General features: G+C 42.1%; 1 protein-coding gene across 2 annotated transcripts; it reads left to right on the forward strand.

Moving 5' to 3' along the window:
• Positions 1–1,984: 1,984 nt before the first annotated feature.
• Positions 1,985–53,075, forward strand: LATS2 (large tumor suppressor kinase 2). Of its 2 annotated transcripts, XM_071554134.1 has the most exons (8): positions 1,985–2,160; positions 6,338–6,908; positions 38,813–38,945; positions 42,858–44,395; positions 47,026–47,608; positions 48,224–48,406; positions 49,633–49,739; positions 50,499–53,075. In XM_071554134.1, exons 2-8 carry the CDS (start codon positions 6,570–6,572, stop codon positions 50,991–50,993), a joined length of 3,378 nt encoding a protein of 1,125 aa, XP_071410235.1. In that variant the 5' UTR covers positions 1,985–2,160; positions 6,338–6,569; the 3' UTR covers positions 50,994–53,075. The 2 variants fall into 2 exon arrangements, with proteins under 2 accessions (XP_071410235.1, XP_071410245.1); XM_071554144.1 differs by lacking the exons at positions 1,985–2,160; positions 38,813–38,945 and having other exon boundaries at positions 6,840–6,908.
• The last annotated feature ends 471 nt before the right edge of the window (positions 53,076–53,546 follow it).

The following is a 53,546-nucleotide window of genomic DNA, read 5'->3' on the forward strand; positions in this document are numbered from 1 at the left end:
GCTAAACAAATTCTGTGCACCAGGCTGCATTTTCCTCATGAAATGTAGCACTCTGTTGGCAGTCATTTCTCCCAAATCAGAACTTTCATAAGTACTATTTTTTATAAACACAATGTATAAGCACTACTGACAGTTTTGCATGGAAAGCATTGAAAAAAATTATGATAAACAAGCTCAGAGAAACATTCTTAGATAGGACTGCCCATGAGTAGTATTACTTATAAAAATAGTCTCCATGGCTTGGAAAAGACTGTAAATATACCTCCCATCCTGGAAAGACAGTTATGCACAGACTTCTCTTCATACGTGCTCTCAGTCCAGTTGAAGACACTGGGACTGGGCACATGATTAAAGATAAACATGTGTCTTAAGTGTTTGCAAGACTGACATTTTCCCTGCCAACAGACCGACTCTATAATGAGCAGCTCTCAGCTTTGCAACAGACTTTTAAGAATTTTGAAGAATTTCAGGACTGCAACCTACTTCCATGTTAATGATCTAAAGATATATGCATATAAATAGGAAAGTTTGCTTTCTCATTGTTTTCACTCTGTCAGTACCCCATGTCTAGCGTGTGTTTCTGTCATGCTGAGCAGTCAGCACCAGCGTCCCTCCCAGATCCATACATTACTGTATTTGGGTGCTTGGGGATTTTTTGTCACTGAGAATTGTCTTTAATAAAGACCACAGAGATTTCTAAAATCATAATATTTCTGCCTTCATGAAAAAAAGGCTCATATGGGGAACCGTAGCACTCTCTACAACTACCTGAAAAGAGGTTGTAGTGAGCTGGGGGTCAGTCTCTTCTCCCAGGGAACAAGCAACATGGCAATAAGAAACTGTCTCAAGCATCAGGGGAGGTTTAGATTAGATATTAGGAAAAATTTATTCTCTGAAAGGGTGGTCAGGCATTGGAAGAGGCTGCCCAGGGAAGCGGTAGAGTCACTATCCCTGGAAGTGCTCAAAAGGCAGGTGGATGTGGGACCTGGGGACATGGTTTAGTGGTGAGCACAGTGGTGCTGGGTTCATGGCTGGACTTGATCTTAGAGGCCTTTTCCCATCTTAATTATTCCATGATTCTGGTTCCAGGCAGCTCCATCCATAACAAGGTCAAACATGAACTTGGCATCCAAAAATCCTTTGCAAGTTGGTTCTGCATTTTTGTTCCAGACAAGAATGTGAATTCCCTGCCTGCTGTCCTCTGGTACCTCATGACCCCCTTGTCCCCTTACCATGACGAAACAACATGAAAAACAAGTAAACTGCCTTTAAAGACCAAACAAAAAGGCCAAACAAGAAACCAAAAGGAAACCCCAGGCAGGCATTGATAGTGATGCCACATTGTGTGCATGGTTAGTCCAGCGCAGAAGGAGTGGTAGGAATAAACAAGACTGTCCATTAACCCGAGTTTGGAGCGTGGGGTGAGTGGACAGGATCTCCGAGCTGCCTGCCTTGCCTGGGGAAGCTGTGGATGCCTCATCCTTGAGGTGTCCAAGGCCGGGTTGGATGGGCTCAGACCAAGTTGGTGCAGTGGAAGGTGTCCCTGCCCACAGCACGGGGACTGCAACTGGATAATCTTTAAGGTCCTTTCTAACCCAAACCATTCTATGCTTGTGGGTCCCTTCCAACTCAGAATAGTCTGTGATTCCGGTTCTCCCTCAGCCCTTTTCACCTCAACAAGTGAAGGCAGTGCCATTCCCTCACCACCTCCCGCCGGAATCCAGCGGGGATCTGCTGTGGGTGGAATGGGGTTTGTGAGGGTGGAAAAGTGTCACTTGTTATTGCCCGTGGGCCTGCGGAGGGGCACCCCGAGGGGACGGGCGGGCAGAGGGGAGGGGAGGCAGCCCCGCCGCCCCGGTCCCCTTGGGGTGCCACAACCCTTCCCGGCCCTTCCCGCCGTGGAAGGCCCTGCCCCCGCTGGAATGCGGCGGGAGGGGAGTGGAATGACGCGGGCGCCGCGGGGTCACGTGGCGCGAATGGAATGCCAACAATGTAGCGAATGTCCCGACTGCGCCCCGCACTCGGCGCCCGGGACGGACACGGGGGAGGATGGAGAGCGGCCCGCGCCGCCGCGGCCGCCGCCGCTGAGCCGAGCCGAGCCGAGCCGAGCCGAGCCGAGCCGAGCCGAGCGCGGAGGGGCAGCGCCGGCGCCCCAGGGAGGTGAGCGGGGGGCGCGGGGTCCCCTCAGCCCAGCAGTGAGCGCTCCCATCCCCCAGAACTGTGCGCGCAGGGGAGTGCTGTGGAGCGGCGGGGGCAGCGCAGGCAGGTCGGACCCAGAAGCGGGAGCGAGTCCCGTGTGCGCGTCACCTCCCAGGGCAGCCCTGCCCGCGCCCCCATCTCCCGGCACCGTGTGACAGCCGGGGAGGGGCCGCCCGTCCCAGGCCTCTGCCCCGGCAGGCCGGAGCTGCCAGTAAATGGCCGGAGTTTGTTAGGGAGCTTTCCGCCCGCGGAGGGAGTGGGTTTGAGGCTGGACGGGCAGGGGCTGGCGCTGCCGGCGGCACCGGGGTGGGGGCCGGGGCAGCCGGGCGGGGGCAGCAGGGCAGGGGCAGCGGGGGACGAGGGCCGGGGCAGCCGGGCCGGGGCAGGCGGAGCCCGCGGAGTCCCGTCCGGCCGCGCTGCTCCCGGGCTGAAGGTCACTGCCAAACCCAGCGCTTCGCCACCTCTGCGCTGCCTCCCTCGGGAGCCGTGCGCGAGTGGAAGTGCCCCTTTCCCGGGAAAGGCACTCCCGGAGTGACGCAGAGAGGCGCGCTCGGAGTGTCCGGGCTCTGCGGGCAGCCCCTGCCCCGCGGCTGTGCCTGGCGAGGGAGGGCAGCTCTGGGCACAGCCGCGGCGCGGACACGGCCACGGAGCTACTCCGGGACAGTTTGGTTAGCGGGAGGAAGAAGAGGAGGAATCGTTTGGGGGAAAATCATCTTCTCCGTGCTTGCCGCTTTCGCCGTGTGCCCATTTAGAAAGCACAGCACGCTTTGTAGAATATTGAAATCCCTGAAACGCTTCCCCCCCCGTCCCAGACTTCCAGGACAAAGTGGACGGCCCTTGCTTCCCTGAATTTCTAATCCAAACAAACCCCAAAGCAATAGCTGTAAGTTCAGAGAGAACAGGCTGTTGTGGTAGTTTCTTAAAATTCTGCTCTTTCCTTCTGCAGTAGTGCTAGTTGTGCTCACTCCGGTGCCTGCACAGCTACAGGCAGGGAACAGCTCTCTGGCTCAGGCGAGCTCCAGTTCCTTGCCTGTGTCCCAGCTCCAGAGAGCCACTAGCACATGCAGCCTGTTGGTGAGTGAAGAAAGAGGAGAGCAAATAGATAGTGATGCTGGAACAACAGGCATCAGCATATAATTTCAGTGTGGTTGGTTGGTTGGTTGCTGCCAAAGCAGCTATTGGTATGTCTCAAATGAAGCAAAATGATCAGTTGCTCAAAAATTGTTTAGCTTGATGCAATTAAAGTAATGCTGTATGTATTTGAAATGTCATGTCTTCAGGATAATGAACAAGTTTCTAATCTGTACAGAACATAAAACATTTTGTGAAAGACCTGAGGATTGTTTAGTCAGAATGGCTTACAACTTAAAAAAAGTCTGAAAAATAATTTCCTGGCATGAAGGCTATTGATGCATGGAAGGTGCAGATTAGAAGGATTTGGAGTTATCCAAATTCAGATGTACAGTCAGAAATGCCTAAACTGACACTCCACATATCTTAAAGCATTCAAGCCTCTTAATTTTTTGCTAAAATGCAAATCACAGGAAGATTTTAAAAAGCACACAGCTTGTCTTTCTTTGTAAATAATCTGTAATATCTAGTGTTCCAGTTTCTTGGCTTATCTTACATATTTAGTTAAAAAAAAGGCCTGCAAAATATAAAACAGATTTACAGTTACCTCCAGTACTTACTGTTGTTGCTGATTTCATTCATACTGTCTAAATGACCAGTGTTTCTTTCTGGTTTAGCAGTATTGTAAATGTAACCCAAGGAAGTTGCCAGCTGGCTTGACCCAGCATTATTAGACTTGAGCTTAGGCTAAAGGTCACAAAAGTTCTTTATGTGAAGCATGTGTGTAAGTGGGAATGCAGTCCTGTGGTGCAAAAAGGTGGGGGTCTTGCAAGCTTTTCCAGTGTGTCTGAGGCCTGAGGATTGGCACAGGGACTGAAAAGGAAGAACAACCCAGATGCCTCAACCCAGCCATATGGTGCCTGCTGCTGTCAGGATAAGAAAGACAATTATAGACCAATTAATTGCTCTGTATCTTCTAAGCACTAGCTAGTTATGATGTAATCTGAAGAAGGCTGCAATGCTATTGTGTTTTATTTTTTTAGCAAGGCTATGTATTAACTTCTGCTGTATTCTGCCTAAGTAGAAAAATTCTGTTCTTGGGATCCTGCAGTTGCTTCTGTCTTCATTTGGGACAATGAAAGCTTGACTTACTGTTGACTAATAGCTGATATGTGGAAACATTAAAATCAAGATGAACAGCTTTAGCACTCCCCTTAAAACAAATGACAAATCCTTCCCAGTGTGAATGTGATCATTTATGTCCCGCTCCTCTATGAGTTAGTGTTGGAGAATATCTGTAGGGAGGACTGAGTGGAGGAGCTCAAGACCTCACTTATGTTACAGGTGGTTTTTTTAGCTAACGGAGTATTTAAATCTTAGCAAAAGAGGTTGACATGAGTTAATCTCAAGTGATTAATCTGTGCTCCTGCATTTCAAACTGGTGAACCATCACAGAAGAGTCTGGGGTCTGACTTCACTGCTGCATTTCAGTCCTTGGTTGTAGAGGAAAGCCTGAAGTGGACTCTGCGTTCCTGAGGAAGTGGTGATGGGCTGTAGAGTTGAATGGCTTTCGCTTGGCCTTCACAGTAGTAAGCTGTTTGTTAGGCAGTGAGAACTAATGGTAAATGTATAGAAATAATAATTTTGTTGGGAACTGCTGTAGCTATCACAGGAAGAGCTGTCACAATGAAATGAGTGTAAATAAAGGACAGTACTTTCTGGGGAAACTGTTTTCAGTGGTAGATGTGGTATGATCAGAAGTGAAGTGCCTTTAAAAAAAATCCAATCAGCTTCTGAGGGACAGAGAGAAACATGCAGTGTGTTAAATATTTGCGATTTGGAAACAACTGCACAGAATTCTTGCCTTACCAGCACAGTGGCCGCAGCACCATTCAGAAGTCACTTTACAAGTGCTAATGGCAGCAGCAGAAGCAAACTGACATAAGCAGCATCAATAGCTGGATGACATTTCTGATTAAACTGTCTTTTTAATCCTGTTCCAAAGGCACCATTATTTAATGTTTCTATTATGATCATGCATGAAAACTTAGGGTAGGATTCTTGTAACTTCGTGCTCCACATTGATCACAAGCTGTACAAGTAGCTCAGCTGTGCTGCATAGTTGTTCTAGGTTGTGCATGTCAGAAGAGGTGCATAAAGCTGCCTCAGAGTCTTTTTTTGCTGTCTTGGGATGCATCTGATCTCTTTCTTCATCCTGTGCTGTTACTGCATAGCTTCATTTAGCCCTCTTTTCCCTTCCCTGAAAGGCACAGCTAATCACAGAATCACAGACTATTCTGAGTTGGAAGGGACCCACAAGGATCATCGAGTCCAACTCTTTAGTCAATGGCCCATACAGGGAATTGAACCCATGACCTTGGCATTATTACAACCAAGTTTTAACCAACTGAGCTAATCTCAGGGTCAGAAATACCAGATACCCCTTCGCCTCTTTTTTTTTTCCCCTTCCTCCATCCAGTTCTGGGGAGAATTGTTACCTTCAGGCTTTGCTAAGATATTCCTGTGGAAAGGCAAAACATCTTGTCTTTCTGTTTTTTGCTCTGTTATTGAAATACTAGAAGTTGCTATGGTTAGAGTCATCAATATTTCCATTATAAATCTTTTTCATAAACTTCTGAAACTGGGCTCAGCTAGTATAAAACAAACAAAATCTTAAGTGGGGGAAAAACATTTCATAAGGATACTCTTCTCTAATTATGAAATAGAGTAGGCTTGTCCAGGATTTGGTTATGCAATTTGGGTGGGAAACTTGCCACTGTAAAATTGGTACTGTAAAATTCTTCAATGTTGTAGTTTTTAAGAGTTTTATTTTAATTTATTTTGAAAACTAAACTGAAAAGAAAAATGAATTGATTATGTTGAGGAAGCCTTTTGGAATCCTGTTACTGAAAACAGATAGAGTGAAAATCATTAAAGGGTATCCAGCTGTGGCAGCTTAAGAGGTTAAACTGATTCACTTTCACTTGATTAATTGTCATGCTGTCCCTTCAGAGGCATTTACAGTATCAACTTAATTGCATGTACTTTTTATTTTCTTTTGTTTCAGACACTGTCAGTCTACAAAATGATGATTCCACGGATTTTCATTTTCTGTAGGATATGTGAAGATTTTGAGCTGAAGTAAAACATTGGTAGAAATCTCTTGAGAATTTTGCCTTTTTCTCTTTGAAGGATTATGTTTACAAGAAATTGATACCATCAAGTGACACTTTTTTGAAATAATTTAAAAAAAACAAAGAAGAAAGCTGTATTTATGCTCAGAGAAAACTGGATTAACAATGAGGCCAAAGACTTTTCCTGCTACGACGTATTCAGGAAACAGCAGACAAAGGTTACAGGAGATTCGAGAAGGTTTAAAGCAGCCATCCAAATCTTCAGGTCAGGGACTGCCTATTGGACCAGGCACTGACACTTCTCTGGACCCTAAGATTTTAATAGGGAAGGATGCTGCAAGGCAGCAGCAAATGAGACAAACACCCAAGTTTGGACCGTATCAGAAGGCTCTGCGAGAAATTAGATATTCTTTGCTGCCCTTTGCTAATGAGTCGAGCACCACAGCAGCTGTTGAAGTAAACAGGCAGATGCTCCAGGAGCTGGTGAATGCAGGTTGTGATCAGGTACGTATGAGTTTGGGAGGGGAGGTTGTCACTGCTGTCAAAACAGGTATATACTCGGAACTGCAGAAAGGATTTTGATGGTGGCTGTAAAAATAATAGAATCATAGAAATGCACCCATTCCTCTGGCAGTTGTGTTGCTGTGTGACTAGCAGAGTAGATGGACTTCCTGTTGAGACGTGCCTAGTTTGGGATTAATTCATGTTAAGGACAGTCATGGTGGCCTCTAGGATTCTTTTATGATTTCTCCAGTTGATATTTAAGGTAGGGTATCATGTCTTATTTTTTCTTGTTTCCTTTCTTTTTCCGTTTTTGTTTCTTAACTTTTCCTTGCAACTCTGGAACAAGCCTTAGATGTGAGTAGTAGGGTGGAATTTTGTCTAGCACATTTCAAAGCCCTGCTCACTGTCAGAAATGACAGAGACAGTATGTGGTATTTGAAGAAGCTCACTTGCTGTTGGCTAGAAGCATGTGGAATTAATTGCCTGTGGATGTTCAGTAAGCAGCAGTGGTTCAGGACACACCTCTTCTTCCTCACTTTCTCTGCTTCTGTTAAGAGGTGGTAGCCCTGCTCAGGGCACAAAAATGTTTCTTTTGTCATTCTGGGCTTGATGCTAGAACTGTATTAATTCAAAGACCATCCACTTGGTGCAGAGCACAGTCTTTCTGCATTGAGCTGCCTTCATCTTTCTTGTGCTCCCAATGTTGATATCAACTTTCACCTCTGTCCAGGAATAGTTCAGAATTTTTCTCTTCAGAGAAAAAGTACTGGTTTGAGTTCAGATTCTGATTGTAGGATTGTGGAAACAATTTTTTCCCATTTGACTGAATGGCAGTTGTTGATAAGCTGAAACATTTCCTTTTATACTTCCTGATATAAATTGGAGAGATTTAAAACTAAAGTGCTTTCAGTGGCATTTCCTTGATTTCAAAACTTAGCCTTGATTCACTCAGAGTGACTTGACTCTCCTACACCATATTCTGAATCAGTATAATAAAGCTAACATCAAGCATTATTGTAAACAGTGTGCATTTCCCTGGAGCTGTATAAATACTAATTAGTGCTGTTTCTATTCCAAGGAGTTTATGCTATGCGAGGTAATCAGAGCTAGAGTAGGTTGCAGATCTAATAAGAAGTGCAGCAGTACAAGTAAACACTTTCTAGTCCAGATGCTGTACTGAGTTATCTAAGTGGAAGAACAAGGATTTTCTCTGCTCTTAAGTACCCTTTGAGAACAGTGTTTTTTAGAACTGTACTCTCTAAATTTCCCTAGCTGTTAAGGATGAGAACACTCCCTGTGCATCCAAGCCAAGGTTAAATGAGCACAGCTGGATTTTGGATTGGAAATGCACATTTGGTAGGTTACACATTCACACATAGAACAGGCTCGTTGGACTGAAATCTTGGAAAGAACTTTGAGCACACTACAGCACAGGAGTGTTAAGCCAGTGTATAAAACAGAAATACCCAAGCACCTGTTAAATGTCTTGATATTTAAGACAGTGTAATGGACTATATATATAAAATGTTTTATATATTTAGCTATTTTGACTTCAATTTTCATACAATGGTATTACTTCTTATAGAGCACTGAGCCTAGTTCTGACTCTGCTGTGGAGATTTTTCATAGTTTCTTAAATTTGTCTACACAGTTTTAGTTGGGGTTTTTTTCCCCCTACTCGTTGGCTGTGATCCTTCCATCCTCACATTTAGCATTTCTCCCCAGCTGTGACTTGTTGCCCAGGTTACAGGGCTTATCACTTAGGTGTGTTTGGCCTTCAGATCTAGGCATCAACAGGATCACATTGGACTTATCCCTTAGGTGTGTTTGGCCTTCAGATCTAGGCATAAGCAGGATCACATTGGCTACAGTCCAGACAGAGGTTTCAAGACTGGAATCCTGTGGATGAAAATGCTGGGTTTCCTGATGTGAGTCCAGGCCATACGAAGGTTGGCTGTCCTGAAGGGCTGTGAATGAATGGGTTTTCTTGAGATGGTGTGAATGGTATCTGACCCTGGGGATGGCATGGTGTAGGGTGACAGGTTTGATTGCTGCCTCTAGTTTCTTCCTTTCCTGAGCTGTTTTGAATCAGATGCTGAACTGTTTCAGGTCATAATGTGTAGTAACTCAGCGATCCCAAGCTACCCTGTCCCTGCTTGTGAATCAAAGCCTTTAAATACCTACCACATGGACAGCTTCTGTAGTCCTGCAGGCAGCTGACAGATCTCTGATTTAACAGAGAAGTGAAGGCAGCTTCAGTTTCATTGGGGATGGTTTTATTTACCTCTGAACCCAGTGCTAGTGTGAGGTTGGTAACTGGCCATTGAAGCCCACCCCTGTCTTCCTCCTGAAATGCTGGGAGCACAGGTTTTGAGATTAAGGATTTCAGTCCATGAATAGCTAAGGGTCTACTTGAGCCTTCCCCTACAGCAAGTCTGCAGAGTACAAGATCTTACACCTCCTGATCCTGCTACATGGCACACGAATCAGCTGTTCAGAAGCCGCAAGCCTCCTGAAGTTGGGACTGTGTCACAAGAGACTCTAATTGTGGGTGTTGTAGGAAGCTGTGAAGAAGGAATAGATAGTTGTGACATTCTGTTTGATCTTATGGAAACTCCATTTTCAAATTGGATTTGGTCTGATGCTTTTTGGTGTTCTAGATGAAACTCTGAAGAGTAGTCGTAACCTTGTGGGTAATCAATCTGTTGTGGTGAACACCATGCAAGGATCAGGAGTCTTCTTCAGTCTTATTAGGCCACAATAAGGATTTTTGGAAAAGCAAAAGGAAGCAGTGACAATTGAGAAGGAAGACAAATTTTAGAGGCTAGGGAAAGAATACTTCTATTTATTGCTCTTAGTAGCTCCACTCATGGAGCGAATCTGTAGCATGGTTAGTTTTTAACAGCAACCATTTTACATCCTGCAAGAGATGTTGCTTATTAGAGTTTGTAGCTCCCTGTTCTGCCTAAATGACTCTAAGATTTAAGATTGAAATTGGTTTAATTAAATTAAAAAGAAACATTTTATTACATTACTCTTGCTCTGTGAAAGACTCACACAGCCAGGAAATTTGTTATAAACCTCTTGGTAAACTTAACAAGTCTATAAAATGCGGTGTAATTCATGAAGTAGATACCAAATTCTTATGTCTTTCAGTTACAGTCATCATAGGTGTTACGTGTGGAAACAGATTTTTATTTTTAATTTAACTATGAAGTTGCCAGTGTCCTTTTAAATGACCCATGTTCTTTCAGAAAGATTTGTTTTTCAGCCCTTGTATAGTTTATGATTTTGTAGTGAAATCTGCTCCACTAAACTTAATGGGGACCTTGCTATTGACCTGAAAGAAGCCAGGATTTCACACTTTATTTTTTAAAGAGCTACAGAACAAAATGACACACATAATTAGTCATTGTTTTTCTGAAAGAAATGGAGTAACTTGTCTGTTGTTTGCTTAAGTCATCTTCTTAACAGTAATCGTTTAGTGAGTCTGAATCAAAAATAACTAGTGCAGCATAAATAGTTTTGAAACTCACAGAACATGACTGGTAAAGACCAGACCTTTTTTGTTGCAAAACCTGAAGCCACAAGCACTCCTAGTATACCATTCTTAAGTAAATAAAACTCCTCGGTCTTGGAAGTGTAACTTGCAGTCACTGTAGAGGGACAAGAGTGTGGAACGTGTGTCCTGCTGGATGGTAAACCGCTGGAATCACCTGGGGCAACTGGATGGCATTTGGGGTGTGGTGGTAAATGCAGCTGCTGTTGCAGATTGAATGTTTCTAATGAATAGATGAAATTGAGCATAAGATCAGTGACATTCCAGCAACCTGAATGGGCTGTACTGTACTTACTGTACTTCCTTAGAGCATAAACAGCCACTGACATTGTAATTTGGAGCGGGCTGGATGAACTATGGAACGTTACACACTTGTCACTTTTGTGTTGTTTTTTTACTTTCCCTCAAGCAAACTTTCCCTTGAGCAAGAGTACCTTTTCTGGGTGAAGATTTCAAGACATGGTTTGTTTGGACAGTTATTTTTAAGAAAAAATCGTGTTTTAGGATTTTTTACATGATATGTACCTCCAGTAACATACTATCCTCTGTAAAACTATGAATATGTTAAGTGGGGAAGGTCTCACACTTCTTTTTTTTCAGAGGCTTTGATAAATACATTGTGTAGTAAAATATGTACACCCCACCTGTGCCAATATCAGGGCATTCTGAAGGGGAAGATCTGTCCCTTGAACACTTACTGTATTGTCTTTCAAGGAAGTACAATGGTGTCTGTGGGTACTGTAGTGTGTCTAAGGATATCAAGTTGCTATCTTATATGTATTACACTGAATTAATGGGATTCAGTTTGTAGAGGTAGGGTGAGTTTTTTTGGTTGGTTTGGTTTTTGGTCTTGGTGGTGGTGTTTTTTTTAACACCTCCTTCTTACACTCCAGGATTCTTTTGATCTGTTCATCACAAATTGCATCCTTTTTATTGAACCCTTTTGGCAAAGATTCTGCCCTGATTTGGGAATGCTGCTTGTTTTTAGGAAACTTTGAGAAGGGGGAATACAGTATTTTATCTCAATTTGATCCAATATTTGCACTTATTTAAGTGAGGGAAATTCTTTTCTGCCAAACAGAGCTTGGGCAAAAAGTCCTTTTTATATTTTGCATGTAGAACTAATACTCTGTTTTTCCTGTTTTATGTAGGGGTTTTAGGTCGTGCTGTTGTGCATAGGTTCACCTATGATACATTTGCCATCCAGAAGTGTGTTACTGAGCAGTGTAAGTTGGAGTGATGAGAGGAAGTAGATAAAATGCAGAGTTTTGTTTTGGTAAGAAGCTTGCTAAAGTTTTGGTGTAGTAAAATGTCTGTTGTGATACACTTGCTAAGAGGACAAGCCTAAAAACACAGCTTGCATTCAAGGTGAAGGGCAGCAAATTTTGTAATAGCCCCGAGCAAATGGAGGAATTAATTTCATAACATTGGCCTGTCATGTAACAAAATTGTGTGTTCTGCTTGGGTAAACTTTACCTGTGTTAAGAGTTCTGCCTGCCCAGCTATTTACGAAAACCTCCAGGGCGAATGTCTTAGTCATCTTCTGGGTGTTTTCTGTTCAGATTGTTTTGTTAATGAAAAATGACTGAAGAATGTGGTGTTATTGCCTGGGTTATTCTGTGGGACATATATTAAAAGTGGTAAGAGTCATTACAAGCTGTGTTGCAGGTCAGGAGGATATAGGTGTTCTTGGGTTACAGGGAGGAGAAAAGGGACACTCAAATGAGGGCACTGAATGCAGGAGAAAGGTTTTATTTTAGCAACTGAAATAGATCTGGTAATTCAGGCCAGCAGTCTCTTGTGTGTTCCATTTGCATCCCTCTTTTGAAGGTAAGTTGTTCACTCTGCCTTCTCTTAACTAGTTGTTTTAAGAGCTTGTTTTATAACCTCTATACTTTTTTCTTTCTAATCTTCCCTTTTGGTTTCAGCCTTTTTCTTGTTTCTGAGAAGTTTCCAGTATAATCCAGTATTCTTCCATCAAAGCATTTGTAACAGAATGTGTTTTCCCACTAATGTGCATGAAGTTAGTGCCTTAAATCATTTCACTTCTTTCTTTTCAGAGGGCTGAAGGCAAGACACAAGGATTACTCTTGAGCTGATACCTGGTGACACCTCTCTCTCCTAAACCCTTTCTCTTGTCTCCAGTCTTCCTATGATGCTGTCACTTCTTGACGATACTTAGTGAACATAGTTAGATTTTTCTGAGTCATGACACGACTCCCACAATGTATTTGGAAAGGGGCCTTTGGTATTGTTGCGTGTGAGCATGGCTTGGGATGTGCTTGACCTGCAGAAGGAAGAAGAGTGTTTTCCCTTAGAGTTTTTATGGTGGTGGAAATATTCCCTAACAGTAGTAAATGACTGAATATTCTCCTTCCCATGACAAGATGTGGCTTCTTGGCAGATGGGCAGTAATATGGCACTGAACAAGACTACATTACATTTTGAACTCTGGCCATTATTCCTGTTGGTCTCCTTTCTTTATCAAACTATAGAATAAATTACCTCTTAGTAATGGGGTTATGTTTCAAAGGACAGAACAGGAATCCCATGCCAGACTTCAACTGCAGATAAGTGTGAATCTCAAGTTATGTTAAACTAATGCTTCCCTACTTCTCATATCAGATAAACATTCTCGAAGCTTGGGAGTTAATATAAAAGTCTAAAATTATATCCTGAATTTAACAAGGTACAGGATTAACTAGCACTGGATACTTAAATTGTATTTATTAAAATTTAATTGCCAGAAGAATGTTGAACTATGGATTTTTACTTTTTTTTTTTAATAAAAAAGGAAATGGCTTCTTCACAGTTGCTAAATATTCTGCATAAGCATTTACTTCAGTCTCTGAATAAAAAAGCCCTTGTGACCAGAAGTTAAGATTGCCATTATTATTTTAACAGGAAGTTGATATCACAATAGTAGTAGGGTGTAACTGTTCCTTTTGCAGTTTTTTTGTTGTTCTCAGCCCAAATATCTGCGTTTCTTTTCAGCTTGTATGTGAGAGGAACCAATGGGATTTTATACTGAGACTGAAAAATAGTATTTCTGCTGTTTGGATCTGGTTGTCTGTGAGGTTTTTTCTTTCTCAAAAAAAATGAATGATGCTTTCAAAACTTAGATTTCAGTAGGACTGGATGCAAGACTTTTGCATGCTACAGTCTTTAGGGGTAATCCAAAATGAGCATTTAGAATTTATTTAATCCAGCCTAGGAATGCTTTTCTGATCGATACTAAACTACGTAGAAGCTCATGTTAGAATTGCCAGTTGAATATCAGTAGAATGCAAAAAAAGTCTGTGGGTGCTTCTCACGTGCCATACTTCTTTGGAGTGATTTTTTTTATTATTAATTTTATTTTTCCTAAAGCATGGGAGTCAATACACAGAGTAACCTACAACATTCCTTTTTTTCCCCTTTTTTTCTTGCTGTACCCCCATCTCGAGCTTCCTGGTGCTCTCAGGGGCCCAGTGTTCAAATCCTGCTCAGCAGCTGCTTGTGTGGCGACTCCTGTAGAATGTCCATGTCCTGTATGTGTTGTCCATTTGTCCCCCTAACCTTCTATAATTTAGGTTCCAGTACTTACAGTCTTTGCTGCTTGGGGTGCTGTCTGCTTCTGTGACCTGCAAATGCATGTGTGCAGTGCTATCTAAAGCAGCTGAGGAGAGACATGAGAGAGACCTTCAGGTCTTGGTGGTAAAAGCTGCTGTTTTTGTCATGTAGTGGATATCATAGAATCATAGAATCGATTGGGTTGGAAAAGACCTCAGAGATCATCAAGTCCAACCCTTGGTCCAACTCCAGTCCATTTACTTAGTGCCACGTCCAATCTCACCTTAAAAACCTCCAGGGATGGGGAATTCACCACCTCTCTGGACAGGCCATTCCAATGCCTGATTACTCTCTCTGCAAAGAATTTTCTTCTGATCTCCAAGTTAAATTTCCCCTGGCAGAGCTTGAGCCCGTGCCCCCTTGTCCTATTGCTGAGTGCCTGGGAGAAGAGACCAGCCCCCACCTGGCTAGAACTTCCCTTCAGATAGTTCTAGACAGTGATGAGGTCACCTCTGAGCCTCCTCTTCTCCAGACTAAACAACCCCAGCTCCCTCAGCCTCTCCCCATAGGTCTTGTGCTCCAGTCCCTTCACCAGCCTTGTTGCTCTTCTCTGGACCCCATCATTGCCTTGAATTTCTGTTAAGAAACAGCTGCTTTTTGGTTTTTTTGACCTAGGAAAGAGTTCTGGCTGGATTGCAAGCTGCCTCACTATGGATATTGCTACTCTGGAGTTAGATATTCTGCAATCAAGTACTGCTGGAACAAATGTAGTTTGCACTAGTAACATCAAGGAGGGACAAACACATGATCTGTTTGCTTAAAGCTGCAGATGTTTGTGTTAAGTTGGGCCTTATCCTTACATGGGTCATGTGTGTAGCATGTGGAATACGTTCAGCTTTTTTCACTCTTTATGTTCATGACCTAATTGTGAGTGTAGCTTAGATCTGACATTTTTATGTTTCTTGGGTCTGAAGCTTAGAGTAGGAAAAGCTGGTTCTTATTTCTAGGTTTTTATCATTCCTTAGCTTTTTGGAAAAAAATAAAATTAAATTTAACACTACCTCTGATTACCAAGTTAGAGGCTGAAGTTGCTGTGGCATTGTGGTCAGTGGTATTACACTTGCAGCAGCCTCCTATTGTCCAGGCTTGAGAGTGATCCTGATTTCCCATCTTCAGAAGATGCTTTCATAAAAGCCTGGTGAAAGTCAACCAGTCCAATTCTTACTTGTCTGCTTGCTCTACACATCTGCTGCAGGTCACACAAAATACTGTTGCTGCTGGAATATTTTTGACTTTATGTTATTTGGCAGCTTGTGTTAAGGTGGTTCTGTCCGCTGTGATCTTGGTGGGATCTCCCAGCTGTCGATGCAGCACAGCAAAACTGGTTTGGTTTTAATGCTCTTGTCCTGCCATCTGGACTGTCACTGGCAGTTCACAAGAAACTTCTTGGATACAAGTTGACACACAGAAATTAGGTTCACCCAAGAGATGCATGTGTGCATAAATTTGTTACGACTATTGCAGTGTCTGCCTGGTACCAACTGTTGGTGAAGAACTTAATCCATAGGAATTGGAGCTGCACTGAAGATTTCTTCTTCAGTCTAAGGAAACGAGATTCTAATGTTTGGGGCTGTGCTCTGCTTCCCTGCAGAGTGAGAGATGGATTTTTCCTGATGAGAAACTTGTGCTCTTCCTTTTGAGTGAATCCAAGTAATTAAAAATATTTCCCCAGAGAGATGAAGGATGAAGAGAACAGGAAAGGAAATGAAAATACTTTGAAAACATTTATTTCTAGGTCAGTTAATTTTCAAAAGGCTAAAGCCAAAGAACTCTTTGTACCTGTAACTTTGTGAATCAGGTTATGGCTGTGGCAAGGACAATCTGTGAAAATAACTGTGTTCTGTACCGCTCTGTCTTTAATTGTTATCAGTGTATGTGAAACTGTTACTGCAACACACACTGTCTTCTGTGCACTTGGAGAAATACAAATGCAGTGTAAATGGAAAAATGTTGAGATTTAAATGTATATTGCTTGCATGACCAAGCATTTTGCAGTTGTTTTCTATATCATTACTCTAATGCAAGATTCATAAATTACTCAGTTCAAAACATGCAAAGGCTCAGTGTCTTACTCCTCATATACATAAAATGCTAGAAAGAAGGCTGCTGCTACTAGATGATAATATAGTGAAGTTTTTGCCCTTTAGAGAGACTGCCTTTAGAAGTCAGCTACAACTAATGGTGTAAAATTACTCCTTTATATGGCTACATTTGGGTTTGTATCCAGCATTTATGAATCCATTGGATGGGGTTTCTTCAAAAGAGAAGAAAATGTCAACAGAGACTCAGATCACTGTTGCTGATCTGCAGTTTCATTCCCTCCTTGTTTGTTTTGCTTTTCCAGTCTTTCAGCTCTTACATATTTTCAAGGCTGTTCAAGTCTATACCTTCCTTTCTTTACCTGTTGTCCCATTGCATTGTTTTTTCTGCTCCATGGATTTGAATGACTAATACTCAACACCTCCTCCAGGCTTTCTCTATGTACCTGTGAATACCCTAAATGAATTGATTTTTTAATAATTGCAAACTGTTAAGAAAGAAGTCTTTTATAGACTTCAGCCTTATTTTTTTAGATTTGATGTGACATCTTGAAGAATTATAGATGCAATTGTAATGGGGCATTGCCAGCACACCTCATATGTTTTCATTTCTGCATCTTTTCTTCCATGTAGTGTCAGGACTCCGTAGTCTGTGCTTAAACCAGTCACCTGTCTCATTCATGCTTTTCTTTCAGCTTTGCCACAGCGACTTGAGTTCATTCCACTGTTCCGCCAGATGTCAGTCTTACAAAGACACAGAAAATCTAATTTAATCAATGTAATTGGAACCTTGGAAATACTAATGTTGTGGGGTTATCCTTGTTTACAAAAAATCATCTCTGGTTTTCCCAATTAAAATCATAAAAAGTTTAAATCAAGACAAATCCACCCCATACTGGGATATTTTTGTCCTGGCTCCAAACAAATGCTGAAAAATTTTCTCCAGAGATGTGTATTCCACCTTGTTGGAGCCTGTTTATTTTCTGATTGTCCATCACAGTTTCTTGCCTGTATTTCAGATGATCACCTGATTGCCTGTGTGTTGTGTGCTGCCTAGACATGATAGCAAACAAGCTGGCTGTCTGCTTCATCAGGGCGGAATTTTTCTTCTTCTTTCAGATGCTTCAGCAGTTGCTATGCTGGAAACTCACTTCCATCTCCTTTCTGTAATCATTTCTTGCACCTTGGCCATCTCTCCCATTCAGAAAGCCTTTTTATTTTATCCTCCAGTGCAAGCACTAACTTCATTGAATGCTTTCTTGAAAGTGTTTTATGAAGAACCTGTGAAACGTGTGGTGTTGCAGTCATGCAAATAGCAGAGAGAAGGTGTTAGTGCAGCGTTCAATGCTGCAAATCAGAGATCTAGATCTTAGGAGTCTACAAGCAGGTAAGAGTGATCAGTCTCTGCCAGGGCACGTGGCGAGCCAGCTCCCCGTACTACAAAAGCAGGACCTCACTGAGAAGGGCCAGCAAATTCAAAAGCAAACCACAAGAATTTTCATTTGTGTTGGTGTGCCTCCCCTCACCCCTCAACTCTCTGTTTACTGAGAAGTGAACCTTCAGGGCTCTTCACCACATGAAAGTAACCTAGAAAAAACATTTTTCAGTACTACTTTGGTGCGGTAAAACCTTTTGCAACAAATTTTTTCCAGGAACTTCCCTGTGTTTTGTAAGGTAGAGGTTGAGAACGTGCTGTTGCTAGCCCTGCTCCTTGCTCAGGAAGAAATGGGTGCTCAGATTTGCTGCCAGGGAGAATCTCTTGCTCCCTGAGCCTGGAACACTGCTGCTCAGGAGGGAGAGTCTGAGATACAGCTCTTGTTTGGAGGCAGAGCTGCTTTCTCCCAGATGCCTGGGAAGGTCAGAACGCCCTGCTATGTGTTCAGCACCTCCAGGAACTCTATTTTGGGCAAATTGCAGTGCTACATGCTTAGCAGGATTCCTTAGTTTTTTTGCAAAGAACCATTTTCTTCTCTTGCCTCATGCAGAAGGGTTTGTGCTCCCAAGCTCATCACTGTGTAGTGGAGAATGAACTCATCACCCTGCCAAACAACAGCAGCTGTAACATTAGCACAGCATCTACACTAGCTAGGAGGAGCCAATTACTGTTTCCTGCTGTGCATAAAACTTCCTTCTCTTCCTGTCTAACTTGAAGTAGGACCTTTGTCCAGCATTAGCCAAAACCCTGAGTCAAACTAGCAGGGCACCATCAGCCCTCTTTGCACACAGACTATTAAGGCCATGAATCTGGGGAAAACTCTGCCGCTAGACCACAGATCTGGTTTATTTTGCCATGTTCACATGATAGTTTTATGGTTTCCAAGTCTGAGAAGAGGGTCAATGGAACTAACAATGATGGGGCAAATGGGAAGCGTAATAGGATGAAGCGCCTGCTAAAAAACAGTAACTGTGTATGTGTGGAGAGAGTATAATTTTTGGAACATATTTGGGAGTGGGGAGAGATGGTCACAGAGGTGCTAGTGCTGAGCTCCACCATTAGAGGCAAGCTGGTTGTTTTAACTGGAGTATCTGCCTTGAAGGGATCATGCTTAGGTGTTGGGAAAGTCCTTTTCTTCAGCTCTGCAATGTGGAAGAAGCAGCAGCCTGAGCCCGAGCTGCCCTCTGCACAGCAGGGAGAGCAGTGTGGGTTCCCACCAGTGCCCCCGACCGTGTGTGGCTGCCTCTTGCTGTAGCTGGTGGTCACTGCAGAGGCAGCTTCCCCACCTTCCATGTTTACTGAACTTAAAAGCCCCCAATTACCTTGAGTTCCTCCTCCCCACCCTCTTCTCAGTGGTGTTTGCGAGCTTGCTGTTTAAAGTCATGGACTAGGGTTCACTCTGCCCGCATGCTCTGTTCACTGGGCTTAATTGCTTTTTGTACTTCCAGGTAACACGCTCCTCAGTTCTAAATGCCTGACTTCTATGCTTGTTGTGATGGCTGTTCTTGCTTTTAAGAAAACAAAGGATTTGCTTTTTGCGTAAAAATAGCCTTATTTCCATACGCAAGGAGAAATGGGGCAGGCATGTTTCCAGATCAGCCTGGAGATGGGGGTTGATAGCGAGATGCTCTACTCCAAAAATGGGCTGGAGCCGGCAGCGGTTCTTGATGCGCTGAGCTGAGCTAACAGCCTTGGAGAGGAGTGAGATCCCTTTTTTGGGTGCATGTGCATCATGCCGGTATTCTTCTGCTAGGGAGGGATGTCAGGCATTGGCATAATGAGCAGTTTATTATTCTGTTTAATACTTAGACTAGTTTTACAGTTTTCTATCAGGTCCTTTCTGTGATCATAGGCATGGGGTTTGAATGAAAGATTGCAAAGTAAAGTTTCTTAGGGCATAGTCTACAACTGCAAGCACTTAGAGTATCTGACTGGAAGGGATGTTTGCAGGAGCAGTCTGCATTCCAAGCTTGTGCTCGGCTGGGTACTGTGTAAATAAACAGTAAAGGTGAAAATTCTGCATAATGTTGCTCTATGCTTGTTTCAGATAGCCCAGCTTACTTTGGATTTTGTTCTCTATGGTAACCTTCTTGTGGATCTTCCTGCCATGTATTTCTAGATTTAGATGAATATGTGGATCTTTTTCATTTTTATATTTTGCTAGTTCATATTTTTACTTCCTTCAGGCATATTTTAGAGGTCTCTTTGAGGCTTTTAAAACTAGTCAGTGTGAATTTTCTATCTTCACAAAAGTCACTACAGAAGTAAGAAAAAAAGTACAGAAGGGAAATTACAGACAGCTTTAAAAATGTTCCTTCAGAACAGAAAGGCAGATTTAACATGAATTAAAAACTCAGCTCTGTTTCAGAGTTGCAAAAGCTCTTTTATTCACCAGAGAACTGTTAAAGCTAGTCATGTTTGGCATAGTATCGGTCAGGGAAGCGTGACAAAGTGCAGTGGAATGCACTGAGCTGCGATCCAGCTTGTAGTGGTATATGACTTTAGTGTAGGGAGCTTTGCAGGAAGGCAAATGGGGGGTAGGGAGGCAGTTCATTTCATCAGCTACTGAGTTACAGGGTCCTCCTTCCTCATCCCCACCTGTGACAGCACGGGGTCCCTGGCTGTGCTTGGGTCAGGACACCAAAGGTGAAGGGCCTGCAGAATCGCTGAGTTTCTGGTAGAACCCACCTCTGTTCCCTGAGCACTGCTGTGCGGAATGCAGCGAGATGAGAAAGCTGGGAAGAGTAGTGTGCTTGGGCTTTCAGATCAGCTGCGCATGTATCTAGATTCAGATCATATCCCCAGCCCCACTGTGCTAGAACATGAAGATTCTTCAGCTGAAAGTCTGCCCTCACTGGAATCAGCAGTAAAATTCCTTGTAATTTCATCAGGCCAGAGATTTGCTGCTTATTTTGAACAGAAAAATAGTCCTCCTGTTTCACCAGTACACACACATGCCAAGTCCATTTACTTAGACTTAGGGTTTGGCACAGATTTTGGCCTTAAATGGAAGGAAATATGTTCAAATCTCTTTAATATTGGTAGCATGGATTTTAGATTACATGGACAGTTGAACTGAGCTATGTGTGGTTATTAATATCCAGTTAAGATATTCCTGTAACTTGTATCATACCACTAGGTATTTTCCCTCTTTCTCTTCTAAATTATCATATTGATGTCCACAGAATTTTCCAAGCATTTTTAATAACATTATAAAAAACCATGATTGTACCTTTCCTGGCAGAACAAGATCTTTGATTGAGGACTTGCGTGTTAGAATTTGGGAAGACCTTGCTGTGATTGTGGATAGTGTGTTATCAGTGCTAAGAAGAGTTTTACTGTTCATTTTACGTTTCAGGTATGCATTGCAGTGATAGTCGAATACAAAGTCACTGATATATTGACTAGCAGTGAAGCTGTGTGGTGCAACATCATTGCAAAAAATGAGGTCTCTAGGCATAAGACATTAACCCTGAGCTGGTTTTTTTAGGGTAGAGATGGGAGAAGGCTGCAGTGCAGAGGAGATAAAAGGATGATGATATTTAGTGGTTTTATTGTTTGCATAGATATCTCTGTCGTTCTTCCTGTTTGCTCAAGAGGAGAGGTTGAGGTTGTATTGAAAATATGGGTAAATGTTCAGAGCAGCAGTAAATGAGTAGTCAGCAGGGGGGATGTCACAGCCCATGCACTTCAGGTTAGAAAGAATGCAAAGTTACTTGGCAGACAGATTGCTTAGATGGGAGCATCGTAATACTGAAAGCTCATTTGGCTTTTAGGAGATAGAGCCTATTTAAAAGGTAAACTGTCAGATTATTGCAGGTTAGGGTACTTCTCTAGATTTTTAGCTCTACCCTTTTGCAGAGAAAAGCTGTAAGTTGAAAACCGTCTATTAAAATTGATATACAAGAATCACTGTAGTCATTTGGGTAATGGGCTGCATATGGAACTACTACGGCTATATTACTGTTTGCTTTGCATGGCAGTACTTCGGATAGTTCCAACATCTCAGCTATTGCAGGTTCTGAAACGTAAATCCTGCACATTTCATTTGTGGAAAAAACATGTACCTTGACTATTAAAGAATTCAGGTTTTCACACATAATTTTATATGTGTATATATATATATATGTATTCACATACTTCTAAGCTTGCTTATCATTGGCCTGTGTGGTTAGTCTCTGAAGGTGGTGGCAGACAGTAGAAAGCTTGATTAAAATTAATTAATCATACTGTCGACAATTTTAAATGCTGATGGATGCCTTGGAGAAAAGGAGAATAGACAGTTACAGTGCCTGTTACAGGAAGTGACTGTTGACCTTGGAAACACTTTTTGAACACTGCTGTTCAGGAGTCTCTGCATCTGTGATTCTGCATCTCACGGCTCTATCCAAGGCAGTGTGCACACAGCTGGAAGCCCCAGTAAGATGCACACACAGTGGAAGTGAGGAAAGAAAGACCATTTCTCTGGAGCTATAGAAATTATTCCAAAACAATTTCTCAGTGTAGAGTGAACATGATTATCAAAATATAGGGAACTGTCTCCATGTGTCATTGCCATGGAGGCTTAGCTTTGTTTTGGGCTTGGCATGCTTAAAGAATACAAACACAGATCTTCCCGTGAACCTGCAGTGTAGTATGATGCAATGACATATTTAACAGTACTTGGCAATGTGCACTCAGGTTAGAAACCAGTAGGAGAGCTGTCTCCACCCAGTTCTCTTAGGGGAAATTTAGGAAGTTGGAACTTGATTGCCTAACCGGCATATATCTTTACCTTTGGCAACTTTGTCAAACAGGTGCAGAGAAACTGTATATTTTTTTTTTTACCTCATGGAGAAATTGAGACATTCACCAGTGTACTACTGCCTATTGTTGAGTCTTAGTTTCTGTAACACTGTGTTACAAATCCTCTGTCCATGCTGTGTAGTGTTGTGCTTGTTACTGGTAGTCTTACCCCATTAGAGCACTGGCCAGTTTTCATGCTGAAAGTATTCAAGAAGAATTTTGCTCAGTGGGATTTTGCTGTAGACCTTAATTTTAAGAACATTTTCTCAAGGAAGAAGTGATCTCTTATCTTTTACTGGTTTCTTAATATTTTGCACCCTTAAAGATCTTAGAAGAAGAAACATTGCTGTCTTTGAATAATATTCCTGCAGCTGAGCATGTTTTGCAGTAACAATGATGATGATGATGGTGAGAATCACAGAATGGGTAAGGTTGGAAGGCACCACAGTGGGTCATCTGGCACAGCCTCCTTTACAGTAAAGAAGTTCTTCTTCATGTTCAATTGGAACTTCCTATGTATCAGTGTCTACCCCTTGCCTCTTGTGTTATTGCTTAGCAACACCAGTAAGAGCCTGGCCTCATCCTCTCGACACCCACCTGTTAGATACTTGTATACATTTATGAGGTCCCCTCTCAGTTGTCTCTTCCTGAGGCTGAACAGGCCCAACTCCCTTGGCCTTTGTGTGTAAGAGAGGTTCTCTAGTCCCTTAATCACATTTGTCACCCTCCATGGGACCTGCTCTAGGAACTCCATGTCTTGTTCTGAGGAGCCCAGCACTGGACACAGCACTCCAGATGTGGCCTCAGCAGGGCTGAGTAGAGAGGCAGGATCACCTCCCTCGACCTGCTGGCATTGCTCTTCCTTATGCATTGCATGAGTCCACTGGCCTTCTTGATACCAAGGACACACTGCTGGCTCATGGGCAGCCTGTTGTCCACCAGGACTCCCAGGCCCTCCACAGAGCTGCTTTCCAGCAGGTCAGCCCCCAGCCTGTTACTGGTAAATGGGGTTATTCCTCCCCAGGCGCAGAACTCTGCATTTGCCTGTGTTGAATTTCAGACAGTTCCTCTCTGGCAATCTCGCCAACCTATCAAGGTCCTTCTGAAGGGCTGCACAACACTCTGATGTATCGGCCACTTCTCTCACCTTTGTGTCATCAGCAAACTTGCTGAGGAGGGTTTTTTACTCAAACAGTACTGGGCCCAGTATTAAACTCAGTAATAAAGCTGCAAAACAGTTCCCAGTTCTCCTGTAAGTGATATGGGTTGAGAGCATGGGAAAACAAGTCTCCTAAAAGTTTGAGTAAAGGCTTGAAGGAGAGAGATGAGGAACACTGGTCCACTGCCAGCATTACTGGGAACTACTAAGCAAATGTGTCAACACCAAGTGACTTGTTAAGAGAGTGTATCTGTTTTAACCTTCTCAAACTTCTTCCTCAGACTTCAGCTGTGAAGGGAGGATGAGTGGAATCATGTCCTCTGCTTTGTTTTTCCTTGCTCTCCTTTGTTTCAATTTAATCTAGTTCAGACTTCTTTAGAGTTCAAAATACTGTATTTTTGTAAGAAATATAGTTGTTATGGAATAGGTCCAATGTATTCTAGTGTGAGAGGGTTTTTATTGGCTTGATACAGTGAGATTTTTTTTTCTTCCTCCTGTGGTTTAAAATTACATGTCTAACATGTTGATTTATAGCCTGTCATGTAAGACTATTTCCCTTTGGCTATATCTTTTTAAATGATCAAATGTATTTCTGAAAAATGTCCTGTTGTTGCCCTGAAATATTAGGTGATAACTGCACAAGTGAGAGAGGGATTAGCTTGTTAAATTTAATATGATACCAAAACACAAAATACGGCAATTAAAAACTTTCATAAGGCAGCATAGAGGAAACAAAAAAAGGAAAACCTTATGGTCTGAAATACCACAATCATATTCCAATCATGTGGGAAGTTTGTAGGTTGATGTGAAGGAAGCAGAGTAGACTCCTGGGCAGGAGAGTCCAGGAGAGCAGCTTTTGCTGTTGCTGCCAGAGTCTTCCCCCTTGTTCCTCCTCAGCTCACTCTTGGAAGCTGTGCCAGCACAGTGTTTGTGGAGCTGAGCAGTGACTGATTGGGAAAGTGATCCAGGTTAAAAATAACTGGTTGGGGATGGTGGGAGGGACGACATGAGCACAGTGGAGGGGTACAGCAGGGAGGCACAGAAAGGAGCAGAGAAGTTGAGAGTGGTGGCAGCTGCCTTGGCTGTCAACCACCATCAGAGGAAATGCTGAAAGATCAGCCTTGTGCTCACGTGCTCTCCTTCCAGCTGTGCTCCGGAGAGGGCCATCTGCTCACTGCTGTCTCATCTTGCTCCTCCTCACACACAGGTCTCGCTGCCCCAGCAGAGCTGCTGCTGGAGTTAACCATAAGTCTCTTGGGATAAAATGCTCCAACAGCTAAATCACAGGTCTGTGCTAACCCAGCTGTCTCTGGGGGCAAGTGGAGGACAGTGTGGTCAGGCAGAAGGGAAGCAGGCAGTGCCTCCAGTACAGGGAGCAGCGACAGGCAGCCAAGAACAAGACAGAGATTTCTGCCAACACACTTACAGCTGGAAGACATACACGAATACTAAGTGATGAATGCTGATGTGGTCATTTTTCATATTGCTGTGCTGATTTTATTGATGGCTCGTGGCAGGTTTGTGAGAAGATACTAATGTTAAGGGGATGGCATTGAGGAGAATCTTCCCAGAGGTTTTATTTTCTTACAACAACCTGAAATACATCTCACAGCCTTTGCATGTAAATGGAGCAGAGTGAGAAAGATGCTTCTTTAGTACTGTGTGTCCTGACTATTAAAGTGTGCGAATTGGCCAGCAGCCAACAGAAATAACATGGATATGAACTGAGTAAAGATACTGTTAAGGAAAAAAAAACACATTAAAAAAGGACAATTTGAGAGATAATGTGGAAACCCAGAAAGAAATAGTTTTATACTTTCACAGTATACTTTTGAAAATAATTACGCAATAAAAGCAAAACTGGATGACTGTTTTCCGTTCAGTTTTTTTCAGTATTATCTAATATTTTTCCCCCTACTCTGCTCTGTTGAATGGGACTTGGGTTCCTGCTTACAGCATTCCAACTGGCTTCAATTTATTTTTCATTTATTTATTTACTTTCTTATTTTTACCCTTCTCTATTCTCATGGAGCACAGTAAAGGAACAGTTGAGAGAAGCGTTATCGTGGAGCAGAAGCAGTCTTTTTTTCGTGCTTCTCATAAGGTTTGGAAACCTCAGTGGGCATTTCTCTCTCCCCGCAGCAGCTCCCAGAGCTGAAGAAGATGCAGCTGCTCTCTTGGGGGAATTGTTTACCTCTCCGTGGAATCTTGTCCTGGTCAGCTATGTGCTAAGAATGTGAATAATTTTGCTGCGGCTGCTTTACATCTAAAAAGCCTGACCTTAAGATATTTTATCCAGCTGCGTTTTCTTTTTTTCTTTCTCTTTTTTCCTCTTTTGCCTCTAGCACTGGTAGATGTGAGAGTTTTATCTTGCAACTGCAGAAAGCTGCAGTCATATAAAGCATTTAGTACAAAGAGTTATTTTTGTAGTCTTAAAAATCATTAAATGCCAGTCAGTGATGTTTAGCAATTCTTACTTTTGGACTTGTAGTTATACATGTGTATTTGATAGAGTTAATGAAACTTTAAGTGCTGCATGGAGACTTCTGGAAAATGTCTAATGAGATCCCTAGTGCTGCAGTGTATGAATATATTGCATGACAAGGTTGATTTTAAAATGTTAAAAGCTGAATGCCTTTTTATATTTTTGGATGAGAATTTGGAAAAAAAAATAGCATTACAATTAACATATAAAATTCAAAAATGCCAGCAAATTTTTTAAAAATAGGATTGTGTGTGACAGTTCTGCATCTTCCTACTCTGAACAATAAATATTGCAAGTTGCCTTACACCGCACTTGCATTCTGTATGTATGTGTCTCTACTGAAAAATATTAGGAATCTCAGGATAAAACCCAGATGTTTCTTCGATCACATGCTGTGTTGCATTGGGAGGCTGAGAGAGAAGTTGCCTTCATTTGTCTCACAGTGGAGCAATATTTCTCAGATACATTTTTTCTTTCAGACTGTGCATTACTGCTTGATGTCAGCTGGGGTCCCACTGTGGTACAAATCCTCAAAGGAGAGAACAGTTCAGTGGTAATGCATTCCAAGCAGACATCCTGGGGCTTGTATAAGTTCTATTAAATTACTCCCCAAAGAAAAGTTAGGGGAAGAAAATTCTCATAAACTTCTAAAGGCCATACCAGGAATATGCTTGAACCTTGTTTGAAAAATTATGTTAGTACTTGACTTTGAATATGGATGGGCATTACTTTTACTGTCTTTACTTGAATTTTTCAGGCCTTGGAGGTTTTAAAACAACACTTGAAAGTTCTAGTGGTTTAAAACTGAAAAAAAACCCATATAATGTTACATAAAGTCTTATTAAATATATGAAAAATTGTAATGCCTTAAGTAGGGATTAGTCAGTAAAAAATGACATAGGCGCTGCTAACGGGAGTAGATACAAAATTCAGTTTGTAAAGTTGGATGTGGAGAAATGTGATAACAGGTCTAAAGCATTGCAGATTTGCAGCACCATGTGACTTTGGGGGAACAGCTGTCCTTGGCAGCGTTAAAAAACTCTTCCAGTCTTTGACACAATTCTTTTCTGTGTTTTGGGCCTTTATTCCTGGACAGCAAACCTCATAACTCATCTTACTGAATCTGAATACACAGTTTACAGGTCCCTTGTATCCAATTTAGCTAAGAAATTACTTGTAATCTCTGTGAATATTTGTAAAAATCCTCTTTTATACATAACTCAGTATGTATGTATCTTTATAGTAGAAGGAAGAGCGATGAGAAGCACTCATCTCAGTGTCTGTGGGCAACTGCAAAGAAATGCTTTGATATGCAAATGGCATTATTGCCAGTGTAATGCCAGCCAAATGCATTTTTGGCTAATGTGTGAGCAATAAAATTAGCAAACACATCACTTGCTGCTAATGAAGAGGAATAAGCTCATCGTGAAACCTTCACTGAACTGCTAGTCTATCCAGCTTGATTTAGTTGCCCTGATAGAGTAAGAAACTGCTGTCTCAGGGAAAAAAAAACCAACAAAGAAGGAGTTGTACTATCATTCTTGACAGCTCAGTATGGGAAAAGCAAGTCTGGAGGAGAGCGTGGATGGCCTTCTGGTCTTGCAGAGAATACACTCTCATTACTAATAGGTGTAAAATACTAATACTGTAAAACATCCCACCTGAGAAAGAACCCAATTCCAAGAGTAAACTTGAAGGAGTTTGTATAGTGCTTTTTAACTGACAGCTGGGCTTTGCACAGCAAGATGTTACATTTGTGGAAATTGCCTTCTTAATATATTTAGTAATTTAAGAGGCGTTTTGTCAGGAGTAGGTTGGGGGTTGGTTTCATTTTTTAGGATTGCGCACCTTGAGTGTGGGGACACTCACCTGGACCTCCAGAGTGCAGGGTAGCAGGTGCCATTTCTTATTCATGGCTGGATTTCCTGTGTGAGGGGCATGGTCTACAGCTGGAAATGAAGCTATCATGGAACACATTTCTTAAAACTGTGCTGTTCTGCAGCATGGTGCATCTTTCCCTCAAGGTCAGGGTCAATCCTACCTCAACTTTGAAGATGCCTTCTGTGCAAGGTTCTTTACTATGTTCTCTGTGTGTTGAGAGTTTATAAGATTTCAGTGGAATCAGTAAAACCCTGAAGGCAACTTGCTACTATTTTTTTTCTCTAGGAACTTGTATTGGCTATTAGCTGAGTGCTGCAGTGTTACTAATATTCTTAAATTGGCCTTTAATAGTCAAATTGTTATTAATGTCAGCATTGTTGGCTAAATTTGCATGTTTCATTAGGCTGAATCAGACAAGGGCAGAAGTGGAGGAATTAGTCTGGCTGAAGTCTGCCCATTCTCTTGGGTGGCAGAACTTTCTGTTTGCCTTGGTGACATACACAGCACCTCTCCTGCTCTCCTCATTACTTCTATATGCTTTATGAAGAAGTGATTGTAAAACACTTCCTTTTTGTGTCTTTTCAAGCTGAATTCTGTCTTTTATTTAGTTTCTTGGTTCATTGTTGCTTCCTGGATATAAATCATACCAATGCAGAGGAAAGTTCCAAACCAAATAGTGACTAGGTATTTGAAGATTCTTGCTCCATATGTCTCTTCTTCCTAGTTGTGAAGGCTGGAGCACCTGATACTGTCTGCTAGTAGCTTTTGATGCTCAGTGCTGCTGCTGAAAGGGCTCAATGCTCTTTGCATGATGTCAAGTAAAGCTACTGTTAGGATAAATAGAGTAGAAGACAGGGAGATGGAAGGTGTTACATTCAAAACTTTATTCAAGTTACATTCAAGTTAGTCTTGCTCATGTCAAGTAACTTGAATCAAAATCCAGAGGCTTAGTAAAAGGCTCTCCACTAGCTTGGACTTCTCTGCCATGTAGAAAGAATTTGCTTTGGGGTCCCAGCTGGGTGACTCCTGTTCTTTGAGTTACAGCTGTAAGCCTTAGAGGTCACCCAATGTTGGGCTTGGTATGAAAAGGGATATTAGGTACCACCTCTAGTTACTAAAAAATGTAAATAGAAATCTGGAAGAAGGGATTTTCAGTGAACTTTACAGGAAGATGGTAGTGCTTCTTGGTTTGAGACAATTCACTTGCTTATACTTGAATTTGTTTTCCAGTTGTTCTCTGTTTATCTTCTTCAGCATTCAAAAGCTACTATAGCATTTTTTTCTTACCTTTGTAATATTAAAAGTATTGATGAATAGTCCTGTGGCTTGCCTTGTGGGAACAGAAGAGACTCTTTAGCTGCACTGGTTAGTGCAAGGTATGTGGCTGAGACACTGTGTGACAGAGTACAGGTCACTAGAGTGGCTGCCAGGCAGGAGGGAGCTGGAGCTGAGGCTGAACCTGCTACAGACTGTGCAGAGGGGGGGAAGTTCCCTGTTCCCGTAACCAAAGCAAGGGAGTTCCAGGGAAGTAAAACAGCACCTTTGGAAAGGAGCTGTGTACACACTTGCATGTGAGAGCATGTGCATTCATTCATGCATGAAGTAAGCAAAGCTTTTCAGTGTGCTCTGTGATGTAAACCTGCCAGTGCAGTAATTTGTAAATACTGTTTATAACATGTTTTTTGCCTCAGCATAAGATTTTTGACTTAGCACAAAATAGTGCTCCTGCTCCAGTGCTGGGTAAAGAATAGGAGAGATTTGCCCAACTTCTTCCCTGTTGATGCACCCACCATGGATCATTTGGTTAGACTTGAACTCTGGATAGTTTAAATAGCTCTCCAATGAGCGTACTTAAAGAGTAATGAGGAACAGTTATGGCTGTATATACAATTGTTTGTTCTGTTTTGAATTAGAACTCTTTTGCAGAACAGGATTCTTCCCTTATGTCTGTGTAGGACTCAGCACAGTGCAGAAGGCTTTGGAATGGCATCTCAGTAGAAAGGATTTCATGGAGTTAGAAGGTACTTGAAGCACTGCAGATTTCCCCCCTTCTTTATTTGACCATTAATGTAAACCTGGCCTGTGAGTTTTGGAATATAGGTGATCCTGGAGTACTATGTGTTCAAAATGGAATGCTGTGTGCTTACTCCTTACACCTCAGTTCTAACATGGGCTCTGAAGCAAAGTGTGTGTTTTCCAGAATGGGAATTTTCTGTACTGCCTGTCACTGTTGGCCAAGTTTGGTTGCTAACCCAGGAGTGTGTGGTCTTTGGAAAGTTGGGAGAGAGAATGGGTGCCCTTAGAAAGGGGCATGAGAGCCTCTTGAGGTAGGCAGCAAATCACTGCCTATCTTGGGTATTAACAGTATCACTCTGCACCAAATACGTAAGGAAACTGGTCTTCTGCTTTCTGCTTTTCAGCCACAGATGGGCTTTTTCCAAGGCCAGTGTGGAGAGGGAGAACAGGCTCTTTGTCACTGTTCCTCAGTCTGTCTATTAAGTTGTTTCTACAATGAAGCTCTCCACACTCTGCTCCCTTTCCCCTCATACCTGTGTTCTGGCTGGGACAGAGCAGCTCAGCTCTATTCTTCCTTCCCAGCCCACTTGGATCTGAAAAAAAAGAAAAAAGGTGGTGTTTAGTGTTCATGGTGCCTCTTTGTTATTTTCACTCCCTTTCAATTGTTGTTGTTGTTAGTACTGTGGTGTCTCTGTCCTTGTCAGTTCTTTCATGGCGCTTGAGCTTCATGCAGAGTGCAGGTTTGTTGCCTGAGGCGGGACCTCTTCCAGCTTTCTGCAGGCCTTCTCCCTTCCAGATCCTTTCCAGAGTGTCTGATGTGCTTCCAGAAATGCTACAATAGGTTTATATATATTTATATATAATGAAATACTCTTCTTCACTGTCTGGTGACTCAAGTAAGAGGCTTATTTCTTAATGAAAGAAGGTGTTGTGTCTTTTCTTATATGTTGCTTTCAGAGGGCTCACGGGCTCACTTGAAATGAGACTAATTTAATCAAAATCATATACACAGATGTGCACATGGTATGTAATACCTATATGCATGTCAGTACATGCACACACACTGGGACATCAGCAGGAGTTGTCTGATTAAATGTTCTGACTGGGTTTGAAAAGTGACATTGCAGTGCATGTGTGTTTCTCCTTTAAACAGATTGCATCTCTTGAATAGTTCATCACAGCCTCTTGAAGTGTTTACATACACGCTCTTTGTCTGGAGATGCCTTGTTATAAATACTCCCTTCATTTTACAGGCATTTGTTTGGAAATATGTTGAGCAGCCATGCTTGGTTTGTTTCCAAATGTCTTAACTTTGGGACAGTGTGTTGGCTCATAGCCTGGAGTTCGTATCTCTCCTTTTCAGGCAAAGGACCATATTTGAACAGCTCCTGGGGCACAAGGACTGCAGTGTAAAATGACAGGTGCCCTCTGTGAAACACCCGTGGCCAAACACATTGTGTCTGTGGTGAGGGCATGTACTATAGAGGTTCAGTTAAAGAGAACTAACAAAAACAAAAACCCCACAAAGTTCTATGCTGCTACTTAAGAGTTGCATAGTGTTAAAAAGTATTTTGATGTAACTTGTGCCTTTTGAGGCACCTGACAAGGCACTCGGTTGCATTTCGAGTTACCATTCTCAACTTTTGTTTATTTCCCTTCTTACCCTTTCCAAGCTGGTAAAGGTGTTATAAGTACCCTGCTGCTAAATCTATAGAATATTTTTTCTTTTTTTGGAAGGACTTAAATAGCTTTGATTAGTCATCAACTTAAGGGAAAGCAGCTGGGAAAAAAACAGTCAAAAAGGCTTTATTGTGATACTTGTGAAAGAATTTTGTGTTCACTCTAGGGCTAGTAAAATATAAAACCTTAAGTGATAAATTTCAAATAATGATGTCACTTGTCTGGTTCATTTGTTTGCTTTTTAATCACCAAGAGCAGTCTTAAATCTGAAAAGATACTGAAAACATTTTGAACAACTATAGTCTTGATCATCAAAAGATGTTCTTGGTAAGTAAAAAAAAGTAACTAGATTATCTAACTACTTTTGTTTCATTTGGTCGTATTCCTTCTGTAGCTATAGGAAATACAGCTGTGGAAGAAATATAGTTGAACATCAAGAGGAATTTATTCATAGAAAGGGTTGTCAAGCAGTGAAACAGACTGCCTAGGGAGGTGGTGGAGTCACCATCCCTGGAGGTGTTCAAGAAATGACTGGATGTGGCACTTAGTGCTGTGGTGTAGTTGACAGGGTGGTGTTTGGTCAAAGTTTGGACTCGCTGGTCTTGAAGGTCTTTTCCAGCCGTAATGATTCTATGACTCAGAAATGTGCCATGTCCTGTGGTTTAGAGGATTAAGGTAATCTTATTTCAGGGTTGGTTGTGGTGGTAGTGATACAAGGTTTTCTGTGCTGGGACCCAGTACAATTGACACTGCCACACCAACATTTTTTGCCTACTACTCCCAAGTTCCCTGTTTTTCACTGGACTTGATTACCTTGGTTTAATAATAAGTTACCATGCTGCCATCAGCACAACAGCAGGATCCCACTGTACTGGATGCCATACGAACACAGAGCAGTAAATATGCCTACCTTCTGGAGGTGACTGGCTAAATAAAGACTAAAGTGTTGGAAAACAAGCAGAATGAGCAGTGGCATAGCAGTGACTGTCAGATTAGATTTATTTTTATTTGTTTTTCTTCTGATAGGGTATTTACCAGAGTAGTACTGTATCATTTCCAAAATCCTCCCTCCAGCCTTTGATCATACTCCCCTTGTCAGTTCTTCAAATATCCCTTGAAACTGTTATGTAAGAACCTTCTGGTTAAAGTTGTTCCCTACCTCTAATTCCTGTTCCTAATTTACAGTCCTGTGTTTTTTCATATGTTGATGTGATTGAACTTAGTGAGTCTTACATTTTGTCACTTATCTATATTCTTTTTCTGTCTGCCCCAATTTTATGTACTATAGTGTGTCTGTTCTGCATACTTGAACCCTGAGAAAGTCTTGTATAAAAATAAAAAAAGAAAGAAAAGAAAAGAAGGAAAGGCAGCACTCTGACAGTGTGAGGTGGGAATGCACAGTCAGTGCAAAGCAGGGCTAGCGCACACAACCAAAATAATGGATGACCTTCAGAGCTGGACTGCTACCAGAATTGAAGCACAAAAAGTTAGAAATGCTGTAAGCAAGAACAAAAAGCTGGGATTAAAGTCCCAAACTCAAACTTCCTCTGCTGAAATCAACAAAGAAAAGGAGTGTCTTAACCACAAGGATAGCTTTTCCACCACTCTTTGCATGTCATCAGAAATGGTGTGTGCAAGTCTTGTGAAAATCATGTCCCAGTCTGATCTTACTTGATAAAGAGATAGGCTACTACAGTGATAAAGAGAATGTTTAGTTTTACAAGCGAAAACTAAAAAGAATGTGGTCTGTTCGGCCCAGGAGGCCAAGCTATAAGCATCCCTTAGAATGAAGGGGGCTCACTGTCTGTAGGTGACAGCAGAACTGCTGAAGCTAAAAGACAATCAAGACTAAAGGTAGAGGGAATAAACTTACCCAGCATAATTTAGTCTGCAAGTAAGAGAGTGGTTTATCACTGCCAAAGCAGTAAAGCTTTGGAGGAGTTTGTAACAGGAGCAGTGGGGGGCAGGAAACCCTGAACTGGTGATGGGGTAGATCTCCATTAGTTTCTGAATGAGTTACGTGGTTTATGAACAGACAAAGTGATACTGCAGCAAACAAATAAGCCCTCAGTAGGTTTCTGCCAGTGCTATTTTCCTCCTGCTTTTTTTAATACACCAAAACTGAAAAACACAATGATACTCAGGATAATTTCTTAATTATGCAGCTAGAATATTGTAATCAACATTATAGTTGCAATGGGAATTTGTGTGCAAAATCTAGCCACTGGTGTTAGCAACCTGAAAACAGGCAAAACAAAAGTAAAGTACAAAATTGGATGAAGTGTCCCACTAGAGAATAATTACAGATAGAGAATACTACTATGTAAGTTTCTCTGTTCTGTGGGGCTGCAGCAGCTCAGACAGAGTATATTTCATGTGTTTCCTGAACTTCTTGCGTTTTGAATGTTTAAAATCATGAATGAAAAATCCTGCAATGGTGGACTATTGCAGAAAGGCTCGTAATCAATGCTAGATCATGTCTTTTGGCATGAGCTTTAGTTTTTTCCCTTCTGTAGGGAACCTGTATCTGTTTCCTGCATCAGTCGTCCATCCTTCTTTGTGAATGGAAAGCAAGTAATTAATTTTTGTTGTTGTTAGCGATTAATTACCCTTGCCAAACCTTGGAGGGCCTATTGTCTCCTTCAGACACAATGTTCTTGGGAAAAAGTCTTACTTATTGTAACCTCTTGTGCAATCTTCACTTGGATGATAAATACATCTTGGCAACGAGGAGCTTTCTGAATGAGAAATGTTGCTGGACAACCCTGTAGTACAGCAAGAACGCAAACCTCTGCCAATGCTGGTGGAGCGCAGCCAGGCGGGAGGGTAAAATGGGGAAAACCTTTTGCATTGCCTACAGAGGGAGTGAAATGAAGTCTTTATATGCACACATCCAAATATCTGTTTACCATCAAACAAGGATTTTCCCTATTGAGCATCAAAGGTGGCCTTGCTTCTAGCAAAATCTTGGAATCTGTTGGAAAGCTGCCATCTACCATCGAGAGACTGGGGAAATAACAGAGAGCACGTGGACTATGCAGCTGTCTGGTTTAGGTAGACCACTGTAGGAACAAGCTGGGAAACTCCCCCCTCCCCATTTTTCTCCATGAATCCACAAATTTGGGATCCTGCAGAGTTTCCTCAATCTGCTTTCTGGTTCCTGGCCTGACTAGTTTTCCATTATATCTGTCCAGAACCACAGCTGACCACTGGAACCTCATTTAGTATTACAGCTGTAACATTAATTACAGAGTTATTAGAGTTAATTGTAAGGGCACATTTTCCCCTTATAACTTTTCACCTTTCATTTTTCTGGTTTATTTTTTCAGCAAGAATTGGTGATGTCTGGAATGGAAAAGGTACATGAAAGCCCTGCATGGAGAGCTGTTGGAATCCTCCAGAGGGAATACACAGAATACAAAGCATGAGCTGGGGGCGGGACCACTCTCTATTCCCTTGTGGCTCATGTGTGCAGTGCCAGTGGCCTGTGTTTCTCCTTGGAGCCTGACAGCTGGCTGTGGGGCAGCAGAACATCAGCCAGCAGCCAGGTTTCCCAACCCATGCTGTGGCTGACAGCATTTGGCCTGGTGAAGAGGAAACCAGCTGAAGCAGAGGGCCTGATGCAGTGTACCTTGCAATTAATGGAAATCTTTGTTGACCTCAGTGGGAGTTGGATTTGATTCTGTGCCTACTTGAGTGTTTTGGCGTTGGCTACAGCTCCAAGTGGATTTTTTTTCCTGTTTCATTTCTGTTCTTTTTTTTTCCTCTTCTGTTTCTAAAAGGTATTTACATTAGAGTGGCATAAAATCAAGACAGCTTTATCTGTGTCAGTGTAGCTGTGCACTCTTACCCTCACCCAGTGTCTGCCTTCTGATTTCCTTAGCCCTTCAACTGTCTACTGTATCAGTTTGCAAGATTTTGGCATTGATTTCTCTCCTTCTTGACCAGTCTGCTGCTTCTCACAAACACCCTCCATCTCACTTAAGCCTATGAATATAATTACTGACACTGCATAGTCCATCTTCTGCCCTTCCTCCAAACAATTCTTATACTGATTTCCAGCACATCCAGCCCAGGCTCTGGCCCCTGCTGCCAGCAGGGAGCCAGCTTCCCCTTCAGGAGGCCAGCCCTTCACTGCCTCATCCCAGCCCTGCTCCCTTGCTCAGCAGAGCTAATTGCTGCTTTGCATATAGGAAGGAGCGAGCAGCCACCTCGGACAGAACACACCCTCTGTGAGCCTCAGCCACACATCAGCGTGCCCTCCATGCCTAATGAAAAGGTGCTGCGAGTAATGGAGCCCTTTTCAGGTGGCTACTGGAGAGAAGACAGCTGTGGGCATGGACAGTGGCTATTGGAAAAACAATGCAGAGGAGGACAAAGGCCAGCTGGAGCCTGTTGTTGCCCTCCACTCTCCTGAATGTGCCCCCAGGAAGGATTTGTCCTCTGCATGGAGAGTTACAAGTATATGTTATCTGCCTCTGAGGAAAAACCTTTCCCTTTTATAAGTGGAATGTTTATTTTTTTGTTCGTCACTCTCCATTTGCTTGGGGACGATGTGAGATTCTTGTGAACCAGTATCAGAAACTGGGGTTATTTGTGTCTCATGAGAGCCACAGAGGAAAGGGCCAAAGCTATGGGATGGTGTACAGGAGAATCACAGGTGTTCTTTTGAGCCACAAAAAAACTTAGGTCATTTTTTCCATCAGTAATGTACATTCTAAGCAAACAGAGTATGTAATGAGAAAACCCTTTGGAAAGTGGGAGCTGACCTAAGGAAAGATGAGGAGTGGTGAGCTGGAGCATGGAGGTGCTGGCACACTGGGGGCTTGAAAGGGCAAGATTGCCAGGGACAGGCGTGCTCGTCCCAAGCTCTTGGTGGCCTCTTTGGTTATCCAGCAGTGCACAGAGAAATGTACTGTGCTTGTCCCCTCACATTATTCCCACTGAATATGAATCCCCTAACATATGTACCAAATGTAGAACATGATGCTTCAGTGTCATTTTTGCTCTGCTTTTCAGACATAGGCAATAAGAATAGAGAGAAAATACGGCCACAGTATGGAGGGGAAGAGCATTGTTTTTGAGATGATATCACTGTACTGGTGATAAAAAATTATTCTATTTTAGCCCCTTGGAATTATGTACAGCCAATACAGCTAAGAGAGGGAGAAATGGATTATATGGGCTGTTTTACTAAGCATTCATATAATTGCATACCAAGCATTTATTTTCTTGGTACTCCATTTCAGAGAAAACAAAAAAAACAAACCAGCACCATGTCAACCCAAATGTGCATTTGGAGCACATTTGATTTAGGAAACTTTAAGACTTGTGATCTAAGGCTAGGTCCAACTGGTGTAAATCACAGAATCACACAGAGTGTGTTAGCAGCCCCATGGAACAGGGCTGTAAAGTCCGGAGTCCCTGGATGATGAGAATGCTGAGCACTGGGATACAAATTTGCTAATACTTTAGAAATGTATCCACAAGAAGAAAAAAGAGAGGAAAAAACCATTGTGGGAAATTCTTTCCTTTATACATAATAGTTTTCTGTTGATTTAATATTGCCCTTAGTAATGTGTTGATGCCAGTGAAGTATTTCAGCTATAGGAAATGTGAAACCGACTACTGCCTTTCTATGAATTATGAATCATAAATTGTATGAAAAATATTCAGCTTGCTATAGCTGTTCCCCAAGTAGAACCTCTGAGTAATGGAGAAAGTGCTGCCATTTTGGAGGGAGTAGGAGGGGACTGAGCTAAGAGAAGCAAAATGCCAAGTGCCAGCCTGTGGCTCTGTGCTAAGTGTGAATTAGTGTCATCTGAGATGATCCTCCCTTGCTAAGTAAACAATTAGTGAGTATGTTCTATGTACTTGCAGTTCAGTCAAGCAGAGTTGCTCTTTGCTCCAGCTGGGACTACCTGATTGCCAGCCAGGGCACGGAGCTGACCCGTGGGAGGGCGGTGTGCCTGTGCCAACCCAGCCATCACCTCTGCAATCAGTCAGCCAGGCCAAGGAGGAACAAACTCCATCTGATTCAGCGCTCAGTGGGCAGGTTGCGATGACAGAATTCCCCTAAAAATAGCAGTAAAGTGGCAAGATAATAGAATACTGACATTTGCAGGCAACTCCTTGGTGGTGGCATTCGTTTCAGCCTTCTAAGAGGTGGGAGTTCAGTTCAAGTTAGTCCTCTAATCACCTGTTCAGTTCATCTCCTGTTATGTCTATTTTATGAATTGCCTTTTGGAGGTGACTATAGAAAGGCTCTCAGAAACTGCTTTTGACTAGTTATCTTAAGTTTTTGATGGGTGAAATTCAGTAAGTTGAATTCAGCATTAAAGCTCTGGGTCTCAATTTCTCCATCATTTCAGAAAAGACCTTGCAGCCTCACAACAATTTGTGAATTTTGCCTTGCGGATTTGTGAATTTTGCTTTGCAGATTTGTGACTTTTGCTCTGCAATGATGCAATACTAGCCATTGTTGAAAGGTGTTCCAGATACCTGAGCTATAAGTAGGAGTAAAACCAAACTGCAGGGAACTGTGACTTTGTGGCTGTACCATGGCTGTGTTAGACTGGTTTAACTGGAGCATTCATATTGGCCCCAGTTGAAGGTTTCAGGTTGTGTGTCCGGCACCCACAGTAACTTCTCAGTGATAAACACTGTGCCCAGTAAATGCAACCCAAAAGACTAACATGGGACATTGAGTTTGGAATGCCTAGTCATTTTCCAAACAAATAGTGAACGATGTCCCAGCTGTACTGAAAACAGCAGTTTTTCTTCCCCATTAGCTCTAATGAGCAGAAATCAGCCTCCACCTTAATTAGCTCCTTGTGGCATCTGTGAAAGGATAAAACTTTTACTGTGTTCAGGTGGGACTAAGAGACATGCTCTTAAATATCAAAAGCTAAATATTTCATTCAATGTGAAACTATGCTGCTGTTTCCAGACGTGATTCAAACACGGTTTTGGGAGTTTTTTTAGGAATCTTAAAGCATGCAATTCAATTTGATACTTCTTTAATTGTCAGACTCTAGGGAGAGTTTGTGTATTTTGTTGTTTTCATCTTTTAATTTCTGAGTTGTGTAACGCATGCGGATGTTTTCAAAATATGAGTCCATTTAGTTTCAGGCAGCTGTGACCTGAAGTTTTTAATGTTTCCATAAATGCAAGAATGCTTAGAGTTTTCTAGCCTGCAGTACAGTGCTTGGGTTTTGCCTCAGTGGGATTCAATTCTTGTTTGCTTTATACAGGAGATGGCTGTTCGAGCACTGAAGCAGACGGGTAGCAGAAGTATTGAAGCAGCTCTGGAGTATATCAGTAAGATGAGCTACTTGGATCCTAGAAATGAGCAGATAGTACGTGTAATTAAGCAAACCTCACCAGGTAGGCATGAACTTTTTTTTTTTAAATTGTGTTCTTTCTTGCACTAAGCTAGTTTGTAAAGTGGGGTTATCACTGGTGAGAAGTAGTGGATTGACAGTGTTCCATAGGAATCTTGTAGCAGACAGTGAAGTGAATGTGGCCCTGTCAGCTGAGCTGGGCTGGAACCTGAATACAACTCACCTGATTTGAAACAGTTGTCTATGTACACATTCTTAGTCCACTTTCTTAAACAGTAATACGCTTATCCTTTGGTGCAAGTCAGCTCACTCATCTCAGATTTACTGTGAGGTGAAAGCTCGTGCTTGTAGGTGAAATAGCTATGGAGTTGTGAAATAGCTCACTTCCCAGGAATTTGTTCACAAGAACATCCTTGTAAGTACAGTGCAGAAATAGTGAGGGCCAAGCTAGCAGAAGCTTTTCCACTCACTTCTCCTGTTTCATGTAAATTAGCACATTGGGCCCTGCATATGCCTCATCAGCTAACATCAGACCTCAGCTGACAAAAGGCCTTGCAAGAATTGTTTCCATTCAGATATTGGCACTTAAGAGCCCTGCAGAATGCTTTTGATCTGGTTTGGACAGAGTTTGTTGCTTTTATTTTCTTTCAGTTAAAAAGCTGGCCAAGCAGACAGGCACCCATTCTCTGTGCTGGACTAACGAAACCATTCAAACAATCCCATTACAGTAGTGTAGATGTCCAAGTGTGGTCATAATTTGAGTTTACTGAGTGCAAGTGATTTCCACATGTCAGATTTCTGTTCTTGGCCACCTCGGCAGTGCTTTCCTCCTTGCCTTGTGGTCAAATTGCAGATCTTTGTTGGGAAAGGTTTGGTGTAGCTGATTAAGATGAGGAAAGCTGAGGAAGAGAAATCCCATTCAGTTTACAAAGAGAAGTTCCTGGACAGGAGTGAGATCTTCATTAAAGCCACTTCTTTCCTTGGGGTAGCCACATACAGGAAAGAATCGCATTTTTCAGGTGGTCACTCTCAAAAATGAAGCTTTGATTTGGTGAAAAAGGGTGATGGAGCAGATCAGCTCTCCTTTCTATCAGCCTTAGACTTCCTGCTTTATTATTTGGAGAAATTCTGGAAACCTCTAAACATTTCTTAGTGTTACCCTACAGAATGACCACATGACAGACTAAGCAGTACTGGCCAGTTTGTTATTTGGAGAGCTCTGCCCTAATACATGCTCAAATGTGGCCTCAGGTGCACCTAGAAGAGAATTTTAAATAACTTTGACAGAGTTACTAAGCTGTATTTTGCTTTATATTATAAAGGCTTTATTCCTTAAACTGAAAGAACACACCCAGTCCTAAAGAGCATGTATTTCCTGTGAAGGGGTTGAAAATCCTTTCTAGGTTAACATTTTATTTGCTTCATTGTCTTTCATTTGTGTCTGGTCTTGCTTTCTTAACATTCCAATGCATGCAGCTGTCTTGAATATTTAGGCTTTCCAGATGAAGATACACCTTCGATTTTAGGATACACAGAATGTAAAACTTAAATACCATGCAATTGATGGTTTGCCTGCCTAAGGTGCCAGAAAGCCATACTGACCTGTTTGGCATGGTATTGTTTGTGCTGGGACAGCACAGGTCTCCTCTAATTAATTAGGAAATATGTGATTACTGAGCAACTTTTCATTTGCATTTTGAGAATTTAAATCTTCTAGTTTTGAATTCCATATACTGGTGCGTGGAAATAGATTACCATGTTGGATAGGAATATGTAGAAAAAATAAATCATGTGTAGCCACCACATTTGGTATCTTTACAAATCCAAGTACTCCTCTGTCAGACCAGAACAGATTTACTGGTATACAAATCTAGGCAGTGGACATCATATCTCTCAGACATCAAGATTCTTGGCACAGCTGACTTATGTATCCCAAAGAAAGACAATTCTTGCTGCTGCTTTCCTTCCTGGCCTCTGAAAGGGAAAAGCAAAGTCAGTTTGCCCCTGAGGCTCACCAGGAATCCTACAGACAGATATTGAGGTGCTGGAGCGGGTCCAAAGAAGAGCAACAAGGCTGGTGAAGGGACTGGAGCACAAGCCCTATGGGGAGAGGCTGAGGGAGCTGGGGGTGTTTAGCCTGGAGAAGAGGAAGCTCAGAGGTGACCTCATCACTGTCTAGAACTACCTGAAGGGAAGTTCTGGCCAGGTGGGGGTTGGTCTCTTCTCCCAGGCACTCAGCAATAGGACAAGGGGGCACGGGCTCAAGCTCTGCCAGGGGAAATTTAAGTTGGAGATTAGAAAAAAAATTCTTTCCAGAGAGAGTAATCAGGCATTGGAATGGCCTGCCCAGGGACGTGGTGGATTCACCATCCCTGAAGGTTTTTAAGGTGAGATTGGACGTGGCACTGAGTGCCATGATCTGGTAAAGGGACTGGAGTTGGACCAAGGGTTGGACTTGATGATCTTGGAGGCCTTTCCCAACCCAACTGATTCTATGGTTCTATGACAGAAATGACACATGGGTCTTATGGCTGCCTCCCACTTGCAGGCCAGAGTCCTCACTTCTTAGGATGCCACAGTGCCATCAGTGCCTCTCGCTGTGTCCCAGGAGATGGGCTGTCAAGGACTTGTTGCAAGTATGGCCGCGGCAAGCATGGCCTTGTGTTATCACAGGACACAGAGCTGCTGACTGTAGATTTCACTTTAAAGAACCCTGTTTATTTGTCCAGCCTGATTCCATTTGCAAACATTACACTGTTTATAAAGGTGTCATTTAGCATGGGATCAGCCTCTCCAGTGTGCAGAGAGAATCCATAAACCTTTCTTAATAACATGCATGTCCTTGTGTGTCTGGGTACAGCAGGGCTTGTGTGTCAGGGTGAGGAGTCAGCACCTGTGCCCAGGTGTGCTGCATCTGACCCAGCTGGGACACACTGTAATGCAAAAGGCTTACAATCCAGTGTTCAAGCCTCTTACTTCAATATGACTATTCTTACAGGCCTTGTGAAGTCGAGATTTTAAAAGGAGATTGTTTAGGCATAAATTGGCCAAATCCTGTGATTTGTGAAAGCTAAAGAACTAGAAGGGGAACAAAAAAATAACAACAGCCCAGTGTCTCCCTTTGTACTTTTAGCACAGCCAGTGCTTTATCCACCTGCAGTTTGTCCTCAGACCAAAGAACTGATGAAAAGTGCTGTTAACACTTCCATTGTAGGCATGCTGCTATCTTGTCTCTGCACATTCTTCAAGCTAAGATTAGTATGTTGACACCCTGAAAGATTTTCCTTCCAAACAGATGCAAGATGATCAGATACTCTGTGTCCAACACATTGGAAAGAATACAGGACAAACTGTATAATGCCTTTGTTTAAGTGAAGAGGGAGGGAAGGATTTTTGAGGAGAACAGTGCCACAGAGAGATGTAAACAGATCCCTTGTGAGAGCAGTGGGCGCACTATACAGAAGATGTGGACTATGTGATGACCTAGTAGCTTATAGCAGTGCTGACTTTAAGTTGTATTGACAGTCCTTCTGGGAGCTTTTGTCCTCCCCTTGGTGCTGTACTTACCCCCTGCTCTGTAGCTTCCTCCTGTTCGTGACTTGTAACTGGTAATACTGGTCCAGCTTTAAAAACCAGGCTGCGGTGTAATCTGATGAGTTCATAGTTAGGGAATTTGTGCTTCTATTTTCATGATTTGATAGGACTCCCTGATGATTCCTGGCATGAGCAGTGTTGTGGCACAGTAGCTCGTTATCAGTAGGAGTACTTGGCACCTATAACTTTAAATGTTCTGAGTACTTAATTTAGATTTTGAAAGGTGTTTTTATAACACATAGTCGCTATGCAGTGTGCCTCTGTGTGTATATATGTCTGTATGTATAGATGGATAAGTAATACAAAGTAATTGGTTCACCTGAATTTTTTCCTAACCTTCTTCTGTGTTCTTTTTATAAAGGAAAGGGTATTGTGCCAAATAATGTAACTCGCAGGCCAAGCTTTGAAGGATCAAATGAATCTTTTCCGTCCTACCATCAGATCAGTAACGCAGCCTATGAAGGGACAGGCTTTGGAGCAGAAGGTGCAAATATGCTTACTGAAGTTCCAAGGCCATACATGGACTACTTAATCTCTGCTTCACAGTCTTCAGCTATGAATGCTCCTGTACAGCGACCCTCGGGAGCAGGCACTCACAGCACAACAACCAGCCATCAGCAGAAAACATACCCTGCAAATATTGAGTCTTCTGTGATTAATTACCCAGTGTCTAATCACAGCAGTCAGGCCTTGCAGCTGCAGGCATCCCATGGCTCCAACAGCCAGCATTACAGTAGGCAGCACATGATGGTGCAGGGGGAGCCTATGGGCTATGGTGTTCAGCGGAGTCCATCCTTCCAAAACAAGATGCAGCAGGAGGGAGGATATGCCAATCTCCCAAATAAAGGGGCAGTTGTTCAGAATAATACTGGTCATGCATTTCAGCAGGCACCAGCAAGCCTGTATATATCACATTCTCATCACAAACAGACAAGTCCTTCTTCTCATCAAATGCATGTGATACCCAGAGGTCCACCCTTTGCTAATGATTTTTCAGACAGTCCACCACAAAGTCTGTTAACTCCATCTAGAAACAGCCTGAACATGGACCTATATGACATGAATAACCCTCAAGTTCAGCAGTGGCAGGCAGCAACGCCATCACGCCGAGATTCTTTACAAAATCCAGGAATAGAAACATCTCCACGGCAACATGTATCCTTCAGACCCGATGCCACAGTGCCAAGCAGGACTAACTCCTTTAACAACCACCAGCAACAGCCACAAGTGACAGTGTCTATCAGACAGGTTCCTCCAGGAAAACCTGATCCTTCAATTACATCTCCGAATACAATCACAGCAGTCACGTCTGCTCATATTCTGCAGCCAGTGAAGAGCATGAGAGTGATGAGACCTGAGCCTCAGACTGCAGTGGGACCTTCCCATCCTGGCTGGTTACCCGCGCAGGCACCGGCTGTGGATGGCTTGGAGATCATTGAGCAGCATGTGCCACCTGTTGGAGCAGCTGGTGCCTATCAGCTGGATGTGGATTACGGTAACCAGGAGCTGCGCTGTCCACCACCACCATATCCCAAGCATTTGTTACTGCCTGGCACCCCTGAGCAGTTCGATATCAACTGCTTATGCAAGGGTGTAGAGCAGACACTCCGTGTTGTCCCCAATTCGACGTGCAATAAGGCTGAGGAGAACAGTGAGCGAAATGATAAAAGCAGCAAGAACACTAAAGCTGAAAAACCAAGCAAGGATAAAAAGCAGATTCAGACATCTCCAGTGCCTGTGCGAAAAAATGGCAAAGATGAGGAAAAGCGAGAATCTCGAATAAAGAGCTACTCACCTTTTGCCTTCAAGTTCTACATGGAGCAGCATGTAGAAAATGTCATAAAGACCTACCAGCAGAAAATTAACAGAAGATTGCAATTGGAGCAAGAAATGGCAAAAGTAATTATCCTTGTTTTCTTACAATAAAAACTAATGGGGTCAAATTGATTATTACTATTTTTAATCCATCAAAAAAAATTGAAAGCCAGTCTCCAGTGGAAGTAGTAGGTATCATATAGCTGCCTATACCAGATTGTACTCACTTAGAAGTGAGTACAGGTCTGGAAGGCTGTTTGAAAAACCTGAGATGTGAAATGATGTATCTTTATACCAGAAAAGTAAAATGAAGAAAACCCCCCATAGTAGGAAGGTATTAGGTTTGCATAGGCAAGAACTCAGAGGGCAGGCTTGAGGCTGGGATAACTCTGGCAATACTTTGGCAGCTCTTGCAAAACTCTTTGCCCCAGTTCTTCCTCCCTGTTCCAAGGTAGCTGCTCATTCACCAAAGCCATGGTTCAACTTGTCAATGTATTCACTGTGCCATATTTTCCAATGAGTGTGTAATACTTAACTGGAAGTTGTCTGCTGAACACATGTAAGTAATAACATCATGCAAGTAATCACATCTTGACCAGCTTGAGATGATTTTGGGACCATTGCTGGAACTTGTTCTAGCGGCAGGTCTCAGGAAGATGCACTTGCACGATAGAGCTTCTTTTGTGCCTAATTGTAGCTCTAAAATCTAAGCTGATCCTCTGACAGTTTAAAGCAAAGCTGCCAAGTTTTCATGGTTGCTCTGGCAGTTTTGGTTCTAATTTTTAAATGTGGAAGTAACAGAGGGTTTGGTTTTTTCCCAGGCATGACTAGAATATGACTAGTCTACTTTTACATTTAAGGCTAAGCTCTAAGGAAAGTTATTATTAACACATAGTGGATATTAATTAACTACCCAGTCTTCCCTAGCATGGTCAGTTGCCAGAGTCAATTAATTTGATGATCACATTGCTCCGTAAAACTCAGTGGTTTGTTTGTTAATGTTAAAATTAAAAGAATATCCTTTAAAATCTCTTGAAAGGTCAGCATTTTAGTGAGAGTTAATAGTTTGTCCTCACTGCGAGTACAGACTGTGTTGTGTTGCACAGTGAGTATTTTCCTGAGACTGTGATAGGGAATGATCTCTAGAGAAGTAAAACAGCATTTAATTGTGTTAGTTCTTCTGACTCTTAAGCTTTCCTTCATTCAGAGATAATTCAGCTATGAACAAAAACAACTCCTTCCTGTAGCAACCTCATCACTGACTGAGAACATACACACAGGAGATTTTGCCTATCGGAATATTGCATTATTTTAGAATTAACCAAGAACACAACAGACTAATTATTTTACCCTAAAGAATAAACACCTCCTTTATTATGGATTGATGTACTTACCTTTCATTTTAAAAACAGTATTCCTGGTTTTGATTTGGCTGTTCTCTTCAGTCTGAAAATTCATCCTACCTGTTCTGCAAGTTTCTGCAGGCCTCCTCCATCCTCTATTCATGCAGATTTAATTTTTTTACCGTGGGGATCTCATTGCGTAGTCTGGCTGCCCACACTCATCTTTAGATACCTAGCCTACAGATGTGAAATTAAATCAACCTAAGCAGCAGCCCTGTGGGTGTGTGCTTGGGTTTCTAGCCTGCTAGTCAGGCAGCTTCAACTTCCTCCAGCCTGCCTCCCCATGACCCCTTCTCACCAGGCACTGATCTTCCTCTCAGAAGAGGTTCAGTTGATGCCAGTTAATTCAGGATTTTGGAACTGGGGTATGCAGAAAGAAAGGGACGTGCAGCAGTGGTCCTGAATCCTGGGGATCAGCCCAGGGGCTTCTGCTGGGGGAGGCCACCAGTGGCTCTAAGGAGATGGACAGGCACCAAGGTTGTCAGTGTGCAGACTCTTGTCTTAAAGGGTGGGGAAAGGGACAGGAGGTGGACAAAGGAGCTATATTACAACTTAGATGCAGAGGCACAATAATACATTCAGGGGGGAAATAGCACTGGGGTCTGAACTGCAGTGGCTGAGAAGGAGAGGCCAGACCTGAACATTATATGCATGTATTTTGGGTGGGGTAGGGAAAAGAGAAGTTAGTAGAACAGGTGCTGAAGACATCTACAGACCTTGAGAGGGGAGGCTGTATATAACAGAGGAAGAAAAATAGTTTCTAAAGAAGGTTCCAAGGTACTTGGGAATGTGTAGGTCAAAACCAGCTTCTTAATTGCAACACAAAACCCAACAGTCAAACGGCACCCAAGGTAGGAACCGTTAATGTGAGTTGCCCTGGAGAACCATTCATGAACATAGTGAACTGCTGCATCCTGGTTTAAGTTTCAGTTGAAATTAAGCTGTACTGCAGTGTGCATACATATCAGGGAGTGCAGTAGCCAAGTGCACATTTGAAAGATGTAAACCACATCCCATGATCAGATTAGTTATGTTATATTCCCCTCTCTGACAGTATTGCCCCATGCCTTTTTAATTCAGCCAAATGAGACAGGCAGACCAATCTCAGATATAGCAAATTCAGGTAACAAGTTAGGGCACAGTGACTTTGCTGGTTTCTCAGAAATACAAGAGAGTATGTCTCTCATGAACTCATCTTTTCTGGTTCTTGGTTAATTTTTCTGAGAAATGTGTTTTGGGAATGCTCATTTATTGTTCTGTTGCTATGAATATAACGGTGCCCGCTCTTGTGGTTTCCTTTCCTCTCTAAAGGCTGGCCTTTGCGAAGCAGAACAGGAACAAATGAGGAAAATTCTCTACCAGAAGGAGTCCAACTACAACAGACTTAAAAGGGCCAAAATGGACAAGTCTATGTTTGTGAAAATCAAGACTCTGGGTATTGGTGCATTTGGAGAAGTGTGCCTGGCCTGCAAAGTGGATACCCATGCCCTGTATGCCATGAAGACTCTGCGAAAGAAGGATGTGCTGAACCGCAATCAGGTGGCTCATGTCAAAGCAGAGAGGGACATCCTGGCTGAGGCAGACAATGAATGGGTGGTTAAACTCTATTATTCCTTCCAAGATAAAGACAACTTGTACTTTGTGATGGACTACATCCCTGGTGGGGATATGATGAGTCTACTGATTCGCATGGAGGTCTTCCCAGAGCGTCTGGCTAGATTTTATATAGCAGAGCTCACTTTGGCTATAGAGAGTGTGCACAAAATGGGATTTATTCATCGAGACATCAAGCCTGACAACATTCTGATAGACCTTGATGGGCATATCAAACTGACTGACTTTGGGCTGTGTACTGGATTCAGATGGACTCACAATTCAAAATACTATCAGAAAGGTAACATTTTTAGACTTCATTGGGAATGGTATCACATTACTTACTTTGAAACAAGCACCTACCTCTTGGCAGAAATGCCAGCTGAGGAAACTGTGACTGTGTGTACATGGACAGTCATTCAATAGCAATATTTTGTGTCTGTCTCTGATTCATTTAATTAGTTTGTTTCCAGTCCTTTTGTTTCCAATACTGTTCAAAACTCCGTCAGTAATGTGCCTGTCACTGCAGCAGCAGTAGCAATTTTTCAGTTTATTCTTTTGGTGGTGAAATGATTTAATCACAGATTTGAAGTAGTGCAAACATCTCCTGTGTGTGCTTGGTGTCTGTTGGCAAAAAGGTCACGAACAATTGCTATGGCTAGCCTAAATATACTCCATTGTTCTGTATCCCCCATATGGAAGCTTACTTCCTTGTTCGGAGACAGAGACATTTTGTTGGACATTTTGTATGGAAAACCCTATCTGAATGGGAAGGCAGAAGGAAATGCCTTGGGTTTAAAGTTTAAATGCTGTTCTTTAGTGAGAGTAGAAGATGGCACTAGATCTAGGTAAATACTTTTCTCTTTGTATCCATGTTTTATGATCATGAATATAAACTTTCTCTTGCATTTGAAAGGGAGCCATATCAGACAAGACAGCATGGAGCCCAGTGATCTTTGGGATGATGTGTCCAATTGTAGATGTGGAGATAGGCTGAAGACTTTGGAACAAAGAGCTAAGAAGCAGCATCAGAGATGTCTAGCCCACTCTTTAGTTGGAACCCCTAATTACATCGCTCCTGAAGTCCTGCTTCGTAAAGGTAGATAAACCTTTATTTTTCTCCGGTTTAAGGGAACACTGATGCTTTGAAATACTTTTTTTTTTGCCCTTAATAAAGTTGCTGCTTCAGAAGGTTTTCATTCTGAAGGCCTCAAACACTAAGCTCAGATTAAGGAGAACTCTCCATGCTCCAGTGTTTAGCATCACCTTACTGACACTGATGATGATCATACTTCACGTGTCTTTGTATATCCACACTCTGAGGCCTTTGAGTAAGACTGCCAATAAATGTGTTGGGTAATGTTAGCAGTGATGTTTGTCAAGTATGAACCATATTATCCGTACTCACAGAGTACAACTGACTGCTATCAAGTTTATATGGCCCAGTGAGTATCCAGCTGATGGTTCTGGAGCACTGATTTAGATGGACCAGTTAAATATGAATGATGCAACCTTGTCGAAACATGTCCTCCAGATTCCCAACCAGAACCTGGGGAACCCAACAGAAAGTTTTCCACAGTTTACAGTGGAGATCCTGCATTCAGAAGTTTGGGTCAAGCAATTTAGACAGTACTTTGTGATTATCTATGCAGAACCAAGATGGTCACTGTAGTAAGGAGGTTCAGTTGTTCCAAGTTGTTTGCTTAGCTAGATCCTAAGTCTGATCTTTCTCTCCCTGAGAGATTTCACATTGAACCCCACACCATCTGATGACACAAGTGTCTATTGAAATCAGTGTTTAAATTCTCCAGTCTCTTGGAGTTCCCAAACATACACCTTTTTTGTCTTGTTACAGCAGCTGAATGATTGAAGTTGTTCCTCTGCTTTGAACTTCCTCAAAAAGTCATCTGTGGCTTTCTTCTGTTTCTAGAGCCAGACTGTTTCAGCAGCTTTTCAAACCTGTAGTGTCACCTGCACTCAACCTACTGAGGTCATCAGTTGCTAAACATTTTTTGTTATTCTTTGAGTTCCAGTTTGTGCTGTGTAGCTGTGGGACAGGGCACAGAAAAACCTCCCTCGTTCTTTCTAATTATGTGGCTTCACAACTCATTTTTTGTTGAGAATTAAATTTATTGAGAAAGGTTCACAGACCACAGGATTAGATCATTACTGACTGCAGAAAATTTAGGTCAGCCAGCAGAGGTCACAAATCATTTGTCTGAGGAAAGGCAGAATCTGTGCTGTAGGTTTTAATCCTTAATTGCAAGTAGCTCTATACACATTCTCCTTGGCTTGTGGAGGTCAACCTTTTGACTTGCTTTTCAGGATACACTCAGCTCTGTGACTGGTGGAGTGTTGGTGTGATCCTCTTTGAGATGTTAGTGGGACAGCCTCCTTTTCTGGCTCCTACACCCACAGAAACCCAAATGAAGGTAAGTTGAAGCAAAGTTCCAATCTGTGGTAGGAAAATGTTGGCCTTTTCCCTTACCTTCTCCTCCACGCACAGACCTATTCCCCTTTGTTTTACTAGAGAAAGGAGTGATTAAAAAAGCCTGATTTTAAATAGTTCCATGCAAGCACATATCCTTTCCCAATCAACAAAGACACTCAATATCAGACTAGAACTGACTTGTCCAACTGCTTAGATAGGTATTGGTTTTATGAGTCTTCTCAGCAGAATTCTGATTTCTTAAGTATGAGTTCATTTAAATTCCTTAGAGTGCCTATCAGTAAGCTGATATGCCAGTGATAATTGCAGTTGGCAATGTTTTTCAGAGTCAAGCAGTGAGTAGTTCTTCATTAGAAAGGATCTGTCTCGTGACCACTTTTCCTAGTTTACATTTTGGAGACAAAGTGAAGTAATGCCTTGAAGTCATTCCACAAAATCATGTGTAAACTGAGTATGTTCTCAAATCCGACTATGGGAGCCCTCAGGAAGGAATTTGACTTGTTACAAAAGGGAATTGCTTCTTTTGTCTGGTAGTCAACAGTGGGGTGTGATTCATTAAAATAATTATTAACAGGCAATGCAATCAATAATTGGGTTCTTGGACCTCTGAAATATGCAGACTGTGAGTTGACTCATTAAGTGTATACTTCTGCACAGTTAGTGTTGGCCACAGTTAGTGTTGGCTGTCACAAAGGTTCTGCTTACAGGATTACAAGTTGCTCAATTCCTTTCTTACCTGCAGGTGATAAATTGGGAAAGCACACTGCACATTCCCTCACAGATCAAGCTAAGCCCTGAGGCAACTGATCTCATCACAAAGCTCTGCTGTGCTGCTGAAGACAGGCTTGGAAGAAATGGCGCAGATGATATTAAAGCCCATTCTTTCTTTCACACTATGGACTTCTCTACTGATATCCGTAGGCAGCCAGCTCCGTATGTTCCAAAGATCAGCCATCCAATGGACACTTCCAATTTTGATCCAGTTGAAGAAGAAAGTCCCTGGAACGATGCTAGTGGTGACAGCACCAGGACATGGGACCCACTAGCCTCTTCCAACAGCAAACACACAGAACATGCTTTTTATGAGTTTACTTTCCGAAGATTCTTTGATGACAACGGGTATCCATTCAGGTATCCCAAACCTTCTCTAATGGAAGTTGGCCAGTCTGAGAAATCTGATGTAGAAGACAAAGGTGTGGTGGATCAGACTGGAGCTTGTCAGCCTGTATATGTGTAAATTATTGTATAGAGTACTCCAGAAGAGGCTAATCTCAAATCCAGTAGGGCCTTTAGCTGATCCTTTAGGAGCTGATCCTGCAGCACTTGTTCAAGTGTACCTTCAGCTGAGGCTGGAGACGTCTTGAGGAGTCAGAAGCTTGCAGGGCCAAGTCCTAAAAATGGCAGTCTTGAAAGTTCAGGTCAGTTCTACTGTAAATAACTGTTTATAATGACACTTGAAATCCTGGTCTTCACCAAAACCTGCAAGGCCAGCAGTCTATCATTTCCAGGCCTATTTTTATTTGAGGTCAGCATCCCCCTACTCAGACTAACATTTACAGACTTCTGCAACTGTCAGCGTTATTTTTTAAATGAATAAAGAGCACTTATATTTTGTTTATAGCAGGGTTTTTTTCCTACTAAATTATAGGGATTAACTTTGACAAATCATGCTGCTGTTCTTCTTTTCTACATTTTTATTTTATCCATAGCACTTATTTCACATTTAGGAAGATGCATAAAGCTGAAGAACATGTGATGAAAGGTCTCTGTGCAATAATGTAAGAAAGAAAAAAAAAAGAAGAAGAAAAATGAAAAAAAGAAAACTGCTCTCTAATTTTCTAAATTTACTGATGCCATTGTATTCACACCATGATTTTGTTTCTTATGTGTATTTTCCACATTTCAAAATTGTGACACAACCTTAAAGCTGCTTTATTTCCTTCTGCTTATTGGAGTGTAATAGAAAGTGTGAGCAAGTGACAATTTGGGTGTGATTTCATTGTCTAGTGTGTGAAGAATGTTGCATGAGCAGTGTTTTTCTATTTGACATGGCCTTTTCTTGCCATTCACAGGCAGGTCCTGTGGATCCATTTTGATAAGGGTCTAAAGTTAGACCGTTTTAAACCGTGTGTTGATAATGTGTTGTGTGGGTGGTTTCCTCTTATGATTGTATCCAATATTAATTTTGTAAAACAGATTGCAAAGGTTGTAACTGAACAGTAGTTTTGTGGCCTGATGTGATAGATGGCTTTAGTCAGCTCATGTCATCGGCACACGCGTTTCCTTAGCATGGATCAGCAGCAAGACCAGGACAACAGAGCCGATGTGTGGGAGCCGCCTGGATGGGGCTGGTTTGGTCTGGTGGCCGTGGGGCAGTCCCAGCAGCCCTGCAGAGCCTCAGCACTCGCAGGTGCAAACCAGGATGTCCAACCCTGCGCTCCTGCAGCTCCACAGACACCTGTGGAACCTGAAGGTACATGGCTTTTCCAGACGTCACATCCCTACATGGAACTGGCTGCGTATCCATTTATAACCCCAGTGTTTTAGGCACTGACATCCGAAAATGCTGGCATTGTTAACAGGTCATTCTGTCCTGTTGTCTAGAGGTTAAAATGTTGCTGTGATAGAGCACAATAGGCCTTCGTTTCTGTCAAATTATAGGCGTTCTTTGAAGTATCAGTTCTTAACTATGTTAAAATATACATTTTTTTCATGTATGTATAAGTGAGAATTATTCAAAGTGATATCAGAATACTAAAGATAATTAAGCCATACATATTTGCATATATATTATATATAACTAAATAAGTAAACACACACAAAAATCCTTAATTCAGATTAGTGTAACAGTCCTGTTTAAAGTGATTGACCTAGTAACAATTGAGGAAAACAGTCCTCACTCCTTTAATGTGTTTTTGCTTTATTTTATTTCTAAATCTGGAGCTTCATTATTTTTTTCATATATTATTCCACATATTATTCCTTAATGTTTTAGCATATCCTATCCATTTGTTAGATATCTAAGCAACAACATATGAATTCATCAGCCTAAACTAAACAAAAATGATTGTGTATTTGTTTACATTTGTATGAAAGGAATGTTCTGAGGTATGCAGTGCTTATGTTGTGACAGTTCATGTAAGATTCAGTATTACTGCTTTTTTATATAGTAATGCCATTTTTTGTTATTTACATCTATCTGACATTCTTTCATGTGGTAGGTTCTTTCTCAGGAACTCAATTTAACTGTTATTTATTGATATATCATTGCCTTTGAAAGCTTCTACTGGCACAATTTATTAAAAATCTGGATCAAAATCTAAAATGTGTTATGTGTTCTTGAAACATAACTTCTGCTGCCTCTTTTGAAGTAGTTTTAATGGGTTTGGTTTTGTGATGTTAGTGATGAATTTGAGCTACAACCATGAGATCCAAATCTCATCTCTCCTAGAGCATTTGATGTGGAATCTCTTGAGTACCTTCACACAATTCCTTCTCTCCTCATGGCTCTTAAGAATAAGGGGCAGGACTCCAGGTGAAACTTGCTTTGGTGTGACCAGGTCACCAGATGGCATAAAATTCAGCACAGTCACTTTCTGTGCAGTGATGGCACTGCCAAAGCAGCCACAGCCCTTGCTTAGCCCCCTCTACCTGTTGCCTCTGATTTATTTCTGAAATGTAATTCACCTGCAAATATGAAATCTTTGCAACTAAGCAAAACAAGAGAAACTAGCTCAGAAGGAAACAGGTGCTTCCACAATACATATATTGCTCATTTAGAATCTATACT

This window comes from Pithys albifrons, chromosome 1 (genome assembly GCF_047495875.1).
Source record: "Pithys albifrons albifrons isolate INPA30051 chromosome 1, PitAlb_v1, whole genome shotgun sequence".
NCBI lineage: Eukaryota > Metazoa > Chordata > Aves > Passeriformes > Thamnophilidae > Pithys > Pithys albifrons.

Coding starts and splice junctions, on each gene's coding strand:
- LATS2 (XM_071554134.1), top strand. CDS start 6,570: ATGAGGCCAAAGACTTTTCCTGCTACGACGTATTCAGGAAACAGCAGA. Junction 44,396..47,025: donor TGGAGCAAGAAATGGCAAAA/GTAATTATCCTT, acceptor TCCTCTCTAAAG/GCTGGCCTTTGCGAAGCAGA. Junction 49,740..50,498: donor CCACAGAAACCCAAATGAAG/GTAAGTTGAAGC, acceptor TCTTACCTGCAG/GTGATAAATTGGGAAAGCAC.